At 47.7% G+C, this 71,417-nt stretch overlaps 2 protein-coding genes across 3 annotated transcripts in view; both read right to left on the reverse strand.

Annotated features, from left to right (window-relative positions):
- Positions 1-923, reverse strand: part of STYK1 (serine/threonine/tyrosine kinase 1) — a 42,152-nt gene extending 41,229 nt beyond the window's left edge. The window contains exons 1-2 of the mRNA XM_055118238.1: positions 749-923; positions 63-662 (exon numbers count right to left, since the gene is read on the reverse strand). The gene's annotated coding sequence lies outside the window, so the exon portion shown is untranslated. The remainder of the gene's footprint in view (positions 1-62; positions 663-748) is intronic.
- Positions 924-14,513: 13,590 nt separating this feature from the next.
- Positions 14,514-39,426, reverse strand: YBX3 (Y-box binding protein 3). Of its 2 annotated transcripts, XM_055118549.1 has the most exons (10): positions 38,876-39,424; positions 34,579-34,642; positions 33,502-33,535; positions 30,780-30,869; positions 27,295-27,417; positions 24,660-24,866; positions 19,087-19,184; positions 17,626-17,797; positions 16,844-16,943; positions 14,514-15,109 (listed from the first exon to the last, which is right to left on the reverse strand). In XM_055118549.1, the coding sequence occupies exons 1-9, from the start codon at positions 39,129-39,131 to the stop codon at positions 16,878-16,880; spliced, it is 1,110 nt and encodes a 369-aa protein (XP_054974524.1). In that variant the 5' UTR covers positions 39,132-39,424; the 3' UTR covers positions 14,514-15,109; positions 16,844-16,877. The 2 variants fall into 2 exon arrangements, with proteins under 2 accessions (XP_054974524.1, XP_054974526.1); XM_055118551.1 differs by lacking the exon at positions 24,660-24,866 and having other exon boundaries at positions 38,876-39,426.
- Between the last annotated feature and the right edge of the window lie 31,991 nt (positions 39,427-71,417).

Genomic DNA, 71,417 nt, shown 5'->3' on the forward strand with positions numbered 1-71,417 from the left:
AGCCTCCACCTGCCTCCCCCTTGCCCCCCACCTAAGCAGACGCCCAACCCCCAGTTCACTACCGTGTCCCGCCTCCGGTCGCTCTGGTTCCAGATGCATCTGGCTCAGCCAAAGGGTTTTTTTTTTTCTGTTGTTGTTGTTTGTTTTAAAAGAGAGCAAAAGGGAAAGACCAGTTGGTATAGGGCAGGGTGTGCCAGCCTCAAGGAAATGTTTTTCCAGTCCCTCCTTCCCCCTGGGGCGGGGCTGCCAGCAAAGGATGGAGCTTGGGCGGGATCCCCACACTGGCAAGTCTGCGGGCGCGCGGGCTTCCGGGACTCGCCGCAGACCGGGCAGCTGGAAGCCCGGGCCGGGACGGTCCCGGTGGAGGAGTGACAGATGTCCCCAATTCTTTCTTTTTTTGCGCTTGGCAGGAGCGCGGCGCGGCGGGAGACGCTGGTCCCGGCGAGCGGGGACCGGCGCGGAGACGGGCAACAGCGCCTCCTAGTGCCCGGCCCCGCCGCTGCTGCCCCGCTCTGGGCCCTGCCTGGGACCGTCGCCTGCCAATTGATTGACGTCCGACCGGAGGAGCCCCAGGCACCGGCAGGAGGGTTTTGCTAGGGTGAATGCAAATGAAACTCCCACGGACACTTAAATCGCGTCCTCCTCCCGGCCCGGTGGCACCTCTAGGGAGAGAAGGAGAAACAACGACCTGGGTTAGCTGACCCCGGGGGATTCACAATTGCCCAATGCCCATAGGGTTGCAACGCACCTTCGAGCTCAGAACTGGGGTCGGTCGCAGAGAAAGAGACAGACAAAACGTACACGGACGGTCCGAGCTTTCGGGTCGCCGGGGCAGCCGTCGGCGGTCTCCGGGGGCGTTTATGCAGCGTAATATTGCTCCCGCGTTGTTTCCGTCCACAGGGACTGAGGACAGTTAGCCAATCAACAGTCCTCGGGGGCTGGAGGAGCAGAGGGAACTCAGCCGGTCCGCAGGCATCTCAAAGACCCCAAACGCTTCCTACTATTCTCTTAATATAATAATCGATTCTATTTTTTTTTCCCTGGGTAAATCAACGTCAATGAAAGTCAATCAACTCTACGGTTACTCATTTGCAAATCCTTTACATTCTGAGTCCTAAACTGTTTCACCCAGGGGAATATTCCAGCCTTAGGGGTTGCATTGTCTTGTTTTGTTTTGTTAAAGGACCGTTTTTTCCCACATCTTCCCACTTTTTCTTACTTAAATGAGTCGGAGGACTATTAGTTAGATCTGGGAGGGGTCCCATCTGCTAAGTGGAGTTGGGAGGGGGTAGCACCAATCTGAAGGGTTTTGTTGTTGTTAGGAGAAGGATTTTGCACAATCACTGGAAACATCAGAAAAAATAAACTGGTAGAAGCATTTCAAATCAAAATGATCACTCTGGGTCAGAACTGCGTGCTGAAAATAGGTAAAGGAGCAAACATGATAACCTCTCAGCATCCGTATTGCAAACCATAATGCCCAAAAGCAGGGGGTGGGGGAGAGAGGAGAGAGAGGAGAGAGGGGTGGGAGAGAGAGGGGGGGGGAGAGAGAGAGAGAGAGAGAGAGAGAGAGAGAGAGAGAGAGAGAGAGAGAGAGAGAATGCACAGAAGCGGGGCAGGGGGAGAGGAGAGAGAGAGAGAGAGAGAGAGAGAGAGAGAATGCACAGAAGCGGGGCAGGGGGAGAGGAGAGGAGAGAGAGAGAGAGAGAGAGAGAGAGAGAGAGAGAGAGAGAGAGAGAGACCGGATGAGACCTTGAGCACTGGACCCTGAGGAGACTGGACCCTCCCCATGAGGGAAATTCCTCCAATTCCCTCGGACCTCTTTCTTAATCTGATTAACTTTAGTGATTCAGCCCAAAGAAGATCATCACCACTTCCAACCTCCCTGGTAACCTCCTTAGCAATGAACTTTTACCTAGGAAGAAGCCCCACATGGGGGCAGGTTGAAGAAACCCTATAAAAGCCACCTAGAACAAAGGAAGCGCGCGCATATGCTGCCTGAGCCCGTGTGCAGCTTGTGCCCACGTGGCCGAGCACATGCAGTGCCCGAGCACATGTGTCGCCCGCATCTCCCCTCTTAGATGTGTACTTTAATGCTTTCATGTCCAGTGCTAGGATGTGTGTAGAGCTCTCTCCATCCTTGGAGAAGCCTGAGTTCTCCCTTAAGCTCCTTAATCTTTTTTTTTTTTTTTTTTTTTTTTTGCTTTTTGGGTCACACCCGGTGATGCACAGGGGCATTTGGGTCACTCCTGGCTCTGCACTCAGAAATCACCCCTGGTGGTGCTCAGGGGACCATATGGGATGCTGGGAATCGAACCCGGGTCAGCCATGTGCAAGGCAAATACCCTACCAGCTGTGCTATCACTCCAACCCCGAGCGCATTATTCTTACTATTTTCTCTCCCACTTATCCCTTCCTCCTTCCTTCAGAAACCTCTGAATAAAATCTGCTTACTTCACTGCTTGTGTACTCCAGAAATTCTTTTCTGTGAGCGAGACAAGAACCCAGTAAACCCTGGGTCCCGGGTGATAGAGGCAGTGGGGGAGAAAGTGAGCGTCTTCTCCTCTCTGCTTCACATAAATCATCCGTGGGGCCCACCGACATCAGAGGGACGAGTGTTGAAACACTGTATGACTCAAACCCAACCATGATCAGCTTTGTAACTCTGGTTCTCACAGTGATTCCATAAAAATCAATTAATTATTTTTTTTTCTTTTTGGGTCACACCCAGCGATGCTCAGGGGTCACTCCTCGCTCTGCACTCAGAAATCACCCCTGGTAGTGCTCAGGGGACCATATGGGATGCTGGGAATCGAACCCGGGTCAGCCACGTGCAAAGCAAATGCCCTACCGCTGTGCTATCACTCCAGCCCCTAATTAATTAATTTTAAAAAGAAGCAATCCAAATCAGATGTTGGCACCTACCACAAGTTTTTGTAAGAAAATGTGGGCTGTGGGTCATTTGACTAGGTCAGCGTTGGTTCACGTACAGAGGATCCCGCATTGACAGACACTCAGTGGGACGAGAACCGGGGAGCGAGGAGGCAGAGGACCCGGAGACTGGGGTACCTTGCATCTCTGGGTCTTCTCTATTACATTTTCAATTTTCTTCAGAATGCTTTTAAAATAGAATGACTTGCTCTGAATGTATGCTTTTTAAAAGTTAATGGCTCATGTTGCTAGAAGAATTTTAGCTCATTGTAAAATATGAAGTCTCATCGGTTACTCATTCTTTTGTTTTCTATTATAGGGGACTATATAAAGCCAAATGAACTTCTCTGAGGCTACTAATATGTAACCTTGCCTCCTTGGGAGTTATTTGCTTTTCCTAATTCCTGCAGAACCCTGGCATATGATAGAAAAACATTCTAATGTTTTGTCTTAATTCTAAAATTTTGTCTTAAAATCTAGTTCGAATCCCAGCATCCCATATGGTCCCCCGAGCACCGCCAGGAGTAATTCCTGAGTGCATGAGCCAGGAGTGACCCCTGTGCATCGCCGGGCATGACCCAAAAATAAAAAAATAAAAATAAAAATAAATAAATAAAATCTAGTTCTTGTTTGCACCAGAGAGATAGTACAGTGGGCAGGGCAATTGCTTTTTGCACCCAGTCATGCCGAGTTTGATCCCCACCAACCCTTATCATTCCCCAAATATTAATCCCTGAGCTCAGAGCCAGGAATAAGCCCTGAGCACTGCCATGTGTGACCTCAAAACAAAAACAGAGAAAATCTAGTAAGTGTCAAAGGCTTATTATGGTGAGAAGTTCCAGTTCTCCATGACCTAGGGATTTAAAAAAATTATAATACAACAAAAATGAATTTGCAAAACATTTGAAAGGAAAGATGCTTTAATTAAATTCTCTGTATAGTTTTTAATTCCCGAGAAAGATAAAAGACCAGAAATAGTCATGCCTCCACACAGCTGGAGACGAGCAGAAGTTACAGACTAGTGACCTACATTCATGTGAGGTCGCTTCCATACATGTAGGTGTGAGTAGAGCATGTAGGTAGGTATCTGTGACTTCTCTTTCCTCTCCAAGGGCTTATCATTGGGGGAGGGCGCAGGGGGCTTTTTGAGTCACACACCACAGTGCTCCTGGCTCTACACTCAGAAATTACTCTTGGTGGTGCTGGAGAGACCACCTGGGATGCCGGGATCTAACTCAGGTGGGCCGCATGCAAGGCAAACAACACCCTACCCAGCACTGTAGCACTGTCGTAGCACTGTCGTCCCATTGTTCATCAATTTGCTCGAGCGGGCACCAGTAACATCTCCATTATGTTATTATTGTTATCCATTATTGTTATTGTTTTTGGCATATCGAATACGCCATGGGGAGCTTGGCAGGCTCTGCTGTGCAGGCAGGATACTCTCAGTAGCATGCCGGGCTCTCCAAGAGGGACAAAGGAATCGAACCCGGGTTAGCCACGTGCAAGGCAAACACCAAACCGCTGTGCTATCGCTCCAGTCCACGCCCTACCCACCATACTATAACTCCAGCCCTGGCTTATCATTTTAATTATCACCTCGACCTCAATTTTCTGAGTCTTGGACTTGTTTGAACAATGCTTCAGTTCCCTCCTCTCTGCCAGATGAGGTTATTTAGCCTCATTAATAATTCCAAAGGCGTTTAATGATTACTCATTATCCACTCTGCCCACAGTAGGTACTGAACAGCAGGAAGTTGGGCTGAAGTACCCACTGGCTTACTCCGCCTGAGCCTCGCGGGGGACCGCTGGCTACTTAATGCTCATCAGTCTTCCTGCCGAGTGACGCCTCCTCTCCGGATGATGGATCCCAGACTGCGAGAAGGGATCCAGCTTGAAGTCTGGGGGAGAGGACACCCCTGGACCAACTGACATCACACTTGGCAAAATTCGCCCTCCTCCCCCCGGAAATCTCTCCTCTAAGGAAAAGGCTACTCAAAGCACAAAGGCTTCGAAACCCCAAGAATAGCTTGGTGTTCAGCACTTTACCTTTTAATTCATTCTTTTATTCTGTTTTGGGGCTGGAGCGATAGATAGCGCAGCGGGTAGGGCGTTTGCCTTGCACATGGCCAACCTGGGTTCAATTCCTCCGCCCCTCTCGGAGATACCGGTAAGCTACCAAGAGCATCCCGCCCACACGGCAGAGCCTGGCAAGCTCCCCGTGGCGTATTTGATATGCCAAAAACAGTAACAACAAGTCTCACAATGGAGACGTTACTGGTGCCCGCTCGAGCAAATCGATGAGCAATGGGATGACAGTGATTCTGTTTGGGGGAACCACAGTTTACTCCAGGCTTTGCTCAGGGATCACTTCTGGCAGGCTTTGGGGATCATGTGGGGTGACATGTGACCAGGTCAAGCACGTTCAAGGCAAGCACCCTCCCTGCTGTCCTGTCGCTGCAGCCCCTGAATCTCTTTCAAAGTGGGCTAGCGGGTAGGGCGTTTGCCTTGCACGCGGCCGACCCGGGTTCAAATCCCAGCATCCCATATGGTCCCCTGAGCACGGCCAGGGGTAATTCCTGAGTGCAGAGCCAGGAGTAACCCCTGTGCATCGCTGGGTGTGACCCAAAAAGCAAAAAAAAAAAAAAAAAAAAAAAAATCAAAGTGGGCTGAGACCTCATGATGCACAACAGTCCCCGAGAAAGGAAATTGTGAGTAAAACTGAGAGTAATGAGAGAGGCAGACAAGACATAGATTCTATTAGGCCTTGAGCGGCACTGCACTGTGGATCTGCACGCTCTGAATGAATCTGCCTGATGGATCTGAACAAATCAAAAGAACTGAACGCAGAAGCAAGTCAGACGGATGCTGCTTTATTTAAACGCATAGCCCCACGTTGCCAGCAGAGGGCAGCAGGAGCCACCAATGAAAGACCCGTGCACAGGGTCCCGGGGCAACATGAAAGGCTTGGCACAGGGAACAGTTGCTGGGGCATCCGCTGGCACCGATGTGGGACTTTCCGGGCACTCGGAGAGCCGGAGACATCAGCCTAGAGAATCTGGGTTTTTCTTTCCAGAGAAGGAAGAAGGGCTCTGCGCAAGAGCTGGAAAACACTTGGGAAATATTCCACTGTGCTGAGAGCTCTTCAGGGACCACAAAGAGAGGCTTGTCCAATCAAACAGAGGTTCTGCAACCGATGAAAGACAGGGACAAAAGAACAAAGGCTGGTGCTATCGGAGGAGCCTCACGTTTATCCCAGGCTGTTGCATCCCAGGGAATGTGACTGTGTATATTTAACTTTCCAGGGACAGGCGTTGCTTGTTTGTTTGTTGTTTTCCTAGGGGTCCACACCCAGTGGTACTCAGGGCTTACTCCTGGCTCTGTGCTCAACAGTTACTCCTGGCAGGGATCCAGTATCCATACGGGATATGGAGGAGGGTGATAGAACCTGACCATCTGCCCACAAGGCAATAGCCCTACCGACTGTGCTATCTCTATGGCTCCAGTCTGTTGGTTTGTACGCCGTGTCTTGGTTTGCTGTTAATGATGTAACAAATGATCTACACACACACACACACACACACACACACACACACACACACACACACAATGTGGATTAGTCTCTGTGGCAAACAATATGGAGACTGCTCAAAAATTAAGAATGTATTTTTCTCACATGACCCAGTGATTCAAGTTCTTGGCGTCTACCCTAAGAGACTGAATACGATCATTTAAAAAGAAAAACATTTGCACTCCTTTGTTCATTGCAGCACTGTTCGCAATAGTCGGGATCTGGAAAGAACCCAAGTGCCCAAGAACAGATGAGGAAATTAAGAAACTGGTACATATACACTATAGAGTACTACTCAGGGGCTGGAGCAATAGCACAGCGGGTAGGGCGTTTGCCTTGCACGCGGCCGACCCGAGTTCGATTCCCAGCATCTCATATGGTCCCTTGAGCACCGCCAGGAGTAATTCCTGAGTGCAGAGCCAGGAGTAACCCCTGTGCATCGCCGGGTGTGACCCAAAAAGCAAAAAATAAATAAATAAATAGAGTACTACTCAGTTCTAAGGGAAAATGAGGGGGCCGGAATGATAGTCCAGTGGGTAGGGGAACAAGGTTGGAAGGCAACCACAGTCATATAAAGGTTAGGAAGCACTGGCTTCGGCTATTAAGACGTCTTTTTAGATGTGTTAGAAAATAGCATCAAGGGGCTGGAGCGATAGCACAGCGGGTAGGGCGTTTGCCTTGCATGCAGCAGACCCGGGTTCAATTCCCAGCATCCCATATGGTCCCCTGAGCACTGCTGGGGTAATTCCTGAGTACAGAGCCAGGAGTGACCCCTGAGCATCACCGGGTGTGACCCAAAAAGAAAAAAAAGAAATAAAATAGCATCAAGCCATCTCAGTGAACTGACCAAACAGTCAAGGTTATGAGTGAGCGGGCTGGGAACGGTCCTAAGGGAACATTAGTCCTGGCCCCCGCCCTAGCGCCAGCCTGGCCCCTGCATCCTTCCTTCCGGCTTGCAGAGCCAGGGATGAGAAGCAGACACCGCAGTCAGACACAGCCGAAGCCCACACGGGGGGTCATGCTTGGGGACGGTGACAAAAACTGTGGTGGGCTCTGCCCCCTCCACTCTTCCCTCTCTACAGAAAGAATCTCGATGCTCTTTAAGCCCCCTCCTGTCTGGGTCTCAGGGCAGTCGTGGCTTTGATCAACCGTGATGGGACACGCTTGACTCAGTTTCCCCATCTACTGGCTGGAAACAGCAGGACAGGATGGAACACTGATCAAAGATGATGACCTGGGAGAATTGGTCCCAGAGTAGCCACCGCCTCAAGAAGTCAGCCCAGGGGCTGGAGCGATAGTACAGCAGGTAGGGCATTTGCCTTGCACGTGGCTGACCTGGGTTCGATTCCCAGCATCCCATATGGTCCCCTGAGCACCGCCAGGAGTAATTCCTGAGTGTAAAGCCAGGAGTAAACACTGTGCATCGCCGGGTGTGACCCAAAAAGAAAAAGAAAGAAGTCGGCCCACTGAGTACATGGGCTAGGGGAATAAATGCAATACAGTATCCACTGAAACGGCAGCCCACTCGAGTAGTTAATACTAATTACTCTGGGGAATGCAGGCATATTGATTTTTCAAACTGTTTTCCACAGCAGCGAAAGGAAGTCACATGCCTTACATAAAGGTAAAGAGAATATATTTGCAAGACTTGGTAGTTAGCTACACTGTGAGATTCTACAAAGCAATGGATGGGGCTGGTTTTATAAAAATCAAAGCCATTAGGTAGGATAGTTTACAATGCCTTGAAATAAGAAGGGGAGTAGCACCACTCTGTAGCACTGTCATCCCATTGCTCATCCATTTGCTCGAGCGGGCACCAGTAACGTCTCCATCGTGAGACTTGTTACTGGTTTTGGCATATCGAATACGCCACAGGTAGCTTGCCAGGCTTTGCCGTGCGGGCAGGATGCTCTCGGTAGCTTGCCGGGCTCTCCGAGAGGGACGGAGGAATCGAACCTGGGTCAGCCGTGTGCAAGGCGCTATCTGCTGTGCTATTACTCCAGTCCAAGAAGGGGAGTAAACATGAAAAATGGTTGGAACTGGAGGCCCGGGAAATGCTCAGAGGTGGGGCACCTGTCTCAGCGTGTGAAGCCAGGAGTTTGATCCCCTGCACTGGCCCGTCTGCCGTGAGCAGGCCTGGAACCATGACCACTGAGCTACCCAGTGCCCAATAAAGAACACATTGGCACTTTAAACCAGCATGCACACGCACAGTGTGTGTGTTGTGTATGTGTGTACACCTTTCCCCTGCCCCCAGGAGAGCACCACAGCTAAGTATGAGACCCCCAGTCATCACAGTCCCTAGGATAACAGCAAAGGGAAGGGCAGAGGGAATGAACACATAAAGCTGTCTTCAAAAAATGGCTTTTCTCAACTAGCACGGCTCCAGGATTCAGGACTGGGACACATCCGAGCCTTTTTCTAAAACCTGAAAACATACAATCTTTTAATGGAAAACTAATTATCAAATGCTTCCTTAGTAGGGCTATCTTGTTAGTATCCTTAGTAGGGGTATAACTCCCACAACAATAGTGAGTTTTGTGTTGAAATATGGAACGTAATCAAGGTAAAGAGAAAATGAAGTGAAATTCATCAGTTATACAGTTGGTGGTGGGGGGCGGGGGTGGGGGGTATACTGGGGATTTTGGTGGTGGAATATGGGCACTGGTGAAGGGATGGTGTTTGAATATTGTATAACTGAGACATAAACCTGAGAACTTTGTAACTTTCCACATGGTGATAAAATAAAAAAATAAATTAATTAAAAAAATAAAATAAAAAATAAAATTTAAAAAAATGGCTTTTCTTAGTTGCTGTTTATCATCTGTTAAGACACTCGTGAGTTGTCATGTTTAAGCTATTACACATTTTTCTCTTCTTGAAAAGCAGGCCTCCAAAATTTGTGATCCTTCCTGTGGTATGAGCAAGGTTATGCTATCAAGCAGGGTTTTTTTTTTTTTTTAAATAAATAGCTTCAATGTCTAAGTGCTGTTTTCACAGTGAAAATGGAATTTTTTTTTTTTGAGAAGACTCTTGCTTCAGGGTTTGAAAATGGACTTTTTGAAAATGTAGCCGTTATCTTATGTTTTTATGGCTCCAACGATCATTTTCTCCCCCTGCAATTCTTTCACAGTTGCGTGTTGAGAAAACATAAATTTCCTAACCTCTTCAAAACCTGTCTTCACCAAGCTTCCATCTTGAAAGCAATTGCTATGGAAAAACTCCGCAGAACGGTTTCCATCTCGTTTATGTCAACTTTCGGGTGACGGGTAGATAAAACTTTTCTATATAAATTCTAACAAAATTTTTGGTCCGTATATTTAGTCAAAGGGTTGAGAGGAATTTCGCAGGGAGAAGTTTCAAAGGATGAGTTCCTGTGCCTTGCATACAAGAGGCCCTAGGCTTGATCCCTCCCAGCACTCTGGGGGGTGGGGTGGGGTGGTCCTGGTCACCCCCAGCTTGGTGGGTCAGAGCAGCACCACATGGGCAGACTGAACATTGAACTGTCCAGCCCATTTCACCGGGTATTGCCAAGAGTGGCTGTTGGGTACTGAGCATTGCTTGGGATGAATGCAAATATACAAGCACACACACACACACACACACACACACACACACACACACACACACACACGGGCTATCTGACAACTGAAATGGGATTTTTCCCCAGCTGGCGGGAGGAAAAGCTCACACACACACACACACACACACACACACACACACACACACACACACACGTGGGCCATGTGACAACTGAAATGGGTTTTCTCCCAGCTCTCTCTCTCTCTCTCTCTCTCTCACACACACACACACACACACACACACACACACGGGCCATCTGACAACTGAAATGGGTTTTTTCCCAGCTGGCAGGAGGAAAAGCTCTCTCTCTCACACACACACACACACCTGGGCCATGTGACAACTGAAATGGGTTTTCTCCCAGCGCGCTCTCTCTCTCTCTCTCTCTCTCTCTCTCTCTCTCTCTCTCACACACACACACACACACACACACCCCTGGGCCATCTGACAACCGAAATGGGTTTTCTCCCAGCTGGCGGGAGGAATCCAAGTGGAATCGCTGCTCCCCGGTCCTTACACAAGGTCCCTCACGCCTCCTTCCCTGCAGCAGGGATGCGGGCGGGCGGGCTAGGGCCCCACTCTAAGACCACCTTTGATCTTAAGCACCTTTTCAGAATCAAATCGAGTTAGGCCTGAGCGTGCAGGGGCTAGGGAGGGGGAGCTGGGCAGTTCAGTGGGGAGGACATTTGTCCCGCTCTCGAGAACCCGGGTTTGATGCCTGGCATCCCTATGGTCCCCCAGGCACTGCCAGGAGTAAACCCTGAGTCAGAGCCTGGAGTGACTCCTGAGCATCACCGGGTGTGGCCCAGAACAAAACCAAAACAAACCCAACCAAAATTCAGGAGGGTCCCAGTTCAGTCCTCTCGGGAATTCCAGAGAAGTCACTCAGCAACTCCTTTCTTCCCTGCATTCATTTTTCCCTTCCCTGTCTTCTGCTGCCACTGCGACAAAGACCAAGAGTCTCCGCTAGTGGCACTCACCTGGGTCACTGCAGAGCTCAAACACTTCCTGGCCGGGAGTCACGCTCTAGGTCCCAGTGCTCATGGGCTTGAGCTGTAGGCCATGGCGTCCTGTGGCGGTGCTGGGGGTCCCGGACTGCAGTCACGAGTGAGCTGTGGCGCACGTGGGCAGGGCCCGGGATCAAACTCAGTCTCACACTTGGCAAGACGGGAACTCGGAGCCCCCAGAATTCCCACTCAGGAATATCTTGAGTAAAACATGTGTCCGCTATTTTTTTTGTCTGTTTTTTTGTTTTGTTTTTTTGGGTCACACCCGGCGATGCTCAAGGATTACTCCTGGCTCTTCACTCAGGAATTACCCCTGGCCGTGCACAGGGGACCATATGGGATGCTGGGATTCGAACCCGGGTCGGCTGCGTGCAAGGCAAATGCCCTACCCGCTGTGCTATCGCTCCAGCCCCTGTCTGTTTGTGTTTAATAGCTCCGAGTTCTGTCCTCACCAGCTTAGGAGAGAATTTCATTCCCAGTGGTGCCACATAAACAGAACCGCCTCCTGGAACCACCCCACCCCCTGTAAGCCCCTCCATGGACTCTATAAACAATGAAATCAGGGCTTGAAAAGACAATACTGTCGTAGTGACAAAGTAGTGGCTGTTGTGTTTTTGCCACATGCCTCCTCCCCCACCCCTGCACACCCTTATTTAATAGAATATCCCCCAACTGGAGAGGGGATCAGGAGCAAAAAGGTCAGCAACAATTGGGATAGCTGGAAATGATCACTCTAGATAGGAACTACGTGCTGAAAGTAGGTAAAGGAACGAACGTAATAACCTCTTGGTAACTGTATTGCAGATCATAGTGCCCAGAAACGGAGGGAGAAGGTGGGGATGCGGGGGGGGGGGGGGGAGGGAAGGTGGGGATGGAGGGAGGAGAGAGAAAGAGAAAGAAGAGGGAGGGGGAGAGAGGGGGGAGAGAGGGAGGAGAGAGGGAGGGAGAGAGAGGGGGAGAGGAAGAGGGAGAAATAGAGGAGAGAGGGGGAGAGAGGGAAGAGAGAGGGGGAGAGGGGGAGAGAAGGAAAGTGCCTGCTATAGAGCCAGGCTAGGGTGGGGTGGGGGCTGGTGGGGGCTGGGAAACTAGGGTCACTGGTGGGAAATGGACACTGGTGGAGGGATGAGTGTTCGATCATTGTATGACTGAAGCCTGATCCTGAATAACTTTATAACTGTATCTCATGGCGACTCAAAAAGCAGCCAAGCTCAGCAGGGATAGAGGAGGGACCACTAACTGAATGATGCTTGAAGGGCTCGCTCGGGATGGGAGACGCGTGCTGCAAGTAGACTACAGACCAAACACGGTGGCCACTTACTACCTGTATTGCGAACCCTAACACCCAAAAGGAGAGAGTGAATGGGAATGTGCCTGCCACAGAGGCAGGTGCGGGGAGTGGGGTGGGGGTGGCGGGAGGGATGCTGGGATCATTGGTGATGGAGAATGGGCACTGGCGGAGGGATGGGTGCTCGGTCGTTGTAGGACTGAAACGTAATCACGAAAGTTTTCAAGTCTGTAACTGTACCTCACGGTGATTCATTAAAATATTAAAAAATACAATTTTCGGGGCTGGAGCGATAGCACAGCGGGTAGGGTGTTTGCCTTGCACGCGGCCGACCCGGGTTCGATTCCCAGCATCCCATATGGTCCCCTGAGCACCGCCAGGAGTGATTCCTGAGTGCAGAGCCAGAAGTAACCCCTGTGCATCGCCAGGTGTGACCCAAAAAGCTAAAAAAAAAAAAATAATAAAAATAAAATAAAAAATACAATTTTCTTTAAAAAAGCAGCCAGGCAAACTGCAGGATCAGCCGGTGCCAGGCCTGCTGCGGCTTCCCTCTGCACTGGGAAAGCGTGGAGGCTTCTGAAGGACGAAACGCTTGCACCCACCCCCGAGAGACGGCAAAGCGGAGTCTTACCCGAGGAGACCACCTGCTCTGCAGGGCTGTGCATCAGCACGTGTCCTTTTTCAGACTTTTCTCAAACAAAGGAAACTTACACACAATATCCAAAATCCCTCCGTGGAAGTCCAGATTGAAGCTTTGCTCTGTCCGACCGCCGCTCCCTGCAGCTCCGTCCTGCCCGCTCGGCGAGGGAGATCTTATTGCTTCCGAATCTCTGGGTATTCGTCTTCCTGCATGTTTCCGCTCCGGCAGAGCTAAGGAGCTTTCAGAGCTTTCGTCTCTGCCATCCTAGAACACGCTCTTTGACGCCTTTGCTCTAAGAGTGCCCTGCCTTGCCTCGGGCACTCGGGAAGGTCTCACATGTTCTGTGTTACAAAAGGCTACCTGTGTCCAAATCCTCGGCTTCACGTGAACACCGATCACAGCTCATGTGTGATCACGGGCCCCCGCCTTCCACTTCATCCCGATGTAGAACTTTTCTTGAGCCAGTGTTTTAGGGTTGTACCTATACCCATTCTCAGTTTTGTTTCCACTGTGAAACTGTTTCCTCTAGAAATAAACAGCTGGGTGTGTGGGGCCCAGAGGGAAAACTACTGGAATTTTATGATACTCACATACTGATATTAGTATTTTATGATACTGACACACTGACACGACTGTAACCATATTGCTTACACTATAAACTTCTTAAATCTAAAAATGTAAATGTAAATAAATGTAAATAAAAAATAACACCCCCAGGCTGGAGAGAGAGTACAGTGGGTAGGGCGCCTGCCTTGCACGCGTCCAGACCGCATTCTGTATGCTGCCCCAAGTTCACCAAAAGTGATTCCTGAGTGCAGAGCCAGGAGTTACCCCTTAGAATCGCCAAGTGTGGCCCAAAAGGAGAAAAATAAATACATTAACACCTACTATAGTTGTGCAGTAGTATCGTTAATCCCATTTTTGGGCGCGTGTTTAGCACTTATTGTCATGTCGTTAAACTTAGCATGTCACCTGACAATAAATTTCATACTTGTTTATTCTCCAAGTGACACACACCATACAAGCTTACCTGAGACCAGGGTCCCTGACGCGGCACATTCCCACCCTGGCTGGCCCTACTAAGGTGCTGGACACCGACCCAAGTGTACAGCCGACGGGAACCGATCCTTTGTGTGGCGCGGTGCATCCAAGAAGCAAGGATGCTGCGAGGCCGGCCCTCGACTCCCGGGTACCATCTAGTGCCTAGAGCTCGAGGCTGCCTCACGCTGCAGGGTCCCTGCTTGCTCCTCTGAGACACACACGAAACACAGGACGCATCTGCCCACTCGCTCCTGCCCGACACAGCACCACGCAGGCACCGCAGACGGAGGCCCGGGACACGGGGAGCAGGTCCCGGAGGAGACACCGAATCTTTCGAAGGCAGCTACAGCCTTGCGTGCCTCCATTTACCCAGGGACACCAGCTCCGGTAACATCTCGGTGAATAAAGTGGAGCTGAGACACGGGCAAGAAAGACACAGTGAAAGCCAGCCTGGTATATATCGCTTCCTTGTAAGGGTAAAAATTTTTATTTTTTGAGAAACTTCCTACTGCACATTTTCAAAGAGATTCACATAAGAAAGCAACAATGTTATCCTCCCCTCGTCCTAGAAATAAATAAGAAGGGCATAAAATTTCTTTTTTAAATCACGACACTTGGAAGTTTAGCACCAGCATCCAAAATGAACATAAAAGGAAAAAAAAAAAATTTTTTTTTAAAAGCATTTACTATATATTTCAGATTTCTTTGGTTGGGGTTCTCCCCATGTGGTATTAATATTTCTTCTTTCAATTCATATTACCAAACAGTAAAAACCAGGAAAAAAATAGAAACCTAGTGTTGCGGAAACCGGGGGTTGCTCTCTCCGTCTGTGCAGGCTTTCCCGAGCTCTCAGCTTCCTGGGAAACGTGATGGTTCTCTCTTTCGTAGCTGTTTGTTTCGTAAAGAATAGTAATAAACATTCCAATGTCCACTTCTTGATTCGTTGGCGTCTTCCACGTTATTGCTTGCGTGTTTCTTTGGTGTTGGTAAGGTTGTGGTCTCCTCTTTAGCTTTGCTTTATTTTTTGAATACTTATATATTCTTTAGGTCACCTGGGGGAGCAAACAATCCCGTCAGACTGATAAAGAGTGACAAAATGACCAAGAGTCTAACAAAGAAAAGGGGGAAGAGAATAACTTTCATGTCATTCAAAAAAAAAAAACCTGTTACCTAGTTTATAAACTAAACAAAATCTACCGTGTGTATCTTTTAAGACTAACAGCCATGGGAGTGAGCCCTGGGCACTGAGCTGGGGGTGGCCCCGAACCGAACCGTGAAGTCGTGTTAAAAAGCTGCCATCAAGGGGCTGGAGTGATAGCACAGTGGGTAGGGTGTTTGCCTTGCACACGGCTGACCCGGCTTCGATTCCCAGCATCCCAGATGGTCCCTGGAGCACTGCCAGGAGTAATCCCTGAGATTCCTGAGTGCAAAGCCAGGAGTACCCATGTGCAATGCCGGGTGTGATCCAAAAAGCAAAAAAAGAAAACTGCCATCAAGATGTCTTTTTAAATAAACAATATCACCTTAATAACTCTTCACCACCACTTCAGTGGCTGTGCAATAACGGAGTTTAAGTCACAATTAACTGGCCTTCTATTCATAATGTCAGACAAAGTGGAAAGAGTGGAAGAAAGTTTTCCAATTATTCCAGATGATTTCTTTAGGAATAATGCCTGTAGAAATAGTGTTACTATTCTAAACACATAATTCTAAATTTGTCAATGCAAACAAGTTTGAACACACATTTATTTATTTATTTTTGCTTTTTGGGTCACACCCAGCGATGCTCAGGGGTCACTCCTGGCTCTGCACTCAGGAATTACTCCTGGCGGTGCTTGGGGACCATATGGGATGCCAGGGATTGAGCCTGGGTCAGCCACATGCAAGGCAAATGCCCCCTACCCACTGTGCTATCGCTCCAGTCCCAAGAATGCATTTTTATGACAAGAAGTTCACATGCCACCATCAGCACAAGCAACGCCATGTACTGAAAGCCTGGCTTAACTGCCACACTGCCTGTAATAAAAGTAGATGGCTCAAAATAAGAAAGAAAAAAAGAAGAAGCTTGTAACAGTCTCAAAATTATAAATTTGTAAGTTTTTGAAAAATAACAAGTTTGACCATCTCTTTTCAACAAACAGCTACTTTTTAATGAACAGTGCAGTGAGAGTTAACGAGGGCAGTTGGTAGAGGAAAAGGGAGGAGAGAAACAACTGTGGCTTATAAACTGTCAAGACTGATGTCATCACTAGGTCAGTCTCTCTCTGCTCCTGTCGCCAGCCGACAGCAGACAGGCAGAAGCAGGATGCCGGGCAGGCAGCCTCGGTGAGGGGCGTGCGTGTGCGTGTGGCTGGTCCACCTGGCAGCGACCCTCGGGAGCTCACGCCGTCCCGCTGCTGGGGCGGACGAGCTGCTCTGACCCCCAGCAGAGGGGCACCAGGGCCTGCACGGGGCACGCCCCCCCACCCCCCCTCGCACACGGCAGGGCCTCAGAATTGAAAATGCCCGTTACCAAGGAGGAAAGGGCAGGCGCGACCTTGCGCCCACTCTCCCCACACGGAGGCCTCTGTCCAGCACAAGATCCAACTGGCCACTAGGGGTCATTAGAGTTAACTGGCTAGGGTCTCTCCAGAGTGACTGCCACTAAGGGACCGCTTAGTCCACACAGCCCAGCCAACAGAGGGGGGTTCCAGAGACACGCAATCACGGGGCGGGGGGTTCGGTCTCGTCCCAGCGGCAGATGCTGAGAAAGCCCCGGGCAGCAGAGGAAGCGGCCGGCGTCTCACCTGCAGATGGACGTGGTGCCTGCGGGGCCCGGTGTTACTCGGCACTGCTCTGCTCGGCGGCCGGAGCGGGGTTCTCAGATGGGGCTTCACCTGCCTTGGTCTGAGCACGCCGAGAAACCAGAGAGAGAGAGAGAGAGAGAGAGAGAGAGAGAGAGAGAGAGAGAGGGAGGAAGAGAGAGAGGCGAAATCAGCGCCGGGACCAAGGGAAGTCCGAGGCTCGCCCGACTCAGACCTGCGCTCTTCCCGCCGTGAGAGCGAACCACCATGCAAATCTCAACGGGGCACAGGGACCGGGACTCAGCGCGACAGCAGAGCTGTGTCCCCGCAGCCACCGCTGCCCGCCGCAACTGCCTTCAACACACAGCCACCCCCCCACTCCTGGCCACAGGTGCCGCCCTTCATCTGGGGACCCCACTGGTGGCGGGGGGTGGGGTGACTTCCTCAGAGGTCAGCAGAATTCCAAGCCCTGGTGTGTGCAGTGTGCAGGGTCTACGCCCATACCCACGCTTACGGGGGTGCGTATAGCAAACACACACCCCGATACATGGGCATACACCGCAGACACAGGCGGCTTACGGGAAATGCTGCATAGACTAAAGTGTACGCATACTTTAAAACATGCGACTGCTGTATGTACACGGCCTTTATAGATACCTGATGTGATTTCACACATCCATTCATCCACACACACATGTGCACGTAGCATCATCACATGTCTTCGCTGGAGGGCTCGGACAGGTGCGAGGACGCCCGGGCAGCAGCTCCTGGCCTGCCGCACTCACCTCTTTGCCATCCTGTGCAGGAGCGTTGGGCGGACGGGGGCGACGCCGGTAGTTGTAGGGGCGCCGGTACCCCCGGCGAGCAGATGGCTGGTTGGGCCCATTGGCCGCCTGCTGGTTCTCTTTGTCCTCAGCCTCTCCGGCAGAGGGCGCAGGGCGCGGGCGAGGAGGTCCCCTGGGGCCGGGCACACAAGGTGAGGTGTGGAAGGCGGCCCAGGCCCCCCACGACAGACGTCGGTACTTTCCACGGGATTCAGCACCCACGTGGCCGGCACGTGCTGCTACAATCATGCCCAGGCCCACACAGCCGACAGAACGGAGCCTGGCGAGAGGCCCCTCCAGGCCTCAGCCCTGCCCTCTCCTCGGAACGCTGACCTGGAGCGGACACGTTCCAGGCACCCAGCAAACACTCCTGAGACACAGCGAAGATGGAAAACCAAGAGTCTGCCCCGTGGGGTCAGAGCTGAGCGCAGGACAACAGGGACTCACCCCTGCGCAGCTGACTGGATCATATCTGGATCACAGAACTTTCGCTTTTGCCGGCCAGGAAGCTCACCCAGCAAGGCTGGACAGAGCTGGCATTTCCATCAGGCCATTTCTAACAAGTCCCATCTTTGAAAGTCTTCAACCATTAGGATAATTATGTCCAAAACCAGAATGAGTTTTATGAACAAAAATGACCCTCAAGGCAGTAAAAATGTCACTAGGGAATCATGTCCCATTTCCCCACTTAACCTCAGGGATGAAGTAAAGGGCAGGCATCTACTTTGTAAAGTAAAACCACACAAACGGGAAATCTCACCCAACTCATTCCTCAAAAAGGGAAGCACAAATAAAATACCCACTCCCTCAACTCATTCAGCTCACTGGCAGTGTTGAAATAACATCAGGTACTGAGGAGGACTTATACCCCAGGCACCTACTGATTATCTTGGCTGCTTTAGAACTTTCAACTCTCTTAGCAGTAGCAGAACAGTCCTGAATGCACATTTTATAGACCTGGAGACCGAAAACTTGCCCAAGGAGATACAGCTACTGAAATTCACAGTGAGACAGTTTATCACCGACAGTTTAGACCGCCGCAGCTGCTAAGGCTGTTGGCACTAAAATCCTCATAATCCTTCCTCTCGATGTAGCACCACCATTAAAACTCCCATCAATTAACTTCTACCTATTTCACTAGACATGAAACAAATTGGGACTTAATTTTATTGTTAAATCAGATACAAAGACTACTTTGATGCAGGGTTAACTGAGAATTGTCATTACGTGCAGTGCAAACAGCTCATATGCTGTTAGAGTCCCCCGAAACTACAGCAGATGCTGGTAGAGTCCCCCCAACCTCAGGCAGAGTCAGAGCATCTGCTAATCCTGTACTAAGTCCACGAAACCAGCCCCTGACTCCCCCCAGCCGCGGGGCCGTCCCCCACTGGGCACCCGCTGGGAAACAAGGCGCACACGTACCTGCGGTACCTCGGGCGGTAAGTGGGATTCCTATGAACCGGGCCCTGAAGCTGGGCTCCCTCGGGGACTCCGTCCTTCATCTCGCCGATCTCTCCCGCCTGGAAGAAGGCCACGAGAACGGAAATGAGTGTCCGGCCCCAGGACAGAAGACACACAGCACACGGCGGCACTCAGGGCTTCAAACACCAAACCACAACGTCAAAGGCAGAAAGTTTCATCTCAAAGCTGCGACCTCTGGGCCGTAAGTGGGAACCATGTACTGGTGAACTCGGCGCGAGTGAGAGAAAGAGCCTCCCCCCACCCCTGGACCAACCGTTGCCGTAACCCGGACCACCCTTTACGGGTTTGGCTGAACATCTCAAAGGGTCCCGTTCACCTCTCGCTGTACAAAAACTGGCATGTGTTACCTCGAACAATCAGACCCTCGTCAACCTTTCTAGACTCCCAGTCTTCAATTCACAAACGGGCAGCCCCTCCCCCTCCCACCAACGCCAACACATCTCTGCTGTCGAGGGTTACGGACCTGCGCCCCTCGCTCTGCAGCCCAGCCTCAGCCTCCTCTCACCCGCCCGCTTCTCCCTTTTACATCCAGCTGCTCACACGAGTGGCTTCAACACTCTCCGAAAGAAAATCCGCCCCCTTGGTGAGAAGCCGGCGCTCAGCTGGGAGAAACGCACACGCTTCTTGGAGAACTCCCAGCAGAGGAAGGGACAACTAAGACCAAACCCGAAGCAAACCGCCAAAGCACCGCCGCCCATCGACAGCGCCTGACAGTCTCCACCACACGACACCGTCCCTCCACCCACAGCCCCCACACCTGCCATATTTCACTGAGAGCAGCACCCAGAAAAGCTTGTGCACCGTCTCTTGGTCCCGACACATTCTCACATTCCCACCTTCACCTCCACTCAGACTCGGGACACACCCAGCGTCACCTGCGCCCCGCTCCTCCAGAGCCTGAACTTTGCTGGGCCGAAGTCCCCTCTGCAACAGCGTCCCTGGTCCCCCGTCTTCTCGTATTTCAAAGTCATTGTCAATTCACAGCAAGGCCGGAAGAACAGGACCCAATGCTCAGACCCCACTCCAGCTCTGCCAGATGCCCCCGTAACTTCTGTCTCCGCCGACGGAAGCCGGTGGGGACGCAGCAGGCAATGCAGCGAGTCTGTCTCTCTGTCGGGCCGATACTCACGACCTTCAGGCTTTCCAGGCTGGTTATTTCTGTATCGTCTTTCTCAGTTTGGGGAGTTGGGCATTTCCTCCGCGCCCGGCGCGTGCCTCTTTGGCCCGGGAGCCCCCAACAACACTGCCCACTCCGAGAAGCAGAGAGGCGTCGGCCCCGGGTCCTCCTAGACCAGTGCACTCCCCCCGCCAGCCCCTTGCCCCCCACTCCTGCCCACTGAGGCGGCCCTGGGGAGGAGGAAGGGGGAAGATCTCTAGGTACTCCACTCCCCATCACAGCCCCGAGGTGTTTGTTTATTTCGATCTGTACAGACTCATGGTTTTCTGTTTTACTCAATGAGTTACTATTGTTACTGGCCAGCTGGCCCCAGTCCTTTTGACAAGTCTCCAACATTCTTTGAGTATTTCCTTGCTTTCTGGCACAACAAGATGTTCCAGGCTCATATTGTACTTTGTTGGGCCCAGCTCTGAAAAAAAAATCAGTCATTCCTCCAAAGCAGCATCTTCTTACTGGAGAGGGAGTTAGAAATGAGAGACGAGGGGAGCAGGCATGCGTGTCTCCGAAGGTGTCCGTGACTTCAGGCACCAAGTAGGTGACGCACACACACATGCACGCACGCACACAAATACGCACCATATTATGTGCACATGTGTGTTTGGCGCGGGGATGCCTCTCCCCGCTTAGTAGTAAATTCCTGGTGAAGGAGGCGGGCCAGGGAGATCCCTCCCTCATACAGAAAAACCCAATCAAAGCAAACCCTTCCCAGGGCCTGGAGCGATAGTGCAACGGGCATTTGCTTTGCATACGGCCAACCTGGGTTCAATCCCTGGCATCCCACATGATCCGCCAAGCACTGCCAGGAATAATTCCTGGGTGCAGAGCCAGGAGTAACCCCTGAGCTGCATCAGGAGTATTTGCCCCAACCCACCCCCAAAAAAAGCACCTTTCCCAGACTCCAGACCCTCCAGTAACTGCCTCATTTCTTTGAGTTCCTTCACACACACACACACACACACACACACACACACACACACACACACACACAGGAAAACCACCACCACCACCACAGAAACCTCCTCAAAGGGGCACATCGTATCTCTCCTTCCTCACACTTCACTATCTTGAATCCACTCCACACAGGGCGTTGTGTGGGCCTCATCATGTGACTACCCTGCACGCTACCAGGTCCCAGCACTGATGCTCGACCCGACTTCCCACACTTATCGCCAGAACACTTAGCACAGCATTTTCCCTTCTGAAAATACATTTTCCTGTTGACATTTTCACTCTTTGCCCCTTTGACAGACTTTCTCCTTTTCTTCACTGACCTCCATCCTAGAATCAATTTTCTTATTCCATTCATCATAGACGCTGCCTCATCCTGCTCTGTTTTGCTTCAGAAGCGCTGCGTGCAGTTCCGGCTCGCCCCTTGAGGGGCCCTTTGACCTCCACACTAGCCCCCACGTTGGCATTTCCTGGCCTGCCCCAACTGAAGAGCACGCCCCCGGTTCATCCAAGTCTCTTCTCGAAGTCCGTCCCGGAGACAGACACCACAGCCCCTTCCCTCGTCTGTCTGTGCCTCTTGACTGCACCTGGCTTTTCTGTGCCTATTTGGTCTCTCTCCTTGGAGGGAAATTTTAACTGCAAAAGGGACTCTCCCAAATGATTTCCTCTCCTCCATCAAACCTGATCTTTCATCAGTTTTCCAGGATTTGCTTAAGCCAGAAACCAGAAGGGTATTCTTTATTTCTTACAACACACACTCACGCATGTTCCAACACTGTCGCCTCTCTGTTCAAAACATTTCCTGGGGCTAGAGAGACACGACAGCAGGAAGGGCCCTTGCCCTCCATGCAGCTATCCCGGGTTTGACCCCGGCACGATGTGGCCTCCCACCCCCACCCCCGTCCCTGCCTCCACCAGAATAATCCTGGAGTGCAAAGCCAGGAGTAAGCAAGCGCTGGGCACAACCAGGCATGGCCCGCAAACCGAACAACGACAAAAATAAACTCCTCAATCGAACCCATCCGCCTATACCCGTGCCGCCGTGGAGGCCGGGGGGTGCAGGAACGCCCCGATCAGCTCTAACACCTATTTCGCTGAAAAATGCTTCCTCGCCCTAATTCCACGTTCTAGCTCCCTCTCCTCATGCAACCATCCCACCCAGAGGCATCCCTTTCACTCACTGACCGAGCGACAGACAGAAACTAGGAGGGCGGGTCAGGCTCTTTGCCTTACAGGCACATGACCCCGGTTCAAGCCCCAGCACCCTGCAAGGTCCCCCGAGCACTGCTAGGTGTGATCCCTGGGTCAGAGCGAAGAGTAAGTTAAGGCCTGACACAGCCGGGCCTGGCTCAAACACCAACAAGCCCCTTGCTGCCTCTTCTTTGTAAGCAGCCGCCACTGCCCAGAGACCCCGAGAGGCCTTCCGGCTGCGGGAAGACCAAGCACCGACTCCAAACGGGCTGCCCTCCTCTGCCACGGGACTCTTCTCTCAAATGCCGCGCAGTTAAGTCGGTATTTAACTCAGCAACCAGCTCTACTTAACTCCCACATGAGTAAAGTGACATGTGGAAACAGACATCGTGTGTCCACTGCTGTTTCATGTCCAGCCTTGGCCTGCGCGGTACCATCCCCCGCCACGTTCAACAGTATCTTTTTTTTTTTTTGCTTTTTGGATCACACCCAACAGTGCACAGGGGTTACTCCTGGCTCTGCACTCAGGAATTATTCCTGGTGGTGCTGGGGGACCATATGGGATGCTGGGAATCGAACCCAGGTCGGCCGCGTGCAAGGCAAACGCCCTGCCCGCTGTGCTATGGCTCCAGCCCCAGTATCATATTTTTATATACAGTTCAAACTGTTGGCCAGGAGGGTTTCCACTCGGCCTCAACCCTTCTCAGCAGCCTTTACATTTGAAGACCATTACACTGGCAACCTTCTAGCGGCCATTTATGGACAAATGTAAAGAATTTTTGTCAATGCCACCTGGTGACTGGAACAGACACTAAAGCCCTTTCACCTCCAAACAGGTGTTAGAAAAACCGGACAAAATCTGTAGATGGACTCTAGACTGCTCAGATCTAGAACGGGTGAGACTGTTACCCCATGCTAAAACAACTAAACACCCTATCAGGATCAGCACCGTTTCAGAATCAGTTTCCAACTAACTTCTGCAAATGAGGCTTTACATGTCACTGATGAAACAGTGCTCCGAGCCTCCAATGGGCTCGCTTCTGGCAGGGCTAAAGGGGCCACACGGGGTACTATGGATCAAGTGTACTGCCGTACTGTGGATTAGCTTCCTCAAGCACCCAGCCCACGGTACTGTCTCTCTGGCCCTGAAAACAGTGCTAAAATTAAAAAAAAAAAAAGGCTGGCATATACACTAAACGCTAAGAACAAATACCAGGGAAAATACTCCTGCGCTAAAACTAAATCCATGCTACAATCTCCCGCCTCTCTCTGGCCTCATTTCCTAGAAGCCCAGGTCGCCCCTACATTGGAACCTGCCTGTCTTCTGTCCTCTCCCCATCTATGTGAGGCTGCTTGTTATTTTTAGCGTATTTGTCAGGGACAGCTGGTGAAGAGTGGAAGGGAAAAACAAGCGGCAACGGGGAAGAACATGGTCATGCGTGCCGGGGCAGGAGTAGGGTAGCAGAGAACAGACTGGACATAATGTTCAGTCACAACACTTGGTGCAAAAACAAAAAACAAAAACCAAGGACACTCAGAGGAAGGAGTCGCAGCCGGTGTGATAACAGAACGATATCACAGCCCCAGCTCTCCAAGGTTTCTAGAAACGTCAAAGCTGGCATGGGGCTGACGAGCACCCAGCGAGCTATTTCGTGGTGGTAAAGGGGGGGAGGAGCAGCCCCCCAGTGGTCCACTATCTCCGGTCTCCATTGGCAGGTCCCGTCTCCTCTGAAGGAAGACTTGCAGGAGCTTGGCGTCACCCTGAACTCTTTACCTGGAACTCAGAGTCCTTCTTAGCACCTCAAGGGCGAGGTGCCTCGTCATCCCCATAACCCACGGCCTCGACAGAGCAGTTCCTACCAAGCCCACGGGCGCCTGAGCAGAGACACGATGCTCTAAGCGCAGAGCCAGCCGGCAGCCTCGCCACTCCCCTCCTCCCTGCCCTCCAGGCTAGAGCCTGTCTCCCACCAGCACCCCGGCCCCCTGCAGGCAGGTCCGGCTCCCAGGCTGGGCTTGGGGACCGTTCCTGGAAGACGGCTCTGCTCGGCAAACGCAGACCCCCAGCCCGGGCGAGGTCGGCAGCGGGCAGCTGCTGTTGGAGGAAGAGGAGGAGGAGGAAGAGGAGGCAGAGGAGGAGGCAGAGGAAGGACGGACGGAGGGGTGAGGACTGCTGAAGGAGTCCCAGGTGCCAGTTTACCTGCATTCTGTTGGGATGGGGAAAGACCCGGGAGCGACGGTCCAAGGTCTGTCCCACGTGGTAAGGCGGGAACCGCCGCTGCCGGTACTGAGGGCGGTACTGGGGGCGGCGCAGCTGACTCCGGGCCCCAGAGAACTGCCCGTCAGCGGTGGGGGGGTCAAATCCTTCACTGCTGCCGCTCCCTTCCTCCTCCTCCTCCCCAGCGTACTAGCGAAGCAAAGAAACAGAGATTCAGGAGAAGTTGCAGCCAGGTGAAGAACCAAAGAACACCATTCAGGATGCGGTCACCAACAGGGAAGACCCCCACACTCTCCCCGCAGAGGGCGAAGCCCACCCGTCACACAGAGCAGGTGAGTGAGCGCCGGGAGAAACACCCCTGCGCAGATAAAATACCAAGAAGCAGAAGCAAGAGCAATTCTTCATCCACCGTGAACCTAACAGGCCTCTGCCTGCAGCCAAGGGGCGTGCGTGGGCCGGCCGCCCGGAGAACCCAGCACGGCCCAGGCCACTCCGCCCCGGGCGTGGGTCTCCCGACACAGACCTCCCCCGTGGGGCCGCGTTGGGGCACCGTGGCAGGGAATGGCCTCGTGTGGGGGTCTCCCCAGACCCGTCCCGGCTGGCTTACTTCCCGCAGTCCTCGGAGTGTGGATGGAGCCCCTAGGTCCTTCCAGGGAGGGGAATGCTGAGGCCCCGCTCCCCTCGCAAGGCTCCTGTGCCTGCCTGTCCCCAGAAGGACACGGGGGTCTCCCCACCCTCAGAGACGCGGGCTCTCAGCAGGAGGGAGGAGAATGCGCTTATCTCTGCTTCGACCACACATCGGACAGGTGCGAAAATATTAAAGCAATACCCCTCCTCGCCTCAATTTTTTTAAATAACAGTTTTCATAAAAAGTGCTGGTTATTTTTACAGGTAATGAGTTTAAATTATCTCTTAAAACTTTTAATACAATAACCTTGATATACAGACACATACAAACGTAATTCTGGAATCTCAAAAATTAGACTATCGATGAAACCAAACAATGAAATATTTGAGATCACTATTGACGTATTAAGGTGCAGTTCTCTTAATACCTTTACGAATAAATGATGGTTGTGTTTTAACAGAAACTCTGGATACAGCAGCTTCTGAATATATTTACCTACTGGCAATGGGACTTTTTCAACTCATTTTAACTCCTTTTCCTATAAATTACTGTGCCATATAAACTAATCTTTTATAAATGAAAATATAAACAGCCACAATTACTCCTTCTAAGAATTTTATTTCAAACCTTACTATAAAGGGGATCTGCTTTTACCAAAGGTTGTCTTAAGGTAAGTAACTATAGTCTTTTTAAATGAATAAATCAACAACAAAATAATGACCATTTCTCTTGAGGGTGGGGGCATTTAAAATTTAGAACTCCTCAGAGCAAGACCACAAGGCAACTAAATTCTTAAAGAGGAAAAGTTCGAACTACATATTATCTCAATAAATCAATTGCAGAGAAAAAAAAATCTATCCTCTAGAAACTTTTCAGATGCGATAATTATGCATTAATACACTCACACATGAATATGGCTCACCAAAATATTAACCGTGAGACTCAATTTTGTCTTTCTAGAGTTTTTCTGTATTTTTTAATACAGTTAAATGATTCAGAGTTTCACCAAGTGAGCATCATGGCTGAATATGCCATTATTGGCTTAACACGCCGATTCTCACAATACATGGTCAGGACTTCCCAAGAGAGCAGAGTTAAACCGTCACTGACATGCACTTCCACTGTTTTTACTGGCATCTTTCAGACTCTTGGTTTCCAAATGCCCAGCTGTGAAGTCTTATTTAAAAGAGATTTTTTTCCCCCTTGACTGATATCCATAGCCACCAGTCCTAGCTTATCTATGCTGCCAATTCCAGGCACTTAGTGTAGAAGACTCAAACAAGATACTGAAATCTAACAGCTCATGGCTTCATGAGCGATGGGATTTCTCTGGGGATATGTTATCTAAGAGAGCCCCAGTCAGATTTGGGTGTCAACTTTCCCCATACTAGAATCCATCTAAAGAAAAAAAAAATCCTGAGAATTAGTACTGCTTGACTCTGAAATGATGGGGAAATGTTGTGCCGACAGCTAGTTATAGAGGCAAATTAACACTTCGCCACCATGTTCAAACTGTACCCTATTCCTTCTTGTCAACCTGAGGCCGATTTGGAGGTGAACAGTGCCAGCACCAAAACATGTACAACAGGTTTCAGAGCTGACTGACCGCAGACAACCCATTCTCCTGTGCCAGCAAATACAGCACACATAGGTTCTGGCCAGAGCAAAGCAGAAAGAGGCACGCAAAGAGAAAGCCTTTGGACAATGCTGGCACTGCCAACCTTCCCTCAGCCCCGTGACAAGATGATGAAACGTCCCTCCGTTCCCAACAAACACATCCAAACCGACGATCTGATTTCTCAGTGGTCTGTTTTCAACAAAAGCCAATAGCTGGGGAATCAATCAGTTCTGGGCACTAACGATTTCCCATCCACAGTTCAAGACAATTTGGTTTCCCCAGAAGAGAAAGCATTTATCTGTTCCCTGTAGGGACACTTCGGGTCCCACGCGGAAACGCTGGCAATCGCGTGTAAGGAAGAAACAACCTACATTCCGGGGCGGTCCTCGGCGTCTGCCGTAGTAGCCACGTCGGTAGCGGCGCCGGTCGGCAGCATAGCGACTCCCTTCGACGGGAACTCCATCCGGGCCAGTCACGTTGGCTGCCTCTGCACCCTAGGAAGACAAGACAGCCACTCAATTCTTTTCAAAAGCCACTGAACTGTCCCCTCGAAAGAGCCTGAGACGGCCAGCGTGTTCAGAATTGGCAGAGCTACTAACAGTCTGGAACGTGACCTCAAAAACACACCCAAGTTTTAATAAGGAGAGAGAGCGTGTTTGATGTCTCGATTGAAAGGAAGACAGACTCTCCGCTCACACAACCTAAACAACGCCTTCCTGTTTAGAGATACTCAGAAGTTCAAGGGCAGCGTGTACCTCTTTATTTTTTAATTTTTTTTCTTTCTGGGTCACACCCGGCGATACACAGGGATTACTCCTGGCTCATGCACTCAGGAATCACTCCTGGCGGTGCTCGGGGGACCATATGGGATGCTGGGAATCGAACCCAGGTCGGCCACGTGCAAGGCAAATGCCCTACCCGCTGTGCTACTGCACCAGCCCCTACCTCTTTTTTTTTTTTTGCTTTTTGGGTCACACCCGGCAATGCACAGGGGTCATTCCTGGCTCATGCACTCAGGAATTACCCCTGGCGGTGCTCAGGGGACCATATGAGATGCTGGGAATCGAACCCGGGTCGGCCGCGTGCAAGGCAAATGCCCTACCCGCTGTGCTATCACTCCAGCCCCCAGCCCCTACCTCTTTTTAAAGGACACCAACTGGTAAACATTATCCAATTGTAAAAGAAGTAATGCTAGACCAAGAAGAACAGTCCTCAGTGGAAAGAACAGAGATAATGCTATCAGTCTGGAAAATCCTGACAGGTGTGTGAGGCGCTGGTCACATTGCGTTCCTGAGAGTGAAACACCCATACCTGCAAGCAGCAGGATAAGGGTTCGTAGGAACAGAGCGCCCACGGAACGGTCTCTCTGTAGACCTTCCTAGTCCTCCCGAGACAGAGCCTGAGCATTCTCTCAGATGAGTAGAGGGACAAAACAACCTTCAAACACAAAGATTAAACACCAGAGTCAAAAGAGGATACTTCACACCTTACTCAATGTATCTAATCTCCAGATCTGCAAAGTTACAGATATAAGAAATCTGGCAAACCAGTTTTATCAGTGTTAGATATGTTATGGGCAATTCAGTGACGGAACATTAACACTCATTGCAGGCCGGCATTTGCAACCATGCATGACTTGCAACTAATTCGTCACAACTTTGTAAGATTCCCTGGGGATCGCAAAAAACCCTTTAAATGTCTACATTAGGTAAAATAGTGTTTTTCTCAATACCACCGTGTGGTCCCTATTTGTTGAGTGCGGCTACACAAGTGGGCTATGAAACGGCTCAAGTTTGCAGGCAAGGACGTGCATAGGAGCGAAACAGGCATTTTCTGGGTTAGTTAATAAGCCAGCCGTGATGGCAATGGTGTCATGTGTGTTTTTAAAATGCTTGTATTCGTGGGGGCCGGCGCAATAGCACAGTGGGTAGGGCAGTTTGCCTTGAGCGTGGCCAATCTCGTACCATACCAGCGCTGGTACGCCATATGGTCCCCCGAGCACCGCCAGGAGTAATTCCTGAGCGCAGAGTCAGGAACAAGCCCTGAGCATCGCCAGGTGTGGCCCCAAAACCAAAATGAATGTTTATATTATTATTCTATACAGTCTAACGGATATACCTGTCTTGATTAAACACAAAGCAGAAATGCCATTGGTAATACTGGAATGCAATATGAAACAGCATGAAAATACTCTGTGGATACATTTCACAGTGTTCTGTTAGCTGCTTCGGTTGTGTTCATCTGCAGAGTTGTTACACAATCTTCTAAAGATGCCTTAACTTTCAATACCCACCCAAAACAAAAACACATGGATTCGATTCAGCAGAGTCTTCTCTTACTGAGATTAACATATTCTTCATGGTGTATTACTTGCGAAATGTTTACAGATCACAGCCTGAAAATTGTATGCTAAAAAGAAGTATTTTGCTCCATAGGAGGTCTTATATTTCTATTATAAAGACTTAAATTTTCATAGACATTTGAATAAACATTTGATACGAAAATACACCATGTCACTTTGAAATGAGAAATTAGCTTTTCTATTTATAGTGCTCATCGCTTATTAAGAGAAAAAAAACTATACACAGCCAAGTAGAGTGCTTGCCTTGCACACGGCAGACCCCAATTCAGCCCCAGGCATCCCATATGGTCCCCTGAGCCCACTAGTTATGATCCCTGAGTACAAAACTGAGCACTGCCAGGTGTGGCCCCCCGAAACCAAACTAAATACTATCACAATCATCACACTGATCGTCGATTTGCTCGAGCGGTCTCAGTAACATCTCCATTCATCCTAACCCTGAGATTTTAACAGCCTCTCTTTACTCGTCCTTCCCAACGGTGCTGTATTAGAGGTTCTTTCAGGGTCAGGGGAATCATTGTTACTGTATTTGGCATTTGAATATGCCACAGGGAGCTTGCCAAGCTCTCCCGTGTGGGCAGGAAGCTCTCGGTAGCTTGCCAGGTTCTCCCAGAGGGAGAATAGATCTTATAACCTAGTTCTCCCTCTCAGATAATACACCGTATCAATAAAAAATTAAAACCATATGATCACATCAATAGATGCAGAGAAAGCATTTGACAAGATCCAGCACCCAATTATAATAATAATAAAAAAACCACAACTCTCAAGAAAAGAACTTTCTCAGTATAGTTAAAACTATTTACCACAAGCCTACAGTAAGCGTTATTCCCAATGGGGAAAAATTAAAAGGCATCCCTCTTAGATCAGGGACGACAAGACAAGGTTGCCCACTCTCACCACTCCTATTCGATATAGAACTGGAAGTACTTCCCATAGCAAGTACGCAAGAAAAAGGTATCAAGGGCATTAGAGAGGAAAGGAAGAAATCAAGCTATCACTATTTGCAGATGACATGACATTATACTTAGAAAATCCTCAAGATTCTACAACAAAGCTCCTAGAAACAATAGTATAGTAAAGTGGTATAGGTATAGCATGTAGATATAGTATGTTTAAGTACAAATAAATAAATAAGAGAAACTAGGGCTGGAGCAATAGCACTGCGGGTAGGGCATTTGCCTTGCACGCGGCTGACCCGGGTTCGATTCCCAGCATCCCATATGGTCCCCTGAGCACCGTCAGGGGTAATTCCTGAGTGCAGAGCCAGGAGTAACCCCCTGTGCATTGCCAGGTGTGACCCCCCCCAAAAAAAAAGAGAAACTAGAATGTTCTTTTTATAATGTATCAGAATTTGACGCTGATAATCAAAATACTTCTGAAGTCTCCTCTTCCTGCTAAACAAAACAATTCAAAGCGTCCTCAGTTCATATGGTGTCGGGACATCATGTACTACAGATTTACGCAAGTACACCAAACCGCAATTTCTCTCACCTTCTCTCCTTCAACCACATCAAACTCTACAGTTTCTCCATCTCCTACACTGCGCAGATATTTCCGGGGGTTGTTCTTCTTGATGGCAGTCTATTGAGAAAAGAGAAAATTCCAAATGAAATCACAACTGGCCACTGGTATCAACGCTTCCCTGTGTACTGGCTACAATGAGTCGGCTACTGAGCTCCTATTAGTTTTTTTACAATCACCGTTCTCCTGATACTCCAAGTCTCTAAAACAACAATCACACAAAGCTAAAAAGAGAAAGAGAAAAAAAAACCTATATCCCATAATTACTTCCTCCCTTCATATTATCCTCACATGCACCTGCAGCCTGACAGATGGGGTCAAGAGCAAGCACGGCCTCTGCACGCATCTGCCCCGGCCTGCGGTCTAGGCACCCTGCATCTGTGATTTCTCTCACTCTCCTCAGCTTAGGGAATCCGCCTTTCAGACACACAGTCACACAGCAGCACCCACCACTGGGACAGATCATTCCTGCGGATAAGAAAAACCATTCATCAACAGAGGAAGTTGGAACTGTGTCAAAGGCGGAAGGATGACTGATGTTTAGGGGAGGAAAAAAAAAGCGGAAAAAAAAAAAAGGCCAAGGGAAATAACAGTTCCTGTGAGCATATACAAAACTGACCTACAGAGCCAGCACGAGGCTAGGGCACTGGCCTTACGTGAGGCCAAACCTGGCTCCGGCCCCAGCACTACGGGGCCCCTAGCAAGGCCATGAGTGACCACTGGGATGACTCACTCTCCCTCCAGAAAAATCATATACGAAATTAACTTAGGAATCAAAACATCACTGACAAAACACTGCTTTCCCCTCCTGCACAACGGTATGGTTGAGGAAAATGAGGGTGACGGAGGATTTATCTGAGGTCACAAAAACACTGACGGAGGCGACGCGGCTGGAAGCAGGAGAACAGCCTGGTGCCGAATCCATGTGGCGTTTATTCATCCTTTTTCCCATCGCAAATTTAAGCGCACCCCGTCCCTGTGACGATGCCCTGAGGATCTAGGGAGTGATTCTTGGAAAGTTATCCTGCTTTCAAGCCCGGCCCGGCAGTCCTGGCTTCATGCACGGGCCTTACTTTGGGCATCGGTGGAAGGAAGAAACGAATTCCCGCAGGAGCCTCCTTTTCCCTAAGGAGCTGGTGTCCCTGAACGGCTAGAGGGGCTCTGAGTTTCCCTGGAACTGGGTCAGCCTTAACTCTATAAAGCGATTAGGCATGTGTCAGCCAGCCCTTCCCTTACGCTGAGTGGGAGGGAAGGGAAAAATAATGAGCCAATAGGGCAGAGACCTCACCCACAGAGGGGAAAAAAGGCAGCTCGGGACAGGATCTGCGCGCACACAGCTGGAACAGTCAGCCCTTCCAGAAGCGGCCCCGCCCTGCCGCCCTGCTCCCTTTTTCCTGTTAGACTGGGCAGGCCTCGACACGGCGCAGTGACTCACCACGCAACCTCCTGGGGCTGGAAGCGGGTCACACACTCACAGCTAAGACACTGCCTGGGCCGGCAGCAAGCAGAGCTCAGCCCCCAGGTACCACACACCACACACTTCCTCTCGGTCTGGGAAGGCTCTTCAGAGTCACCGTGTCTGAACCGAATAACAAACCTCTTCAAGCTAGACAGCTGCAGAGACTCGCAGGATCACGACACAGACAACGAGCTCGTTCCGAGACACGAACATCTCCGACCGATGCAGGGCAACGTACACACGTGTGCATACACACACACACAGCCTGAGCCCTGAGGTACACATGCTCCCCTTGGGACCTGCCACAGGGCTTCCCTCACCGTTTATACCAGGAACAAGGCTCGCCTACCAGACAACTCACCAAATACTAAATATACCAAAGAACAGTCAAGGCAGCTGCTCCTCCTTTGGAAAGTCAAGTTCAGGATCCACCAACAGAAAACAAACCACATCCTGGCCAGCCAGGTAAAGAAAAGGGGAGTTGCCGAGAGCAGAGGCGCCCACGGTCTCCCTCTCTCCGAGTCCTTCCACGGTCCTGGGGGCACGGGGCCCATCCCAGGGGCACTCGTGCTGATGGTGCCCCTCCGGAACAGGTGTGAGGACCATCCCGGGAGCCGGGAGCTGTCCCCTAACGCCTGCTTCTCTGGGCTGTTAATCTGAGCTGCACTGTGTGGTAAAAGGGGTTGAACCAAGATCAAGGCGGAGGCTTCCGGGGTCTGAGAACAGGATGCTAAGGCAGAAACTGCAGGGTTTGGAGTTTTTGTTTTGGTGGGGGGGCAGGGGGCGGGGGGGGGCTGGCTAAGGGTTTTTTGCAAAGGTTTTAAAAATTAGGAAGTAGTCAAAATGAGCATTCATTATAGCGTTTACAAACAAAAAAAATCCCACACAACTTGGGCCCAAAGAGAGAATACGTGGTTCGATCCCAGGTACCCCACATGGTCCCCCAAGCACCACCACGAGTGGTACCTGAAGGCAGAGTCAGGAGTAACCCCTGAGCACCAGGGGGTGTGCCCCCCCGCCCCCACAAAAATAAAGAAAAACTGTTTAGAGTTAATATGATGGGACACAGAGTTTACCTGTCAATCTAAAAATATGCAACTGCTTTCTCTTGCCAAAACAGAATCACAGCAAGAGTGCAGAGAAGGGCCGACAGGACTTCATCCTGGGAGAAGGAACCCCGGCCGGCTGCGAACAGCCTCTCCTCACACCGCAAACGAACACACGAGCTCTTACCTGGTGTACAAAGACATCTTCTTTGGTGTCGTTTCTGTCGGAAGAGAAAAAGTTCCCAGTTAAAGGGGCTCGGGGTGTGCGGGAGCCACGGGGCAGGTGTCTGGTGAGCTCAGACCCCCCAAACCTCCGAACTACAAACTGAGCCCCCGGCTGGTTCCCTGTCTCAACGCAGCTCCCTGGCCAGGCTCGGGTGTCACACGCGCCTACACCTGTGCGACACCGCCTCTCCTCTTCACATTCCACCACGCGGGGACCCAGGAGTCCTGACATCCAGAAACATCCCTTTCCTCTCCTCTCTAGGTCATGTGGTTTGTAATCAGAGCCGCAGAGTTCCCTGCCTGGGAAAGCAGAGCCAGACAGTGAAAAAGGACAGGGCACAGCTGTGAACTGGGCTCCCCTTACACCGAGACGGAAAACAGTCCCTCTTCCACCCGGCTGCCCTCACCCTGCAACACACACACACACACACACACACACACACACACACACACACACACACAAGCACGCACACACACACATGCACCATCCACCACCACCCACCAGAGACAAGCAAGCAAATGGAGGAAGCGTTTTTCTTTTTTTTTTTTGTGGGGTGGGGAGGGAAGAGAGGTGGGAGGGCAAAGAAAATAATGGTATCACGTAAAAACACCACAACACGGTGCCCACAGGACTCCAGCTGTGCCCGAGTTCTCAGTCCTGCACGCGGAGAAGCTAAGGAAACACTGCGGCTTCCACACAGGACCTGGGCCAGACTCTGGTCACAGAGCCAGCCCATTACTCACTGGCGGGGTGACCTCAGGAAAGCCGCCTGGCCAGCGAAGCCTCCCTTTCCCCAGCTGGGACCCGCGCGGCCCGCCCCGTTCTGACTTCCCTCCCCGCCTCTCCCTTGCCTCCCTTCATGACTGACCCTTACGGACGAAATGATCTATCCGTGCTCTGGAAATGTGGTCTAATTAAGTTTCTGACCAGTAGCTTAAAGATGAGACTACTTAAAGTCATAAATAAAGTTCGGGAAAGGATTTCGAACTGCACGAGTCACAACATAAACAGGTGTTTAAAATAGGCAGAGACACATACCGATTTATAAATCCATATCCATTTCTGACGTTGAACCATTTGACGGTGCCAAGGACTTTGGTGGCTAAAATAGGATTAAGCAGATAAATTAGCATCTGACCTACAAAGAGATAAAGCTCATATCACTAAGGTCTTGATAGCATTACAGAATGCCTAAACATACCTGAAGATACCAAGAAAGGGGTGTGTGTGTGTGTGTGTGTGTGTGTGTATATACATGTCTGTATATTTATTATATAAAATATATTATATATGTATAATTATGTATAATACACACGCAAATAACCTTTCTTGGTATGTATTACACCCCGTGGTACTCAGGGCTTACTCCCGGCAGTGCTCGAGAGACCATATATTCAATGCCAGGAGCAAAGGAAGCGGCTTATATACTATTCCTCTGGGCGATCCCAAAATATATAAGCCAAAGAGAGCAAGCCAAGATACCTCAGGACACTTTTCAGAAGCCTATATTTCCTTGTCCTTGTTAAACTTTTCAGTAGTTAGTAGTTCCAAGTCTACACCATTTTGCAGCCACTGAAAAAACTACTGAAGAAAAACACAAAAACAAATACTCTTTCAAGTGAAAATTTTATTACTATTATTTTTTTTGCCACACCTTGCAACGCTCAGGTGTCACTCCTGGCTCTGTGCTGAGGAATTACTCCTGGCGGTGCTGGGGGTGGGGGTAAGCGGGGGGGCCCATAACTGATACTCGAGGCCCGGGGTCGGCAGTGTGCAAGGCAAACACCCTACCCACCGTGCTCTATCGGTCTGGCCCCAAGATGAAAATTTTAAAAACAAGAAATGTTTTAAGTACAAAAGATGGGCTGCAGGGGGAGAATGCAGATAGGTAAATAAATACCAGTGACCTTAACCCCACACTTTCACAACTCCTAAGTATCAGGCAAACTCCTTAGGTGCCGGAGCAGCTCCCTGATAACAACTAAAGTGATTTATCTAGTTGCCATGGGGCCTTATCAGGAGTCAGGAGCAGTCACCAAACGGGTGCTGTCTCAATCGGTGCTACACGCAGCAGCCCTGAGACGTGACGTAACAGGCCTCTGCACAGACGAACGCCAGGCTCGTTGGAGCGTTTGCCCTCCGCTCTGCAGCCGGGGAAACAAGCGGTTCCCTCGACTAACCCTCCCTCTTTACTCGAGCCCCTCGCTTCCACCAACTGCAGGCTCGCTTCCATCCAACCCCAGACTCGGAGAAAGAATCTAAGCGAAGAAGCGGGTCATAAAACTTTTACTTTTGTAGGTCCAGATTTATGTCAGCCCTCAAGTCATCTGCGATGACACCTCTGAATCGACTGCGAATGCCAAGAACTGAGTTCCTCCAGAAATGCCTAGGATCTAACTAAAATTCAGGAAATACACAGAGCAGTTACCCAAGGCTCAGGGAAGCAGGAAATCTGACAATAGAGTACCTTAAAAAAAAAAAATTAAAACTCAGCAGAGAAAGTAACAATTAACATTAAGCCATGCTACCTCCCTATGGGAAAGTTTTATCATTTTCAAAGATAAACAATAAGGACTTGGCTTTTTAATTCAAGACTAAAATAGTAATTAAGGAAGTGCTTTGTTATGAGGGGTTAGCTTTAAGTTTTGCTAGAACTGAAATGCTTAAGGAAGTACTTTATAACTGGTTAGGAAAAAAAAAAATCAGAAACCTCTTTATACCTCCAAAATCCTTGCAGCCCATTCCTGACTGAGCTACCCAGCTCTCAAGCCCAGCCAAGAAAACCTCTCCAATGAAGGGACTGACCCACTTTGGTGGTCTAGAGCCTGAAGTCATCCTCATGAGCAGAAGAGCAGAGGAAAAAAAAATGTTGTAGACACAAGTGTACACAGAACAGGCCTGTCTGGTGAATTCTACGCTTTCAGTACAGGGGACTTCAAATGACAGACTTCTGTAGTACCTTCTATTTGACCTAAAATGAATGGCCTATGGGGCCACAGCAAGTACACAGTGGACACGGTTCCCATGCCCGGCGCCTCATACGGTGCCCTGGGCACTCCAGGAGCCATCCCTGAGCAGAACTAGGTGTGGCCCCAAAACAAAAACAAAACAAACGAATGCCCTCACGAAACACCGAGATAGAAACTGGTTTCTATTCCTTTTCCCGTCGCTCAAGTTGAGCCCTGTCATGTCAAAGGCACACTCCTGATCAGAAAGGCCCCACCAAGGCCACGGAAAACTAGTTCCTAAGTGTGGCTTCTGCCGAGAAGGAAGGTTCTCGCTCTGCAGTCTCAGGTTTTTGGTTACAATTTCCTAATTCCCCAAATATTTCCAGTGGCTTCAAACGGCCAAGCACACTCACACCACTTGCCCGGAGAACCAGAAAACTGGCCCCACCCAGCAAAAAAGGCTGCCTTGGCTCTGGGGCCAATTACCCTCCGGGTGGGGGGGGGGGACTGGGGGGGGAAATCACGGTCCCTCGCCCACCGCTGGACGATGCAGCCGCAGACTGCTTGCGACAGCTAGAATGGGAGAATCCAAAAACAAAATTCCACTCCAGTCGGCCCGATGCCTGGCACGTCTCGGGAACCCATGTGTTCGCTTGGCACCGGGACGGCGATGGCAGGACACACTGGACAGAGACAAACAGTGTTGAAATGTCACGCCCGAGGCCGGCCGGCTGGCAGGGGGATGGAGGGGCCCGGGCGCCCTCACCAGGGATGCCGTCTGGGCTTCAGGGCGCCCGCTGCCACCTGTGTCCTGCACCCCTCTCTGAACACGCGGGGCCGCCCCCAGCCCCAGAAGGGTCCACGATCCCGGGGGGAAACCCGAGAGCAGACTCCGCTGCAGGCCACGCAGGCGCCGTTAGCAAGAAGCAGCGGCGGTGCCGCCGTGTCTTCACCCTGTCCGGGTAACCGGAACCTGTGGGCGCAGACACGGGCATGGGACCGGCCTCACCAACACCTGTTGGCAACACGATCCCATGCACAGCTCCGCGGGCTCCAAGCGACTCCGGTCGGCCGCCGGCCGCAGGCCAGGGGGGCTGCTGGGTGGCTCTGACGCCTCCACCGGCTGCTTTATATTTTTAACTAAGTTAAAGTTCGGGGGGCTGGCGGGGGGATCGAGGTCGAAGGGGGGGCGGGGAATGCCACGCACAGGCTTTCCCAAGGCGAGCACTGCAGACTAGTATTCCATCCGCTACTCCCTTCATGCTATTCCCTCAATCCTCTCTGGGGGGTGGGGGGGGATGATGGGGGGCGTGGACAAGACAAAGCTCAAAGGGTTCAACTGTGTCCCTCCACCCCCCCAGCTCCAAAGGCTGCGGGCGCGCGCGCGTCTCCAACATCTGCCACCCCCACCCGCAACAAGGCCGTCCCTCCCGGACCCACAGCCATCCCCACGCGCGCGCACAGCTCAGGCCATTCCCCGCCCACCTGCTCGGCAAGCGCAGAAGGCCTCCCGGGGGGTGTGACCTAAGAAGGGGACCCTCCAAAAAACGTGTTCAATCCCCCCCACACACCTACCCACCCACACACGCATGCACAGGACCCCACCCCCCGCAGGTCGCATCTTCCCATCGCCATCCCCGAGTCGGCCCAGATAAAGAGGTCTGGGGCCAAGTTCAGCCGACCCCACCCCCTACCCCCCCCCGGGGGCGTCCCCCGCCGCCCGGGGCGGCCGCGCGCGGGCGGGGAGAGCCGGTGCGCCGCGGTGGGCACCGCCGGGCGGGATTGCAACACCGCCCTGCCGGCATGTGGCCGTCGGCAGCATGGCGCCCTTCCCGTGCCATGTGGGAAGGGCGTCCGGGACAGACACCTGAGCCTGCCGGGCCCCGGGCCTCGCCCCGGTGCCCCTCCGTCCCCACCCGGGGCCTCGCTCTCCCACCCCGCGCCCCGCCCCCGCCCACCGGGCCTCCCGGGACCCATCGCCGCCGCCCCGGCTCCCCCCGCCCCCGCCCCGCGTCCCCGGCCCACGTGTCTGCCCCTCCCCGACATCCACATCCATCCCCACGCCGTGCGCGCTCCCAGCCCGCCGCCCCCCTTCTCCACCCCCCCGAGCCCCGGGCACCCCGCCCGGTTCCACGACGCGGGTGTGCCACGGTGCACGCCGGGGAGGGGTGACAGCGGCGACGCCCCCCGCCCCCCGGGAGAGGCACAGCGCCGCGCGCCGAGCACCACCGAGGGAGCCCCCCGGAGCGTCTCCGCGACCCCTCTCCCCACCCCGCGGGGCGGCGCTGCCACCCGGGCCACCCCCTCCCCTTCCTTGCCCCCCCCTCTCCAAGTGCCCCGCGGCTCCCGCCGTCGGAACCGGCCCAGCCCTCCCGGGACTGACTCACCGAGAACTTTCTTCTCCGCGTCTTCGCCGCCGGCGGGGGCCGCCGAGGCGGGGGCCGCGGTGCCCGGGGCTGCGGGGGCCGCGTCCCCCGCGGGGTTTCCTGCGCCCAGAGCGGCCGCGGCCGAGGGCGCGCCGCTGCCCACCGGGCTCTTGGGCGCCGGGTCCTGCGCGGCGGCGGCGGCGGCGGCGGCGTCGGCCGGAGCCTGCGGGAGGGTGTTGGTGGTGGTGGTGGCGGTGGTGCTGGTGGCCTCGCTCATGCCGCCTCCTCTGCTCTCACTCGGGCACCTCGGTGGCGGTTGGTCGGCGGTTGGCGCGGCTGGTGGTCGCGGCGCGGCCGGGGCTCGCTCTCGGCGGGGAGAGGCCGGTGCGGATCGCGCGGCGCGGGCGGCCGGGGCCGAGCTGGGGGGTCTCGCGGAGGAGGAGGAGGAGGAGGAGGAGGGGAGGCGGCTCGAGCTCTCGGGCTGCACGCTGGCGCCGGGGCTCCTCGCTCGATCTTACTGCCCCAAAAATGGCCCCGCACAAGTTTTTCTAGGCGGCGCACCGGCCCGCCGGGGAAGGGCGGGCGAGGGAAGAGGGTGGGGAAAGTTGGCTCCGACCCGGGCCGCGGCTTCATTAGCATTTAAAGGCGCCCCGTGCCCTTTTCCCCAGCAGCCCCGCACGGCCCGCCGCTGGAACGCGCGAGCCGGGGCCGGTCCCGGGTGGGCCAGCGGCTCGGGGGGGAGTAGGGTGGGGTGCGGGGGTGCGGCTGAGCGCGCGCCGTCGTCCCTTTGTTGGAGACGGGGGTCCCCCAGGGGGGCCGGAGGAAAGGCGGATCCGCGGCTCCCGGGACCGCGCGGACACCTGAAACTCACCAGCCGGGCTGGGCGCTCGCGCCGCGCTCCTCCTGCCTGGCGCGGCGCCGGGTTCCCCGGAGTTCGCGTCTTGGACCTTTCTCGGGTTCTAGACTTGTCAAGTTCCCATTGTCTGGTCCCAGGAACTGGGGGGGCGGGGGGGGTTTGAGATGGTGGGAAGCTCAAGACGATCCCGGGCGGCGTCCTGGAAGAGAACTCAACAGAAGAGGTCGTCTGTAACGCACACGTGGAGGTCCTGACCACAGAGGGCTCGTGTCAGTACCAGAATTCACGCCTGTTGGAAGGAACGGGCAGCAAGGAATGGGGGAAATTTAAGTATTTAATATTGTGCTTTAAAAAAAAAAAAAGAAGTAAATCCACGTCCTGTATTCTGCTCCTGTTATCTCTGCCAGCTGGTGATAACAAACCGAGACCTCGTTTAGCATCAGACAAGAGAAACACTCCAATTCAATTTATCAACACATTCATTATCAATAATTACGAGACTGTCCTGCCTTTCTTACTCTTATCCATAAAAGATACAGCTTAGAGAAAATAAATTCTTAGAAAACACAGCAAAATGTGGTCTTTTTACTTCCCATGTACTTCACCTACGTTTTTTACATTATAAACTGCTGAAAGTTAGACTCAACTTCTTTTAGCTTGACTTAACTATGAATCATACCGCAATGCATATATGTATTTATAGCACTGTTTACATTTTTTCGGTCACATTCTAACATGATTAAATTATTTCTTAAACTTTTTAAGGGTTTCAATTTAAGTCAAATTAAGTCATAGCGTTATTTACTTTGGTAAGGATGACCATTGACGTTTTTACTCTGCGAAATGTTAGTTGATTGGTATTTACCATCCAGAATTGGAGTTCAAGAAAAAAAATAGTTTAGACTATCCAAATTAAAAATCCAAATTTTTTCCAACAATCAAACCCGTGTGTGTGTTCACTACTGAAAAATAATTCACAGCTAACAGGTGTGGTCTCTAACCTCTGGAAGGTTCTTAAGTGCATGTGATTACAGAGGCATCCTAGAACTTCCTAGAATTTATGCCAAAATGGCTTCCAAAACTACTCATTATTTTCATCCAAAAAAAGCTGTAAGCAGCTGAAAGTTCTTGATCCTGTCCTAAATAAAACTAGAGAGAATTAATTAAAACAAACATTATCTAACTATCCTGCTTTAGTAGTTATAATGAGCCAATTGGATACAAATGCTCTTAAAGCCATTCATTCCTTCTGTCATTCATTAATTCGCACACTTATTATTACAATTACACTTTTAGCTAAGTATACACTGTGTACACAAATGCTGTTATCAATGTCCAGTTTTGATCAATATGGATCTTACCCTTTGCTCTTTTTCATGTACTGTTAAATAAAAGTTTTGCCAGTATTTTTACGGTGAAAAAATGCCATTTTTCACATTTGAGATTAAATAGGACACACCAGGGGAAAAAAATCACATCTATTTGTTGACAGCAATCATTTTTAAGCAATGACTAGTTTGGTCGTGAAAACAAAAGCCACTCTGTTCTAGCATAAAGGCAGTTAGATCTCCCACAACTGTAGAAAGAGCTGGCGGAGAAAAAGAGAGAGATTCTCGCTGAAGATCTCAGACTTCCTGCCCAAAGCTGGTGGTTCTCAAAGCTCTTGGCAGTTACTAAAGGGACCAATTCTCTAAGAAGCGCTGAGTGGTTCAAGACCACAACCAGGTCTGAAGTTTATAGCTTCTACAGTTTCAAGAGCTTTCTTTAAGAAAAAGAAAAGGAAGACAACATTCTATAGCCACCCCCAAAGTCTTAGAAATTCTGAGTCCAATAAGGAGCTCCGGAGTTGATGCTAAATTCTACAACTGATTCTAGAGGACAGTTAATCCTGCCTCTGGCATCTCAGTGGTCATCATAGCCACTGGAGTTTGTCAGTTTCAGAAGCAGCTTTCATGAGCCATCCCCCAGAGCATCCTCCTGGAACTGACTCTGGAAAGCAAAGCCCTTCTACCTTCTCCATCTCCAGCAAGAGCCTTTCCGTAACAGATTCCATCCAGAAACTGGACAGACTAAGAGACTCTGGGAGAAAAACTGAAAATATAATAATGCATTCAGTTGATTAAACACTAGGTCCGGAGGATATCATAAAAGCAAGATTTCAATGCCCCTTGAGTTCATTGAACTTATGGCCACTACTGTTCAGTAGAGACATAATTTGAGCTTCCAAATACGGGCCACATATATAATTTAAATTTTCTAGCAGCCATAATAAAATAGAACATGAAATGAGCTTCAATACATTTTACTGAGCCCATTTTATATCAAAATACCTTATTTCAATGTGTAGTCAATATAAAAAGTGTTAATGATATATTTTACATAAACTTTCAAACTAAGATATTATTGAATTACCCCAAATGGCTCTTCTTTATATTATAGTTTATGACCACACTTAGATAGGAATCTGACAATAATAAATTTCAGGGTAAAGCATATAGTCCCAGCAGTGTGTCAATTTTAAGTAAGTCATGTATATTCTCAAGTTTTCAGATTCAATTTTGTACTCAGTAGTTTAAAAAATAAAATAGCTCATCTCAGTTTAAATTCCTTCCCTTCACCCCAATCTTTTTATTATAGGTATGCATGAAGGCCTACAAAACAAGTATAGTTAAAGAGTTTCAAAAATGAATTTCTAGAGCAAATACATATATAATTTAAATTTCCTAGGATTCTATGCATCCTGGGACTCCCATTTTAAAATTCTTTTTATCACCCCTCTTGGTACTATCTTCAGACTTTCAGACTTAAATTTATGGCATACCTCAATTTGTGTTTTCCATCTTCAAAGTGCTCAATATGGCTAGTGTGCACCAAGCCATTACTTGAGACTTCTAGAAAACTAACATTTTGCTTGAGTAAATTCTCAAAATTTTGTTGTCTGAAAATTCTAACCCTGCAAGCAAATGTTACCTGTCAGGCATGCTTGAGCTTCCTTATGACATAAAATATCTAAAGAATTTCCATGAGCCATACTTTCAAAATTCTGAATGGCCCTCCATTGCTGTCCTTGATAAGTTTTAGAGTATGAAAAGAATGTGAATTTATGATGTGCATTCGCTCCCTTTGAAAGAATGAACAGGAGCTGGAGCGATAGTCCATCGGGGAGGGTGTTTGCCTTGCACGCGGCTGACCTGGGTTCGATCAGCGGCATCCCATATAGTTCCCTGAGCACCTCCAGGACTGATTCCTGAGTACAGAGCCAGGAGTTACCACTGAGCACCGCTGGGTGTGACCCAAAAAGAAAAAAGAAAGAAAGGATGAACATTTCTTTTTTAATGTTAACCCTACCCGGCGCTGGAGCAATAGCACAGCAGGTAGGGCGTTTGCCTTGCAAGCAGCAGACCCGGGTTCAATTCCCAGCATCCCATATGATCCCCTGAGCACCGCCAGGAGTAATTCCTGAGTGCAGAGCCAGGAGTAATCCCTGTGTATTGCCAGGTGTGACCCAAAAAGCAAATAATAATAATAATAATAATAATAATAATAATAATAATAATAATAATGCCAGCCCTACCAAAACGAAGAAAAAAAGAGTTTTCTTTTTCACTGAGGTAAATGATAGTTGTTGGGGTGATAACTTTGATGTGACATAATCCTGTCCTTCAATCCTTTTATTTATTTTTTGGCAGTGTCAGGAAATGATTCCAGGTGTCACACATGCAATTAAGTGCTCTACTATGGAGGCACATGCCCAACCCGCTATTTTTATTTTATTTTATTCTATTTTATTTTATTTTATTTTTTGCAGTGCTGGGGATTGAACCCAGGTTTCCTGCATGCAAGGCTTTATTGCTGAGCCCCCTCCCTGCATTGAGGATTTAGAAAATGTTGCACCTTAGGTCTGAGTTGTTTCGGGGGGGGAAACCATGTTATCACTCCTATTGGTTTCTTCTCCAAAACCACTGGGACCAAGTTTTCATGTTTCTAGAAACACAAGCAAAAGGTCTTGTGGTGGGAGAATTTGAAAGGATCACCTGAAAGACAAGTAAGAGTTAGGGAAGGGCTTCGGATGTGAGTCAAGTGGTGAAGGTCTTTCCTTGTTCAAAGCCCCAGTGCATTCCCAGAACCACCCTCCACTGGTACCCCTGGACAGGTCCCTAGTGGCCTTGTGGCATGGTGGGGTCAAAGTGTAGCCCCCCCGGCTGGGGGATGGGAAGGAAACTGGGGGACACTGGTGGAGAGGTCACTCCAAAAGTGGGATTGGTGTTGGAAAATTGTATCCCAGAAACAAATGTATCATGAACAACTTTGGAAATCATGGTGCTTTCATAAAAAATTAGAAAATCAAAATCAAAAAATAAAGTGTTCCCCCCCCCCACACACACACACACTCACACACCACTTTTTTTTTTTTTTGCTTTTTGGTTCACACCCAGCGATGCTCAGGGGTTACTCCTGGCTTTGCACTCAGGAATTACTCCTGGCAGTGCTTGGGGGACCATATGGGATGCCGGGGATCAAACCCAGGTCGGCCGCATACAAGGCAAACGCCCTACCCTCTGTGCTATCGCTCCAGCCCCTCACACACCACTTTTTTAAAAAAGTGGAAAAAAATCTTAGAAATTGTCTGCTTCTACCCTACTCATCTTACAAAAGAGAATCTGAAAGATTAACCAACTCTCCCAAACTAATGTGTCTATCCAGCGGCAAAGCTAGAATAAGACCCCGTAATTCTAGTTACACTCCTTCAGCCCAGACCTCTTTCCACTCTATAATTCTGGTTGCAAAACCCCCTATACTTGGCACCAAGTCTTGTGGCACTTCAATTTTCCTTTTGGACTAAATACATTTTTTTTACATTTTTTTTTAAAAGTGGTAATTTTGTAAATACTGGCAATTTGGTAAAATCTGATTTAAAAAAAGTAATTTGGATAGAAACATGCAAATAAGTCTGTAAACACTCAAAGCTCACCTCAGAGACTCAACCAAGCAAGGCTTTTTGGCCACTGAAAGATGCTCATATCTTTTCAATTAGGACCCCTGGAGAGGAAGCCCCGCAGCTGTGTGCAATTTCATGTTTAATAGCATTTGGAACCCACTCACTGAAACAAGGAATAAAATATATTTTCTCCTTTCTGAGAAAACTTCCTTCTGTCTCTGTGCGGATTCATTCTCTTTTGTCTCATTTTATCCCATCTTCTCACTACACGTTCATCTTCATCGCTTGTCTTCATGTTCCCGATTTGTTTAGATATTAAATCTCTTGGCTATCTGATCTAGATGCTCTTATAGAGGACCAAACTCATTTATTTAGTTAGTTAGTGGTGGGAGTAGTGGGAGGTAGATATGACAATTATGGGAAACAATCTCGCCAAAAAAAAAAAAAATGCGGTGGGGGGAAAGAATCCAATGTATCTCTTGGTCGTTGTTTGCTTCCAAAATTCTTTCTCCTTATCTCTCTAATTTGAACTCTTCCTCTTGGTTAGATTGCTATTTTATCTGTTAGAACTCCTAACTTCACTCTATTCATTCCAGGCTGACACCGTCTGATTTATTTGACATCAAATAAATGAAACTGACTTTATGGTGAAATTGACTTCTCGGCATTTTCATATTCCCCCAACATGGGCTTTGGGGAGTAGAAACAAGGAACAAGAAAATGTGGGCTGAAGGGCGTCAGCAGTTATGGTACTCGCCAAAACCTCCTCCCACTTTCTCCCCAAAAAACAGAATGAGAAAATCCTTAGAGATAGGACAAATCTGACTTGTAAAACTGCAAGAGAGAAAGATTAGTCAAGTGCCACCAGTTTTGGCTTTTATATGGTAAGTCATAATGTTATAGAGAACACACACACACGGACTCATTACCATAAATTATTAATAGTTACCAACATATATCTGAGTATTTACTTTGATAGTATGAAGTACATACAAACAAGTGGGGTAATATCTACTTCTTTCAAGGATTTAGAATTCTAGAAGTAGTGCACCAAAGAACATTCATTGTCTTCTTCCTTTGATTCTGTCTTTACTGGAATTCCTGTCATTCATCACTATTGGTTTTGGTCTCGAGTATAGGATGTTGGGGATGGTGGCCAAAAAAGAATTATGAAATAGTTATTATAAGTATTAGGATAGCATATCATTCTGGAAAGTATGATACTTCATCACTCAACTCTTCTTTGCAGCATAAGAAATACAATATTCACTGTCTGCTCAATAGGTGTAATTCAACTGGTATAACAGGTATAATTGAATTTGTATTAGGTTATATTTTATTACAATTTACAATTACCAACATGTTTCTCACAAATTTCAGAGCTACATCTACCTAATGCGTTCATGTATTGGGCATAAAACATATTTACAAAAATGGTTTTAGCTCAAGCAACTTGCAGTGATTTTCAACATCTTAACCCTGAAACTACCTTTTCTAGCTTTAACTTTGTTTAATTTATAAAAAAATTACTTTCATGATATTTATTATTTATTTATTTATTTATTTAAACTGAATTACTGTGAGGTACACAGTTACGAAGTTTCTCATGATTGGGTGTAAGTCGTACAGTGTTCCAACACCCATCCCTTCACCAGGGTATATTTCCCAATGGACCACCAGTGTCCCCAGTTTTCTTCCCCCCACCCCAAGCCTGATTTTATGTCAGATAGTTTTCTTTTCTCTCTCTCTTCTCTTCTCTCACCACCCCCTCTCCTCTTCCCCCCTCTCTCTTTTGCATTATGGCTTGCAATATAGGTACTGAAAGAAAATTTAACTTTTTGTTTTCTGCTTTTTGGGTCACATCCGGTGATGCATAGGGGTCATTCCTGGCTCATGCACTAAGGAATTACCCCTGGTGGTGCCTGGGGGACCATATGGGATGCTGGGAATCAAACCAGAGTTGGCCGTGTTCAAGGCAAACGCCCTACCCGCTGTGTTATCTCTCCAGCCCCAAGAAACTTTAACTTTTATGTTAGTTAAAGTGAAGGGAATAACATATAAGTGAGTAGCTGTATTGGCAAAGAAGGGACAATTTTGGAGTTTTTAACAATGAAAGTAGGAGTTTAAAATTTAAAGCTTTATTACTAGGACAGGACCCCCTCATGTAAAATTTTGTGTAATAAAAAAAAAAGAAGCTATAAAATACCAGCATGAAAAGTTTAACTTTATGTAAGCCAATTTTTTGAGACAAGGTTTCAAGCATTAAGATGAGTGGTTTTCTCAGAGTATTACTTTATTTTGAAATGAGATGTCACAAGACTTTTTGTGCCTTGTATTATCATTGCTTTTATCATTAAAAGAAACATGTAGTGGGGCAGAAGCGATAGTCGAGTGGGGAGGGCATTTGCCTTGCACACAGTCAACTTGGGTTAAATCCCCAGCATCCCATATGGTCCCCTGAGCAGTGTCAGGAGTAATTCCTGAGTGTAGAGCAAGGAGTAATCCTTGAGAATTACCAGGGGTGACCCAAAAAGCAAAAACGACAAGAAGAAAACAAAAACGAAACTGACAAAAAAAACACCCCACATAACAGGGCCCGAGAGATAGGTAAGGTAAGACACTTACCGTACACCATAGACGGCCCGTGAACACTGCCAGGAGTAAGCCCTCAGCACTGCTGGGTACAGCCCCCAAACCAAAACCAAACAAGCAAACAAAGCCCACTAGAGAGAATGACAGAAAACATAGAAAATATATTATAGTCAAGACTCCTGTTATAATGTTTTTGTTCTTTTTTTTGCTTTTTTGGTCACACCTGGCAATGCACAGGGGCTAATTCTGGCTCTGCACTCAGGAATCACCCCTGGCAGTGCTCAGAGGACCATATGGGATGTTGGGAATCGAACCCAGGTCAGCCGCATGCAAGGCAAACTGCCCTACCCGCTGTACTATTGCTCCAGCCCCGTTATAATGTTTTGATTGTGTTTATTTTCATTATTTTGTATTCCAATTTCACGATCTGTTCAGATCTATGCTTCATAATCTGTACCCATAGTAGAATGAAATAGTATCCTAAGCCAAAGTATGGAACCTGACATTTACAGGGGTCTAGGAGGCTTACATAGTATAAAAATGTAAAAACAATTTGGCTCATTAGTAGACCTCAGGAACCCAGCCACAGTCATGTTCAAGGCCATTCTCCACATGCTTGGACGAGCCTCACGCATGAAGGAACCAGCAGAGGAACCCAGGTGTGCGGTACCCGGGGCTGAGATCTCCAAGCTTGCTCGAATCAGGACTGGGCCTCCTCCACCCAGATTCCCTATTTTTCAGAAGCGAGGCATCACACCCAGAAACTGCTCCTGGCACCGTGTAATCCCATCAACGGCCAAGATCCAGAGACTATAAAACAATGCTCCCAGAACCACACATCGGCAGCTCGACCTTGTATTGTCTAGTTCTCCCTCTCTCGGGGAACCCAGTAAGCTACCAAGAGTATTCCACCTGCACAGCAGAGGCTGGCAAGCTCCTCGTGGCATATTTGATATGCTAAAACCAGTAACAATGCTGGGTCTCATTCCCCTGGTCCTGAAAGAGCCTCCAATGTGGCACCAATGGGAAGGTCAAGTAAAGAGAGGCTGCTAAAATCTCAGGGATCGGACGAATGGAGATGTTACTGGAGCCTGCTCGAGCAAATAGATGAACAACGGGATGTTCATCAGTGATACAGTTGAGCTCTTGCCTTACATATGTGAGGTCCCAAGTTCCATCCCTGACAGCCCAAGGTCTCCCAAACACTGCAACAACTCCAAGCACTGAACTGGGAGTATTCCAAAGCACAGCCAGGTGTGACCCAAAAAAACAAATACAAAGAAAGCAGAAGAATGCCATTTCATTTTAATATCTTTAATATACCATAATGCTGGCCAGCTATGTCATTATCTCTAATTAGTATACACCAAGAGAACAAGTTAATTGTCCTGCGCGCTCAGTTGAATAACATCTGTGAGATGGTTAAAAAAAAAATACAACTTTGTAAACATATGACTTTCAGGTGTCTCTATTCCATTCTCTTTACTTTTGGTTTGGGAGTTACACCTGGTGATGCTCAGCTCAGGCTGACTCCTGGCTCTGGGCTTAGAGATCCTGGTGGTGCTCAGGAGATCATATGTGGTGCTGAGGACCAAACTCGGGTCAGTTGTGTATAAGCAAGAGCGTGACCCACCGCACTAATGCTCCGGCCCCAAAGTGTCCCTTTTCTAAAGACTTGTTTTTGTGAGGAGGGTATTGAACACCATTTGGACCTTGTCTTGACTTACTGTGACAGGCCCCAGAGGTGTGCTTAATTGGTCTTCTACCGCCCAAATAGGCCAGGCGTAGGACTCTGCTCCAGAGAATGAGACACACTTTATGCCACCACTCAACTCTTCTTTACATCTTAGGAAATAAGTTTCACTATGGCTGATCAACAGGTATGACGGGGCACACCTTAGCCTTAATTTCTCATCCTAATTGCATCCTGGTCCCTCAAGATGAGTTAGCACTTCCCTGATCTCTCATGACTGAAACTCTCCAAGCACATTCTATTTCCAATAGAAATGCACCACAACGTCACTAGAATTAGAGTCTGTTGAGAGAATGCTTCCACCTCCAGAAGGGGCCCAACTCATAGAGAGTGTAAATTTCTTAGAGGAGTCTCCTCGTTCTCCTGTCAAACACAAACTGGAAAGAAGAGACAAGAGCATCTCCAGAAGAGGCATCTAATCATTGTTGGTACCCTCTCCATGACAAATGGAAAGGTACCAACAATGGTTTGCTTGGGCTTTAACTCTGGTCAGTGCATTTTGGTTTTTTTTTGTTGTTGTTGGTTTTGTATGTGTGTTTGTGTGTGTGTATGATGGTAAAACATATATTTCATTTTGTTTTTAAATTTTTATTAATTTTATTTAATTTTTTTTAATTGAATCACTGTGACATAGACAGTGAGATAGAACCTTACAAAAATGTTCATGATTAGGCTTCGGTCATACAGTGTTCCAACACCCATCCCTCCACCAGTGTACATTTCCCAGCACCAATGATCCCAGTTTCCCTCCTCCCTCATTCCCCCAGCCTGCCTCTCTCTGGCAGGCATCAAGTGAATTTTTTTTTCCTTTTTGGGTCACACCTGGAGATGCACAGGGGTTACTCCTGGCTCTGAACTCAGGAATTACCCCTGGCGGTGTTCAGGGGACCATATGGGATGCTGGGAATCGAACCCGGGTCAGCCGTGTGCAAGGCAAATGCCCTACCCGCTGTGCTATTGCTCCAGCCCCTCAAGTGAATTTTTGAATCCATCAGCATCTCAGAACTGTTTCGGAGAGCACAACTGGCTGAGTGCCTGCCGTGTATGCGGGGGGGACCCAGCGTCAGCCTGGGAGTCCTATGCTCCTTGAAGCACTTTATTTCACTTTCTATCTTCCCCAGCAGTGAAGGTGACCTACATCGCAAAACACTCACAGTCCGCATCGTTTATCTGATATCTAGCATAATCCCAACACAAAAGAGGATCTTCATATCTCTCACTCCCGATCCTGACACCGCGCTGCAAGACTGGTACTGTGATCCACATTTTCCAGATGAGGAAACCAAACCTCAGTGTGCTTATGTGACTTATTGCAGTCCATGAAGCTAGAAGATCCTAGAAGAGAGATTAAAACTCAGGTCTCTCAAAAGTCCAAAGCCGTCTCTTCAACTCCGCACTGAGTGCTTCCTTTCTTCTTTATCCTTAGAAAGTAACCAGTCTTCCTCCTGGGAGTGAAGTTGTTTGAAAACTGTAGATCAAGCCACTTATTTCACAAGGTTACCTTCGCTCTCTCACTTCACTACATTCCTGTCTAACGCAGAGCCTCAGATGCATGAAAACAAAGAGGAAGAAGAAAGGAAGTTTGCGGAGGGAGAAAAGGAACCAACCTAAGGCTGTTTTTCTGTCTCTTGAGGCACTGATTTTCTTTTGTACACATATTGTATTCTCATTCCTTTCGTAAATCTTCATTTTCCTTTATGCTACACTGTCATTTAAATTGCCAACTCACTTATATAAAATTAAATTTCATATTTTTTACTTTGTAATAGAAAGGATTAGTTAGATTTTTGTTTTGTTTTGTTTTAATTCCCCAGAGAAAGCCAAGATTTGGGTCAGGTTTTATGGGCAGAGGAGAGTGCTTTGAACCTCATTAAGGAGTGCTCTGTTTTCCCCTTCCTTGCCTTCCCTTCCCTCACCTCCCCTTCCCTCCCCTCCCCTCCCCTCCCCTCCCCTCCCCTTCCCTCCCCTCCCCTTCCCTCCCCTCCCCTTCCCTTCCCTTCCCTTCCCTTCCCTTCCCTTCCCTTCCCTTCCCTTCCCTTCCCTTCCCTTCCCTTCCCTTCCCTTCCCTTCCCTTCCCTTCCCTTCCCTTCCCTTCCCTTCCCCTTCCTTTCCTTCCACTGCCCCCCATCCCCTTCCCTGCCCTCCCCTCCCTTCCCCTCTCCTGCCCTCCCCTCCCCTGCCCTCCCCCCTCTTCCCTTCCCCTCCCCTCTCATCACACACATATGCCTGTCTGGAGATTGTACAATCATCCACAGTGTACTCAGAAACTGTCTTCATTCAGTTGTGGTATTCAAACATATGCTCACCAGGACTCACACCTACTGGTCTCGACACTCACATATCCTTTTTGTGGTGGTGGTGGTGGTGGTTGTCAGCCTGGCTGCAGTGCAGCTGAAAATCACTTGGGGCACAGTGGCTCACAGCATCCATGCATCACTGATCCCTCCAGGATCCTTGATCCTAAAATCTTCAGAAACTCTCACTTTGTTGTGAACTAGTGGAAAGGGGAAGGTACTGTACTATTCCTACTTAATTTTTTTTTAATGTTCCCTGTGCTTTTTAAGGTAGTTTCTTTGTTAAATGCAGCTTAGTTAATTTTATCATGCCATCATTTTTTTCTGCCAAGACCCTGGCAAAAGTATTTTGTGGCTTTTCCCTCTCCTACTTCAGTATATAGAATCATAATCCTCATATGTGCCAATTTTCCATAAAATTACAAAAAGTCTTGTGTAGTCCATATCAGAACCACAGGGTAATTATAATTACTAGATTCACTGTCACTGATCACTGTCATCCCATTGCTCATCGATTTGTTGAGCGGGCACCAGTAATGTCTCTCATTGAGATACTTTTTGTTAGTGTTTTTGGCATATCCAATATGCATGGGTAGCTTGCCAGGCTCTGCCGAGCGGGCGCGATACTCTCAGTAGCTTGCCGGGCTCTCCGAGAGGGGTGGAAGAATTGAACTTGGGTCGGCCGTGTGAAAGGCGAAAACCCAACCACTGTGCTATCACTCCAGCCTAATTACTAGATTAGAGCCAAATAATTTTAAGATTTATAGCACTAATGTCTTAGTTCCGTGCTAGTAGGGTGATACATCAACTTAGCTGTGATTCTGATGTTGCATTTGGTGTTAATTCTCAGAAAATCTTAGTGACTATTTTTTTGTTTAGAGAACTACAATGGAAGAGTTTGAAAAAAAATCACTGCATAAACTATTTATAAATGTTCTGCAGAAAGTGATTAAATAAATGAAAGTAAATGCAAAAATTGTTCAACAGTTATTTTAAGTATGCTTCTTATTTTTTATACATAAGTATATTTTTATACATAATATAAACCCTCATTTCAAAATAAAATGTTAAAATTTAAAGCATATCTTAAAGATGGAACAATATTGTTGTCAAAATCCTGGGTTTAAGGTGAAAATGATTTTCCAAATAATGAACCACTTGATTCCTTATTCAACAAGTCCATGGAGTTGAGAATGGCAGAAAACGCTGGAGTTTTGTGATGGAAATGAAGACCAGAAACCATTTTGGGGGGTCAGAGCGATAGCACAGCGGGTAGGGCGTTTGCCTTGTATGTGACCGACCCGGGTTCGATCCCCGGCATCCCATATGGTCCCCCAAGCACTGCCAGGAGTAATTCCTGAGTCAGAGCCAGGAGTAACCCCTGAGCATCACTGGGTGTGACCCATAAAACAAAAAGCAAAAAAAAAAAAGAAGCAAAAAAAAAAAAAAAAGAAACCATTTTGGGAAGATACAACAACCATGCCAAAAAAAAGATAGTTTTTGTCTTTTCCAGTCTTTCTTCTGTCAGGCTCATTTTGGGATGTCAGAGAGCAGAGAGGGGGGAAAAAAACAAACCCGAAAAACAACATGTCCACAGAAAGTCTGAGGACTCCAACCTGAAGGGGCTACTTTAGCTCTGGAGGACATTTCAAAGGCTGTGACTACAGGTACTTGACAATGGCTCGGGGCTTAACTTCAGAGTAGGCAAACATCCCTAGGGGTGCCAGGGAGTGAGGGAAAGCGGAGTTGAGGAACCGGAAGAAGCACAAGCTGTTTCCTTCCCCAGCAGGGCTAAGTTCAGGCCCACCATTTCTTTGCCTTCTGCTGTTTTCAGAGCCCCCCGCAACGAAAGCAGACAGTGAGGAAGGGTGACAGTTAAATCTCTGGATACCCACCACCTTTCAAAGTTTTGTAGCTTGGGGTCCTTCTGGAGTTCTCCTTGAGGACCCACTTCTGTGTTGCATGAAGGCTGGCACTGTCACCAAATGGTCTCTCAGGCTTTCCCTGGTCCTCAGTATGGGGGCCAGAAACTCGGGGGAGGACACTGGGAACAGACACAATCCCCCAGACTCCCCAAGACAAGCGTTGATTTACATCACCAGCATTGGTCATGTAAAGAACGGAGGATCTGGAGCTAGATTCCCCTGGCGTTTCAATCTTACACGTTGTGCAGTCTTGGGAAAGCTCTTGCCTTTTCACTTCCATTTTCTTATCTGAGAGATGGGGTAATGATAGTCTTTCTTTATTATAAGGCTTTTGTGGTGATGGAATGAGATAATGTGGACACAAGAGATTAATCCCTGTCACGTGGAAACGGTTCTGTGGGTGCACTTCCTCTTCTGAAGGGAGACACTTATGAACTCCCTGTTGTCATCCAGAAGTCGCAGGAAGAGCAAAAGAGAGGTGAGAGCTTTGTTGGTGACAAGACAACATAGACGTTGGGAAACTGGTCTGTCCTGCACAGACTGGAAAGCTCTGGAAGGGGGAAGGAAGGTGTCAGGCTTAATGCCCAGTAGAGTGAGAGTGATCCACTATATTTAACAAAAACATTTTAAAGGAAAATCCTGAATATCGGGGCCGGAGCGGGTAGGGCGTTTGCCTTCCATGAAGCCAACCCAAGTTCGATCCCTGGCATCCCACATGGTCCCCCAAGTACCGTCAACAGTAATTCCTGAGTGCAGAGTCAGGGGTAAGCCCTGAGCATCACTGGGTGTGGATGAGCCCCCCCACACACCCCAAAGACAGACCAAAATAATCCTGAATACTAATGAAGCAGAATGGTGCAGCTGCATGGAAGAGGGACATGAAATGAACCAACATAATTATGCATCGCACACATAGAAAGTCGTGAAGGAATATGATCGGGGGGGTACTTTTTTTCATTATAGTGATGAGGAAATAAGTCTAAATGGATTCACCTGTGCAGGTTTCACTGGACAATTCTGTCCAGCCTACAGTTCGGGGTTCTTATTAGCACATAAGTGTTTTAAAAGCTGCTGTCTTGGTCTGATCAGAGATAGAAGAATGTCTCTCAATGAGTGAGAGATATCCAATCATAAGCCTCCATCCAGCATGGTTTTTGTTTCTTGAGTTCTAAAATCTCTCATTTTTTAAACAATGAAGTAAATCTCAATTTTTATTCAAATGAGGTAGTCGACAATCAGTACAGTCTATACGTTTGTCTCCTAGCAAGCATAAAAATAACATATAACCATCTTAGTTTTGTTTAGAAGGGGGAAACAAAAAAATTGCACAAAGTTTTGATTTGATAAACTGCTTTGCATTTGTGACATGGACTCAACTCCCCCTTCACAATGCTTTGGAGGAAGAGGAGGACACCCTGTGTGCCGATAATGAAAGACCTAACATGTGCTTCAAAGTGCCCCTGTGGGCCCTGGTGGGGTCACTGTCATCCCATAGGAGGCCACATGCAATTGGTCCTCTGCTCTCTTAGAATCTCCAGCATATGTCGCTAGCTCAAATATCTTAAGTTCTGCAGAGTCAGCTTTGAAAGTGGGTGCCTAGCTGTGATGTTTCTCTACTAGGGGGGCTTCAGGTGCTTTATTTAGGAAAGAGTTTTAGAAAATAATAAAGTGGCATTGGGAAATAGAGAGGGTATCACAGTATAAATCCTCACCAGGTACTTCATGAAGCTCGAGTGGATAAAGGGTGGGAGAGGATACCACCTTCTCACCCCCACCCCAGTTGTATCTGAGCAGCAGACTCTGCCCCAGGGCTGAGAGTAGAAGGAGGGAGAAGGTTCCTCTAAGGATGAAGAGGTTGGACTGAAGATTTGACAGAGGTGAGCAATTCATGCACCAGGCACCAATAAAAGCCTGTTTTAATCTTAATCCCCTGTTAAATTGATGCAATTATTAAACAATCCATAGAATCAAAGTGGCTTTAAAGCCTCAGCAGACTATATAAGCAAAATGAAATCTGGACTTGAAATACTGCAGGTTACAAAAAAATCAAAACTTAAGAACAGCCAATTGCGTGCAGTCAATAGGCTTTCCAAAGTAAACGCTGATGGTACAGTCCATCAATTCCTTGCTCTGCTCTCAGTTTCTTCATAGATGCTTTTCCCCTTGTCCCTCTCGGGGTTGGTGGAGCACTCCTGACCACTTCTAGTTTGGGACTACCTGATCCAAATTCAGTTTTGCTCAGGTACACTATAATATGGCTCAGGCAGTCTCTCGCCATTTCCTGCAGCTGTTTCTTCATCAAATCATTTGAGGCTAATATAGACCAAAACAACACCATCAATGAGTAGATATGAGATTGCTGGGGGAAAAGTTCTTCAAAATAAAAGTCAGTTTCTGAAAGAGCAGGCTAAGAAACATACTCAGCTTACATATTCAGATTTGGGGGGAATACTGCTGTTATATTCTGATTTAGAAGATGTGTGTGTGTGTGTGTGTGTGTGTGTGTGTGTGTGTGTGTGTGTGTGCATGTGCTTGGTCATCTGTTCAGTTGTGACAGTTCATAAATCCCTTTGAAACATCCTAGATTATAAGACCAATAAAGGTCCTTTCTAGCACATTCAAAACAACCCTCTTTTGATCAGACCTAAGTTTATGTTAGTGAGGTGACTTTTGGAAATATCTTAAGTGAAGGCCTTGTTGTCAGGAAAGCTAATCAGATAATCAGAGGATTGATTAGAACATTTAGTTCCATCCCCTGACCAAGAGAGAGGCAGGAGACAGAGAGGAAGTCTCAGTGGCTAGTGTTGTAATGAATTGCGACTACACAGTGATCTCACCCTAAATACCCTGAAGGACAAATTTCTGTTTCTGGGTTGGTCGACAAGGTAGATAATATGCAAGGAGAATGGTGCATCTCATTCCCCAGGGGGCCAGGCATTCCTGTCACATGTTGCATTACACTGCTCATTCATATTCCAAATATCCTTTGTAATAGACTAGTAGTAAATAAACTTTTTCCGGAGTCCTGTGAGTCATACCAGAAAGTTAGTTGAAGTCATAAGAACCTCAGATGTATAACTTCCGCATCAGAAATATGCATAGCAACTTAGACAAGTGATTGACTATGAAGTGTGTGTGTGTGTGTGTGTGCACTCGCTCGCGCTGGGATGCAGGACAGATATCTACAGAGGAAGCCCTTAAACTATGGATCTCTAGGTGAATAATGTCAAATTTATAGGATATTTTTGAGGGATGGGCCATACCTGGCAGTGCTCAGGACTTACTCCTGGCTCTGCACTCAGGAATTATTCCTGGTGATGCTCAGTGGACCATATGGGATGCTGGGGATAGAACCTGGATCAACTCTGTGCAAGGCAAGAGCCTGACCCCAAGTAGGGAATTTAACTAGTGATGAAGAATGTCACTCACACATTTGGTGTCAGAAATTATTTTTCTGTGAGTGGACAGAAAATAGGAAGCTTTCCTGTATATTTGCCCTTTAGATGCAGGCAATACTTTTCCTGACAGTTCCTCTCTTAGAAACACTTCTCATTTGAATAAAAAAATAGTGTTCTTCTTCATTATGTTATCATTTTGTGTTATGAGAAGGACAACCACAAAAACTTTTTAAAATCCAAGTTCTGTCAGTTGCCTAATCACTTCCTAAAAATCTTCAGAGTCTACATATTCTATTGATTTTTATCTCCTAAATCTTTCCTATCTGCTTAGATGGGTGTTGGCTCCCCTCTCCTTGGGTACTGAGTGCCATTCTGGGGATCCCCCTGTGTCAATTTACAAAGAGATAAATATACAAAGTGGTAAATTTTCTTTATAAAAATGTAAGAATTACTAATGGAACCATGGCAGAACAGTGCACTAAAATATTATGATATTATGCACATTTTAACTGGTTGAGTTGGGTCAGAGGTAATTTTCACTTAACTTTTTTGAAAGAAAGCGAAGTATATTCAGACAATTCATAAGTGAGTTTGTGAAGATTCATGTCCTGGTAAATTTTCCTTGAAGTCACAGCAAGTTCTGTACTGGGTGGATATGTCTTGATAATAGTTCACTTTCCTCCTTCCTCCGCTACCTCTCCAGAAACACAATGCAGAATCCATTCTAGCTAAATTATTTGTATATTAGCTAGTTAATCACAAGAGTAATTTAGATAAGTGTTTTTCAACCAGGTCATACTAGCCTCCCTTTGGGACCTCAGGATATTCCATGAAAGCCACAAATGAAAACTCTATTTTCATAGTAAGACGGGGGTGGGGGGGCACAAAAATTAAAAAAAAAGTTGAAAGCAGGCCATGGGAAAGGATTGAGAAATATTGGGTTCGCTCCATGAGTCATCAATACAAGTTGATACTACTAGAATTGTAATTCCCTAAGTTCTTGCCTTCTGGCCTTGTGTTAATTGACTTCTACTTACACAAGGAACAGAACAATAAATCTGGTTAAGGCCATGACATGCTCCCTCTAAAGTACCTTAGGGAAAATTTATTTCTTGCAACTTATCTTTTTTTTTTTTAATTTTCTCATTTAGAAAAAAAGGGAAGGTGCATACTAACGTTCACAAGTTTAAATAGTAAAGAGTGAAAACTTAAAATCTTTTGAAAAAGCCTTCGCCTTCTCTCCCTCTCACAAGAGATGACCACTTTTGAAGTGTGTTTTACATAAGTACAATAATGAGTTCTAGAGCACTGAAAAAATAGGAGTTTATGAGTCACCCTGATAAAAATAAATGAGAAGGAAGGCATTCTTGTTCAACAACTAAATGCAAAGTGTTGACAGATGATTGCAGGGTTGCTGCCAGAGTTGTAAAGCAACATTTTGCAACCATCGTGGTAGAGATTGGATTAAGTAAGATTCACCAACGGATACACATGGAGGCAAAAACCCTGATGAGAAAGATGGTGATTTTATGGATCTAAGCATCTCCTCACAGATCACTCCCTAGCTGGATGATAAAATGTTTATAATCCATGAGGAAATGGAACAATGCTCTGCCTGGGTAAGCAGAATGAACAGCACCCAAGACAGGCAGATCGCCCAGATTTCCATGGCAGAAGGATCTCCTGTCAAAGGCACAGAAACACCCAGGTAGTAGTTTAGCTGGGAAGGCCTGATTCACATGCGGTAGTGAGCAAATATCAGCCAAACCCCAGATGAAGAATGCTGCGTGGAGAAAGACACGAAGATGCAAGATTTCTCAAAACGATCACGGTTGTAAAAGAAAAGCTCGAGAAACATCCCAGATTAATGGAGTTTAAGGGAAGAGAATGAATGCATGATAGTAGATCAGAACTGTGTGCTAGAGAAGGAGACTGTGTTATTTTCTCTGCACTGTAAAGATAGCAAGGGGCTAATTCACAAAACTGGAATTCAAACAGTAAGTGAGGTTAAAAAAAAAGGTTGTTGAATGGACTGAAGTTGATAACTGCACTGTAGAAAATCGATATAAGAAATTAATATGTGTCTTAGGAAATACACACTAAAAAATTTTAAGAGTAAAGGCCATGATTTATGTAACTTTCAAATGTTTCAAGAAAAAAAACAGAATAATAAGTAAAGGAAAACATCAATACATGAATTTGGGTAAAAGGTTTGAACATTATTTGCCTTCTGTTAGTCTAATAACAACTTTTCTGTATTTCTGAAATAATTTATAATAGTTGAAGCAATTAAAAATAAGTATTTTTGTCCTTTCAGGTCTTATGTGTATTTACATTTATGAATGTGTAACATACATTCAGAGCTGGAGTGATAGCATGGCAGGTAGGGCGTTTACTTTGCACGCAGCCGACCCAGCTTCGATTCCTCTGTCCCTCTCGGAGAGCCCGGCAAGCTACCGAGAGTAAACCGCCCGCATGGCAGAGTCTGGCAAGCTACCCACAGCATATTCGATATGCCAAATATAGTAACAAGTCTCACAATGGAGACGTCACTGGTGCCCACTCTAGAAAATCGATGAACAATGAGACGACAGTGCTACAGGGCAGTGGTGCTACATTCAGGTATAATTTTGTCATAATAAATTAAATATGTATTATTCCTTTGTAAGGGCTACACCTGGCAGAAGTTGGCCGTTACTCCTGGTTCAGTCCTCAGAGATGGTTCCCAGCTGTGATCAAGTGGGCATGTAGAATTGAAGATCAAATTCAGGGACTCATAGACTCAAGGCAACTGGTCTACCAGCGAGTCACATCCCAGTCTTACATTTGTTTTTAAAATGAATCATCTGTCAATTGCTGTAATTAAAAACAACAGTGTTAGGTGCCAAAGAGGAATTAGAGCAGTTCTCCATGGTAGACTAAGAAGAGAAGGCTAGGAAGTATCTCCTCATAACTGATTATGGTTATTTTGGTTGCCTGGCAGAGTAGAGCAGGGGGAGAAGGAAGATAATGGACAGAAGAACTTAACATGGATATTTCACTATATCTAAGCACCCAAACTAAAATACACAACACATGGTATATGATATTCGATGGTCTGTGTCATTCACCCAACTCAGTATCTACCACATTTGTACCCAGGGTCGCATTTAACGTGCCAGGAGACTTCATACAATTCCAAAGTAAATAAGAAAATAATATTGTATTGCTTCTTGCAGTTTCGTGGCAGTGCAAAGAATCCTAGATATAAAAATCTGCCCTGTTATAAGGGCTATAACAATACTGGCCCTTTCTCAGCAGTGCTTTGAGGAATAGCTCTGTTAAAAAATGCATAAAGGCTTCATAAGTTAGGCGTGAGTCATAAGACAAAGTTAGTCATGGACAGAAGACTTCTGCCCCACACAGCTAGATGGTCTCTCATTGTACATGGTGAGGTGAGGCCGGTCTGAATACCTTCTTGCTGGAAGCCGTCAGCTGTTTATGTAATCCTGTATGTGAAAATTGTAACTAGTAGTAGAGAAGGATAATTTGGACACCATTTCCATAACAATGCCCAATCTACCTAAGCAGAATCAAGAGAACCGTGAGACAAAACGCTTGAAAACAGCCACCAAAAGAAAGGTACCAAATAGTAGAGGAAGGGTTTATCTGCTGCCCCAGTTAACACCGTGTCACCGCCACCAACTGAAGGTGAGAACAAGAAACAATGAAGGGGAGAGGCCAGGGTGATAGTGGATAGGGCACTTGCCTAGCACATGGCTGCTCTAGGTTTGAGTCTGATACCACATATGGTCCCCTGAGCACTGCCAGGAGTGATCCCTGAGCACAGATCCAGGAGTAAGCTTTGGAGCACCTCTGGCTGTGGCCCCCAAAACAAAACAAAACAACACAAACCACAATGGAATTCCCAGAACTTTCTTCAGCAAGTGCTTTCCTTGCTCCTTCTCATCTCCCGTCCTCTCTCTCGAGCTCTGGTCTACCTTCAGCAATACTTGAGGCAACTCTTGCCTCTGATCTCATCTACGGCAGGAAGCTCTCACCCAGAAGTGGGAAGCTGGGGGAATTGTCACGGAGAGCTCCCTCGGGTCTCTCTGCCCTACTTGAATGAAAGTCTGCACAATTAAAGTCCATATATATCACTTAGGGTTGTTTTGACCAATAGATTTCATAGTCTATGCATCCCGCAGTTAGTTGGCCATAGCTGCCTGGGCTGCCTGGAGGAGGGCTCTGAGGTCAGACCCACTGGAGCTCGGCGTGAAGGAGAACCCAGACGGGTGAGTGATGACTGGAAAGGTTGGACGAGTGATGAGTGGGGGTGTTCTGGCTGAGACCTACCACCCTAGGGAAACGTTGCTTCCTCTCTAAATCCTCTTGGGAATTCATGTGCAGTCATGTCTCCTGGCTCTTTTATGACTTGTTTCATCTAGTTTGCTCTTCTGTGCATCAGAGAGCGTCCATGCTTCCTCCAACATCCCGGGCAAGTTCTACTTTTTTTCTAGAAGTTTCCCGAGCACCTCCAAATGTCTTCTGAGATCACCAGACTGTGAGACTCTGGCAATCTGGTTCTTGTTTTTCTCATGATACAGTCTCTGCCACACCAGAAGAGCGCCTGACTAAAAACAGGCACCGAAAGAATGATGAGTAAGTAAACATTCACTTAAAAAGAAAATCATACTCTAGTAGAGGATAAGAGACACTTGCAAGGATTAAGATATAGCATAGAACAGAAAAAGAATTTCATTGTGACTTAAAATTGTGGAAATTAGGAGGCTAGAAAAAAAAATCCAAGAACAGTACAAAGAATCATGGATGAAGTGACATTTGAGTGACATCTTGACAAGAAGTTGTCATTGAGGAGATTGAAAAAAAAAATCATTGGACAGATGCTTGTCTCACAAAGGGAAAGTAGATAAAAAGCTACTCAAAGGCATTTTTTAAAACCATTTTATACCATTGGCAATATAACAGAAGTAATTTCTGCTATAAAATGGGTTCTTATATTGAGTAAATTGCGCATCTGTGTTGTAATAACTGAGTCTTGATTTACCCATTTCACTCCACAACCCCAACAGAATCTATTAGCAAAGAGAATCGTGCTTTATTGAAACAATGTGGGAAGAGCAAGTGGGAGACTAGATCATGAAATGTTTTCCCCATGTCTTATTTATGCTAAATTAGGTCTGCCAATAAGGGTTTGAAGGATTAAGATATAAAAGCAGCATATAGTGAGGAAACCTAAGGACAAGACATGGAAATTGAATGAGGTAGTTATTCAATGAGCAGTGAGGTAGCAATGACAGCCCCTGGTTCACAGTTAGAGCCAGGAAACTTGAGATGAGAAAGATAAGGGCAATAAGAAAGACTCTTCTATGGGTGAGAGAGATAGTAAAGCCGTTTAGGAGAGTGACTTTCACGCAGCCAGCTGATCCTGGTCCTATCCCTGGCACTAGGCTTGGTTCCCCCCGAACAGCCAGGAATGATTCTTGAGCACAGAATCAGGACTGAGACTCAACATTGCTGGATGTGGCTCCAAAAGGGAAAGAAAGAGGAGAAGGAAAGAAAGAAAGAAAAGAAAGAAAGAAAGAAAGAAAGAAAGAAAGAGAAAGAAAGAAAGAAAAGAAAGACAAGAAAGAAAGAAAGAAAGAAAGAAAGAAAGAAAGAAAGAAAGAAAGAGAGGAAGGAAGAAAGAAAGAGAGAAGGAAGAGGAAGGAGGGAGGGAGGAAGGGAGGAAGGGAGGAAGGAAGGAGGAAGGGTGGAGGAAAGAGAAGAAAGAAAGAAAGAAAGAAAGAAAGAAAGAAAGAAAGAAAGAAAGAAAGAAAGAAAGAAAGAAAGAAAGAAAGAAAGAAAGAAAGAAAGAAAGAAGAAAGAAAGAAGAGGAAAGAAAGGAGGAGGGAGGAAGAGGTAAAGAGTTAGAGAGATAGAAAGAGAGAGGAAGGAAGGAAGGAAGGAAGGAAGGAAGGAAGAAGGAAGGAAGGAAGGAAGGAAGGAAGGAAGGGAGGAAGGGGGGGGAGGGGAGGGAAGGGAGGAAGGGAGGAAGGAAGGAAGGAAGGAAGGAAGGAAGGAAGGAAGGAAGGGAGGGAGGGAGGGAGGGAGGGAGGGAGGGAGGGAGGGAGGAAGGAAGGAAGGAAGGAAGGAAGGAAGGAAGGAAGGAAGGAAGGCAAGTACCAGGTAAAGAGGGAGGGAGGGAGGGAGGCGAGGGAGGGAGGGAGGGAGGGAGGAGGGAGGGAGGAGGGAGGGGGAGGGAGGGAGGATAAGTTCTACCCAGTGCTTAGGGCAGAAAATCTCAAAGAGCAGTGTCCTCTCCAATAGAATCAGTATCATATGAACAAGCCAGACACCTAAAGGGACAGAAATTCAAGGGGGAGAGACAACCGTTTTAGCTCTAACAAGACCTGTGGGGAACTCTGAAGTGCACCATCAATCACCAGTGTCGAGTGTGACCATATGTGATTCAGGTTTGGGTAGTAGTTTACATTTGTCATGTACTGGTGACTTCTACATTTAAATTTTGCCAAATGGAATGATAAATGTTGTTTTCACACAACCGAGGGAGTTGCTGAAAAGTATTTCACTGACCTAAAATATTGTATGTGGATATTAAACATCTCTGTTAGATGTACATTACTATTAATGAACCATAGTCAGTGTTTCCAACCTTAGGCAGGGGTATTTCTCTCTGCCAAATTTGAATTAATCTTTCATAAGTGTACTTCTAATTGAATGATTATCGTTTTTATTTTTACAATCCATTCTAAAATAGGGAGGCTGATTGAGAGATATTATAAGGATACTTTTAGAAATTTCTCTTCGGCCTAACTTTAAATATTCTAAAAAATGTTAAAATCTGCTTTCCCCTATAATGGTTTAGCATTATCATTATTGGCATAGTTGGGAATGTGGACAAGTCAAATGGCTTAAAGTTTCACCTATTGTACTATCTCAGTTCTCAGAGCGATATCTCGCCCATGGTGACATACATTTTCTGGATGTCTGCCTGGTTCAGATCATCCTTCTTTGATGCGCATCACCCCGGTTTGAACTCAGACACCAACACCATGTTAGACTCTTTCTCTTAGAGGTTAAAAATCTGAGTGCCAAGATGTGGGCCAGCCTCTGCTAGCCACAGGGTGGCTGTATGAATGGTGTATGAATGGTGTGTGAATCCAGAACCGTAGGGTCGAGGAGAGAAGAGAAAGTCAATTATAAAAAGAGGAGGCAGCCCAGACTTGTCAGAAAGCTATGGACTGGAAAATGTGGAGAGAGGAAAGTGGGAGGGAGTGAGAGAGAGAGAGGCAGACAGAGACAGAGACAGACAGAGAGGCAGAGAGAACAGAGAGGCAGAGAGAGAGGAGAGAGAGAGAGAGAGAGAGAGAGAGAGAGGAGAGAGAGAGAGAGAGAGAGAGAGAGAGAGAGGGAAAGAGAACTCTGAGCAACAGTTGTCATAATTCCCAGTGATTTTCTGGTTCTTAATTCTAATCTTCTGGATCATTTAAAGAAATTTATTGTCTTTGAGCTCTTTGAAATTCACCTTAATTCTATTGGAAAATGGTTTCTTCCTCTTTCCCCCTTATCCCAATTTCAATAAAACTGACTTGAATATTATTTGGACTTGAATAAACAAGCCCGATGTGGAGTTGTCCAGGGAAACGAGGGGTGGATCACCAGACTTAGTACCTAATCTAATTGCAGTTTCCACCTCTCCTGGGTGGAATCGCCGCACCTCTTCCCTTTTGTTGCAGTTGCATTGACCTCTTGTTGCTGTTGCAATGACCTGAAGTCACACTTTAGTTGTGGTGCCTGGACACCGGCCCTCACCCAGGGTAGTGCTGCTGGGGTCGTGTTCAGCAGACAGTACGGTACGTCAACCCACAGCCTCATGCCTGGAAGGCAGATGCTGCCCCCCTGGGCCGCAGGGTTCTCTTGTTTCGGCTTTGGTTTGAGGCCACACCCGGCCATCCTCAGGAGTTGATCTTGGCTCTGCCCTCAGGAACTACTTCTTGGAGGGGCTCCGGGAACCATATGGGATGCTGGGGATTAAGCCCAGGTCAACTGTGTGCAAGGCAAACGCCCTCCCCACTACGCTAGCTGTTGTGCTGTGGTTCCTGGCTTCCTCTAGCGTGCTCTGAAGCCATCACCTGGGATATTTTTTTTTAATTTTTATTTTTTCACCATGTGGAAAGTTACAAATTTCTCAGGTTTATGTCTCAGTTATACAACATTCAAACACCATCCCTTCACCAGTGCCCATATTCCACCACCAAAATCCCCAGTATACCCCCCCGCCCCTGCCCTCCACCCCCAACTGTATAACTGATGAATTTCACTTCATTTTCTCTTTACCTTGATTACGTTCCATATTTCAACACAAAACTCACTATTGTTGTTGGAGTTTCCCCCCAAAAAAGACAGCCCTACTAAGGAAGCATTTGATAATTAGTTTTCCATTAAAAGATTGTATGTTTTCAGTTTTTAGAAAAGGATGCATGGCTGCGTTAGCAGCCGCGCGGTTCGGATGTGTCCCAGTCCCGCAAGCCGGAGCCGTGTTAGTTGCTGCTCAGTGTCGCCAGGGCTCCATCTGGAGAAGGCGTGGTGGTGGCTGCACCTCTTCCATCTGGATCCTCACCTGGGATTTTTTGCAGGATAAATCCCTGCACCTTCTCCTGAAGGAAAGTGGTTTATAGGGGGATTCTTTTATTCTACCACCCTTGCCCCACTCTCTGTCAGTATTTTTGTTCAAGACCTTACAGGCCCTTCTCTTTGTCCAGCAAGACACTGCCTGACTCGTGACTCCATTGACAAAGCCAATTCGATGACTCCTTTTATGATGTTTCTTTCCTAGGAAGTTCAAAGTGCCACGAGGAAGATGATAGCCAGCGAATGATCAAACATCCCTGCCTTATTTTTCCTGAGCAGATTCACAGTGCCATGATGAAGATAACAGTCCATGAATGATGAAACATTCCTACCCTATTTTTAGTGGCAAGAAAGAAATGTGAACAGTCCTGAAATAAACCCCAAGTTGAAAGAGTTTATAAGTGAGCAAGCAGAACTTACTTAGCACCTCTCACCCCTCCCTGGCTCTGGTCCTATCCCCTCCCCGAAACCCCACCAAAATCTGAGGTTAAACTAGGTCCAGTGAAGAATGGAGGAAAAAGAACAGCAGGCCCTCAGGTGGTCGCCCCACCCCTCAAGCCCCCCAGAGGTGATGTTGTTTAATGATGTTATCTCTATTTTTTTTCAAGGACTAGCGGGGCACACCCAGGGATTCAGTAAACTACAGACCCCGCCCACCCACTCCCCCCAACCCGGGAATCTCCAGAACACTGGACCTTCTAAGCACTATCCACTTTACTTATTCTAGTCCTCTTTCCTCACCAGCCCTTTAGGGAAACCCTAGCCCCAACCTGGGAAATGTGACGGCTGCAGGCTGCAGTGGACCACACTTCCAAAAGAATCTTCTAGCACCCGCATAAAACCGTTTTCTTCCTGCACCCACCTTTTGTCTCTGGAGTGACATGCAAACTTGGGGTCAGTAACATCAAACCGTTCTCTTTTTTTTTTTTTTTTTTGGAGGGGGGGTCTGGGGAAAGCAGTTGCTTAACATGCTGTCTCCTGAGCTCGGCCCCCTTTCTTTATAAAGAAAGTAGCCAAGCTGGGGTCCCTGGGAGGAGGAGGGGTGGGGTGTTTTGCAGACAGCTCGGCAAGCCGCGCTAAATGACAGCGTCTTGGCCGTGCAGCAGAGACGCCAAGTCCCAGGGGCCGCATCCTGAATTCTTCTCCCTGGTGCTTTCTTCCCTAACAGGGGAGCGGGGGTGGTGGTCGCGGCTCCTGTGCACGACCCTGAGGGCTGCACAGGGCCGCAGGGTAACCGGGCTCCCCCTTCCCCGCCCCCTGCCCCTGCCACCCGCCCCCCCCCCCCCCCCCCCCCCCGCCCCAGCATCCCCGTCTCTTTGCTGCCGTGAGCGCGGCCTTTGTTTTCCTGCTTCTTTGCCCGCGGTGACATCATCATGACAGGAAGGAGCCTGTTCCTTAGAATTCCTCCCGAGTTCATTTCTAGTTCAGAGTGATTGCACCCGCTGGAGGGCTTGGGGAATGGAACTCTGAGAAATTAGGCCGCTTCGGTGGGGCCAAGGCGTCGGGGAGGAGCGCCCCCTGCCGAGCCCTGGCGGGACTAGCACGCTCGTTTCCCTCGGGCTTTGGGGACGCGGTGCGCCCTGCAGGGGTGAAAACCTTACCGAGTGCGCCCCTCCTCTAGGACCCTCTCCTCCCCAGTTTTCAGATAGGAAAGTCGCACCCCAGATGGCTGGGACTTAAAGGTGGCTCGTGGGAAGCTTAGGAAGATCACTTAGGAACACTCCCTCCCAGGTCACCAAGGAGGTAATGACTGAAGGAATTTATAATTAGCTGACAGCTACTTCCCCCCATTATTCACTTATTTCTAAGCAGCAGTAATTGATGGGTCAATTCATTATCCTATAGCACAGTATTTCCGCATCGTTCTGATCTTTTCTAGTTTATTTTCTGAGTGCTGCCAAGTCTTTCCCTCTCATTCTCTCTCCCTCTCTCTTCCTTCCTTCCTTCCTTCCTTCCTTCCTTCCTTCCTTCCTTCCTTCCTCCTCCTTCCCTTCCTTCCTTCCTTCCTTCCTTCCTTCCTTCCTTCCTTCTCCCTTCCTCTCCCTTCCTTCCTTCCTCTTCCTTCCTTCCTTCCTTCTCTTCTTTCCTTTCTTTCTTTCTTTCTTTCTTTCTTTCTTTTCTTTCTTTCTTTTTCTTTCTTTCTTTCTTTCTTTCTTTCTTTCTTTCTTTCTTTCTTTCTTTTCTTTCTTTCTTTCTTCTCTTCTCTCCTTTCTCTCTCTCTCTCCCTCTTTCTTTCTTTCTTCTTTCTTTCTTCTTTCTTTCTTTTCTTTCTTCTTTCTTTCTTTCTTTCTTTCTTTCTTTCTTTCTTTCTTTCTTTCTTTCTTCCTTCCTTTCTCTCTCTTCTCTTCTCTCTCTCTTTCTTCTCTTTCTTTCTTTCTTTCTTTCTTTCTTTCTTTCTTTCTTTCTTTCTTTCTCTTCTTCTCTTTCTTTCTTCTTTCTTTCTTTCTTTCTTTCTTTCTTTCTTTCTTTCTTTCTTTCTTCTTTCTTTCTTTCTTTCCTTCCTTCCTTCTTTCCTTCTCTTTCTTTCTTTCTTTCTTTCTTTCTTTCTTTCTTTCTTTCTTCTTCTTTCTTTCTTTCTTTCTTTCTTTCTTTCTCTTTCTCCTTCCTTTCTTTCTTCTCTTCCTTCTTTCTTCTCTCTTCTCTTTCTCTCTTCTTTCTTCTTTTCTTTCTTTCTTTTCTTTCTTTCTTTCTTTCTTTCTCTCTCTCTCTTTCTTTCTCTCTCTCTCTTTCTTTCTCTCTCTCTCTTTCTTTCTCTCTCTCTTCTTCCTTTCTTCCTTTCTTCCTTTCCTTCTGCTTCTCTCTTTTCTTGCGTCTCTCTTTTTCTTTCTCTCCTTTTTCTTTGTCTCCATTTTTTTCTCCTTTTCTTTCTCTTTCTCCTGTCTTCCTCTCCTCTCTTTTGTCCCTATTTGCTAATGATTCCTAGTAAATAATCCACTTTGGTGCAGTCTTCTTGCTTCCCAAATCACGACCCAGCCCTCCGCGTTTTCTGATGCAAATTGCATTTCTTCTGGCTTCAATTCAAGTTCCACCTACTTCTGAGTCCTTTGAGCTTTGGAGGTTCAACCAGGCTCTCTGGAGGGCTGTTTCTCTTACTATTTCCTTAGTTAGATGATAATCTCTTTGAAAACAAAGATTGTCTTCATTATTGTGGACGGAAACAAAATCTCACTGCAGCCTGGAGGAAAGAAAGAACCTTATTTTTTGAGGGTTAATTTGGAGGCCAGGCTGGAGGAAGCAGCAGGGCAACCAGGAGTGGTTGGATTCCCTGCATTCTGTCACCTTTCAGTGTGAATTCTGGTTATAGAGTTTATGCACCACTGTGCCAGGTGAGTTCCTTCTTAGGGGAAAGAAAAATGGACATCATTAAGCAACACCTAAAAGAAGCAAAACATTTGTCTCTGAGGGCATAGGGTAATTTCCTCACGTGCTGGCTCGACCGGAAAATGTATTTTGAACTGAAGAGGTTTTGATTTCTGAGACACAAACCACATCCTAGGTATGAGAAAATGCAAAGGAAGAACCCAAAAGCTCGTCACGAGATTTTGTTTATTTGTTTATTTATTAGATGAAGCTTGGCTTTAGCCATAAATACCATTAGGTATTCGCTCCTTCTCCCAGTGGTGGGATGGGGGTGGGGGAAGAAGACCCGGGATGTTGTCGGTAGGGATCTGAGGGTTCTTCGTGACTAGGAAAGGAAGGAGTTTTCTAAATTTTATTCATGACTTACAAATTCATTTTTTCTGTACCCACATTCGTGAATTTTATTCCACATTGTATTACTAGGAGCACTCAAATGGACTGCATATACATGATTAATATTTTTCTGCTGTTTCCTCTGTTCTTTATGGTGTTTCTGCTTTCATTAGCCTTTTCTTTTAGGGGCTAGGTTTTGGGTTACACCTGCAATGCTCAGGGCTTACTCCTGGCTCTGCACTCAGAAATTACTCCTGGAGGTGCTGGGAGAACATATGAGATGCCAGAGGTCACCCCCAAGCTGGCCGCATGCAAGGCAAGCACCTCTCCACCGTACTATCGCTCTAGCCCCAGCGGTGACGTCACGGCTAGATATGTCTGTAATTGTTCTAATTTCCACCCCTGAAGACCCAGGGCTATCCCACCCCAGAAAGACCCTCTGCTTGAGCCCCACAGTGTTTCCCCTTGTGCTCTAGTAACCATCTTAGTTTTTTTCTTACTAAGTCTAGGAGGATGTTTTGTTGATGCTGAGAGTTCATTTGTTTTGTTAATTTATACTCCATGTATGAGTGAAGCTATCTGATAATTGTCTTTCACTTCCTTTCTTATTTCACATGGAATGCTCTACTTCAGAACCATTCTATTTTGTCCCAAGGGCACAATTTCTTTTATTTTTCTTTCCCCATGGCAGAGAAAAAAATTCACTGAATAGATGAAGCAGACTTTCCTTATCCTGTCATCTGTTAGTAGGCATGAAGGTTGATTTCATATGTTTTGGCTAATGCGGGAAAAAAATGCTGCTTAAACATAGGGGGCAGAAATATTATTTTGAACTGAATTTTGTTATTACTTGCATTCTTGGTCATAGTAGTTACTATGTGGTAAGTATCACTTAAATAACCCCCCAAAACTTTTACCTGGGGTCAACTTATTTATTAATTTGAACAGTCTATCTCTTGATTTGTCTTGAATTTCAACAATGGCAATCAGATATCCTGGAGTTAACTGTGCTTTTCATTGTATTTTTTTTTTCTTTCCTCATTCCAATCCTATTTAGTGCATCGCTGTGATGAAATTGATTTTTACCCACATGTTTATTCAGTTTTGATCCCAGGCTTATTTCAGAACTTTTTTTTTTCCCTGAATAAGCACTCCCTTGCTCCCTTTTTTTTTTTTTTCATTTTGGGACCACACCCAGCTGTGCTCAGGGGTTACTCCTCGCTCTGCATCTACTAAGAAATTACTCACAGCGTGTCTGGGGAGGTGGGGGGGTACTATATGGGATGCGGAGGATCATGGCTGAGTACTACAGTGCGATAGTACAGCAGGGAGGGTACTATCTACTGTAGTACCCAGCATGATCCTCCGCATCCCATATAGTACCCCCCCACCTCCCCAAACAACGCCAGGAGAAATTCCTTAGTTCAGAATTGCAGAGCCAGGACTAACCCCTGAGCATCACGGGTGTGACCCAAAAAGCAAAACAAACAAGCAAACAAACAAATAAATAAAAAACAACCAACCATAGTTTTTAAAATTTCCTCTTATCTGTCCCCATCTTTGGAATGAAGATGGTTGGAAACATCTAGAACAGAATCCCCCTACTATTTCCATGAGCATTTTTCCATTCCTTTGGAGTGCTGCCAGCCTTAGAATTGCCCTTCTGACTTAGTTCCTCACATGAACTTCTCCAGTCTAGAAGCAGGTGTTGAACTGTTTGTGGTGTGTGTGTATGTGTGTGTGTGTGTGTGTGTGTGTGTGTGTGTGTGTTCGTGGGAAATATGGAAGCAGGGCCACCAGCCTGACTGCCTGACATCCCACCTCCCATCAACCATCCTAATGATCGCCCTTGCTTCCCTCTTTCTCTTTATTTCCATTAATTATGAGTAACAGCATCCTATGAACTAACCTGGCTCTTACCAGCCATCTCATTTGGTGTCTTTCTTTGCACCAATTTCCTCCCTCAAATCTATACTCTCAGATTTTTGTCTTATAGGCTTATATAAACATTTCTTGGTTCTGGTGTCGGTCCCTCTCCTTCTGGCTTCACCTAGCACCCTCAGTTACATACATCCATGTAGTAGCACTGGTTTCAAGGGATGGAGCACATGCTTTTGCATGCAAGAGTCCTGAATTGGATCACTGGCACCACAGGGTCCACATAGCACTACTGGACATGGGTCCTGAGCACCTGTGGGTGTGCTCCCCATACTTCAGGAAGGAAAGCTCCTCTCCTAAAACACAAGTATGCAGAAACCATACACAAATACAGTGTACACAGGAACTCATACGTGTACATATGTAAGTATAAGTAAGTGCATGCATTTATACATATATATTTGTATATATCATTTAACCATTTGTGGTAGTAGCTCACCTTGGTTCTTTCTAGGCAATGCAAAATGTGTCAGGAAAAATAACTGTGGGAAAAACAGATATTCCTGTTTTCCATGGAGCTTACATGCCAGGAGATGAGACA

Source organism: Sorex araneus, chromosome 10, assembly GCF_027595985.1.
Source record: "Sorex araneus isolate mSorAra2 chromosome 10, mSorAra2.pri, whole genome shotgun sequence".
Taxonomy (NCBI): Eukaryota; Metazoa; Chordata; class Mammalia; order Eulipotyphla; family Soricidae; genus Sorex; species Sorex araneus.

Bases quoted from the DNA above. Each gene is read 5' to 3' on its own strand.
- YBX3 (XM_055118549.1), bottom strand. From the start codon at position 39,131: ATGAGCGAGGCCACCAGCACCACCGCCACCACCACCACCAACACCCTC. The intron at 17,798-19,086 runs GTACGTGTGCGC...GCCCGGCCCCAG, and splicing joins TACCGCCCGAGGTACCGCAG to GGGACCTCCTCGCCCGCGCC. The intron at 16,944-17,625 runs GTGAGTGCGGCA...CGGCGTGCTCAG, and splicing joins CTGCACAGGATGGCAAAGAG to ACCAAGGCAGGTGAAGCCCC.